The 72089-nt window shown below is 46.9% G+C and overlaps 1 protein-coding gene across 2 annotated transcripts; it reads left to right on the top strand.

The window, feature by feature from the left end:
• Positions 1 to 16942: 16942 nt before the first annotated feature.
• Positions 16943 to 70978, top strand: COXFA4L2 (cytochrome c oxidase hypoxia associated subunit FA4L2). Of its 2 annotated transcripts, none has more exons than XM_084832268.1 (4): positions 16943 to 17077; positions 30249 to 30337; positions 65911 to 65971; positions 66505 to 70978. In XM_084832268.1, the coding sequence occupies exons 1-4, from the start codon at positions 16982 to 16984 to the stop codon at positions 66559 to 66561; spliced, it is 303 nt and encodes a 100-aa protein (XP_084688394.1). In that variant the 5' UTR covers positions 16943 to 16981; the 3' UTR covers positions 66562 to 70978. The 2 variants fall into 2 exon arrangements, with proteins under 2 accessions (XP_084688394.1, XP_084688395.1); XM_084832269.1 differs by lacking the exon at positions 16943 to 17077 and adding an exon at positions 27821 to 27957 and having other exon boundaries at positions 66505 to 67330.
• Positions 70979 to 72089: the final 1111 nt, after the last annotated feature.

Raw genomic sequence — 72089 nt, 5'->3', positions numbered from 1 at the left:
CTAGTCTAAAGATCCAGTCATTTCCATCCAGTGTGAGTAATGGGGAGGGGGCAGGTTCCCCTTTTCATTCTAAGCCACCTGTAGACACATCTGTATCCTAGACAGTGGAGGCTGGTGGCTCCGATTTTGGTGGGGCCATGGATCCATTCTGGGTTTCCGTCAGAACCAGTCAGAACTCTAAAGGATCTATCCGAGGTGCTGAAGGATCCACAGCCCCACCAAAATTGGAGCCACCAGCCTCCTCTGATCCTAGATGTATGTAAGCTTATATTCAGCCCCTGTGTTTATCCCTAGAACTCATAATCTGGCATCTGCTTTCTTCCCTTTCCTCTGGGAAAATTCCTTTGTTAGACCTTCCCCCAATCTACACTGACAGTTCCAGTATTTCCACCACCACCACCCCAGTGCTGCTACCCCACACATTTCACTAGGGCCAAATACAACATACCTCCATCATTGACATCTTCTTTGCCTTTCCTAGCTAAGCTTCTTGCTCACCTGGGATAAGTGAAGCTTATCTGATACACTGCAAGATTGGATTTTGCTAGTTGCTGGTGTGCTGGGATTGATTCCTAGCCTATTAACTGGGAGGGGGCAAATATGGAGGAGTCTAGTGTGTGATAAAGGGTGTGACAATTCTTATTATAAAAGTGAATAAAATGTTTATGGAATGGGATGTGCGCAGAGAAATGTTACCACTGAGCCTGTAATGAGTTACTAGACACAGATGGACTGTCTCCTCTTCTCCCCCATCAATCCCCCCACCAAGAAGATAATTCTCAAGCACAACCACATAGAAAACTATTGCCAACGATTGTGGTGATAGAAGCACTGATTGGGAAGATTTGACTTGGAGCACAGTGTAGGGCTGCCATTTTGGGAGGCTTGTGCAAAATAAACATGCAGATGGTTGATAAGAGAGGCAGGCCGAACACAAACGGGTCTCATAAACTAATTGATGAGATGGATGGAAATCAGAATAAACATCTGTGCAATGCTCTTGGTTATGTTTCCCCATTAGTTTATGAATCAAGTTTGTTATAATGGAAAATTAGTTCCCAAAGTGTCTATCCCGAGAGAACTATTAGTGTGCCATGAGAAAGAAATTCATTCAAAATCCCTATCCACACTGGAGGCTGCCTGCTGTTTCTCTGTATGAGTCACTATTCTAGCATCAGCTTCTTCCAATCAGCCTCCACAGAGAGTGGGTAATCCATCTTGCTGGATCATGCAATCACTTGCAATGTAGAGATGCACCCAAACCGGCCCTAGCTCAGGAGTAGACCATGTGCTTTGCATGTAGAAAGTCACAGATTGAATCTCCAGTATCCCCAGGTAGGGCTGGCAAAGAGTCCTGTCTAATACCCTGGAGAGCTGCTACCAGTCAGGCAGTGTAGACTAGGGGTGGGCAATGTGTGGCTCTCCAGATGTTTTGGCCTACAACTTCCATCAGCCCTAGCCAGTATAGCCAATGGTGATGGCTGATGGGAGTTGTAGGCCAAAGCATATGAAGGGCCACACATCGTAGACAATACATAGCCAGGTGAACTAATGGTTTCACTCAATATAAGACAGATTCCCATGTTCCTAACTACCCACCCTCAAAGGAGGCTCCACATTGCATCTATGGATGAGTCACTGTACTGGGATTGCCTCCCTCCAACCTGGCGGTGTGGCCAGAACTGTGAGTCATGCAGAAAATGGGGGTGGGAAATTATTACTCTTACAGACTGCAAAGGTCATTTCATCCAGACAAGAGTGAAACATACCTTTGATTTTACAGAGATTTTGGAAACACCACAATACAACAAATTGGCTTTTGTGTATTTAAAAAAAAAAAAATTCTGACGATGGACATGGGATACTTACATTGCTGTACACACAAAAAGCAAAGATAGCCCATGCTGGCCATCAGAAAAATGCCAAAATGCATATTAGGGCGATGCCTTTATTCGGCCAACCCAAAGGTGTTAGTTTGGAGCTGATGAGGCTTTAAATTGTCAGTAGCCAGAGGAAGATCAGAGAACCAGTGCCTTCTAGATCACAGAACAGTGTGCAAGTTTTCTCCTTCTTCAGAACTCTTCATCGAAGAGGAGAGAGGGACAGGGAAGCTGGTTAGTGTTGGTCATGGAGTCACAGTCTTGGGTTAGGGCAGGGGTGCGGAACCTCTTACAGCCTGAGGGCCGAATTCCATTCCAGAGAAGCTCTCAGGGGCTGCTTTGCGGTGGTGGGCGGGGCATAAAGCAAAGGGGTGGGACCAAAATACCAGCATAGTTTAGCTTAAGGCTCTTTCTGCCAGCCTTAGGAAGGCATTTTAAATTTTAGGATAGGGGTATGACTGTGCAAAAAACAGGAAACCACCAAACAGTGGTCAAGGGAAAGATCATCCTTTGCGATTCTTCTCCGTGAGCTCCTGCCAAAGGAAGTGAGGCGGTGGGTGGCTACCAAGATAGGGCCTTTTCTGCTGTGGCACCCCAGTTGTGGAATGAGCTCCCTAGAGAGGTTCGCCTGGCACCTATGTTGTATTCCTTCCGGTGCCAGGTGAAGACCTTTTTATTCTCCCAGTATTTTAGCATTTTAGCGTCCTGGTCTTTTAGCTTTGGTGTTTTAAACCTCTATTTTAAATCTCTCCATTGGAGGGTGTCTTGGGTGCCCAAAGGTAAAGGTAAAGGTGTCCCCAACCAGTCGTGGCCGACTCTAGGGTGTGGTGCTCATCTCCGTTTCTAAGCCGAAGAGCCAGTGCTGCCCGAAGACGCTTCCGTGGTCATGTGGCCGGCATGACTGAACACCGAGGTGCACGGAACGCTGTTACCTTTCCCGCCAAAGCGGTACCTATTTATCTACTTGCAGTTTCTTGTTTTTGAACTGCTAGGTTGGCAGGAGCTGGGACTAAAGACGGGAGCTCACTCCATCACGCAGCACTCGGGTCTCGAACTGCTGTCCTGCTGACCTTCCAGTCTGCAGTTCAGCGTAGGTAAAATGAGTACCCGGCTTGCTGGGGGAAAGGTAGTCTTGCCCAAGGGCCCTCCAAAACCTGGAGCCAGCACTGGAAGTAAGCCCTGTGGTTTTCAATGGGGCTTATTCCTAGGCATGTGTTATAGGACTGCAGCCTGCTTCACCCATCCCTACTTCTAGAAGGCGAAGACCCAGGGTTGGATCCAGGATCTGCCTTCCATGAAAGGAAGGGACCTTTCTCATCATTGCTACGTGAGGTCCCTCTGCATGATTTGGGGGGACCCCTCCCTCCTACACATACACACCACAGCTCTCCCCGTTCAGCAGGGTCTCCTGACTCTCAGGGGGCTGGAGGGATGCCATGGGAAGGAGGAGGCTGGGGAAGTCCACTTCCACCGGCGTAATTGATCCAGCATCAATCTGGCTCCCACCCCCAGTAGCGTACATCTGGGACAAGAAATCAAGCTCCTTCCAGAACTGAGTATATGCAACAAGGGAGGGAGGTGGGGTTGGGAACCCTGTGCCCTGTTTTGCACAAGCTTTGCTGTTTACACACACACACAAACAAGGGGGATATTAATGCTCCCCCCATCAACTCTATCCCCCAAAGATGTATATATTCTCACCCAATCAATTAGGAAGAGCTCCACAGCACCTGGGGAAGTTATACGAGCCCCCGCAATTGCCAAGTGCACCTGCCAGCCCTAAGATATATGCGCCTCTTCCCCTCCGATGTTGCCCATCATGTTTTTTCAAGTAAAAGGAAAGATTGCTCTGCACTCCGATGATTGCTAAACCCCCAGTCTCTGCAGCGCGGGAGCTGCGTCGGGGGAAGAAAGGATGCAATTTGTCTTGGGGAGTGGCACTTGATCAATTCTATTTCAAAACTCTAATTATATCAACAAAGGGCTCTACATGGCGCCACTGGCTGGGATTCAAGTTTTTGTTTATTTATTTCCATGCACATCCAAGGAGTTCTCCCCTTTGTCCTTTTTAGACTTGCTGGAAGAAATGAGGTCAGGTTTGAGGCGCATCAACATAATGGCGCATGTGGGGGAGGGGAGGGAGGAGACGGAGTGTTGGGATTGCTGGGGGCTGTAAATACAGAGGGGGTGAAACACGGGCAAAGCTGGAATAATAACAGGGAAGAGTTGCAGGCTGAGATCCAGGGGCAGGAGGGATGGGAGAGGAAGTGGAATAGCAAAGCAGGTTTGCGCAGGCATGCTCCAATAACTACGACATCCATCCGTGACTTGCGTGTGTGAATGGCCCACCACAGGTCGAACACCAAAGACAGAAGTCCCACATTGCCTTTTCAAAACAGTGATGGGTGAGGTGTGGCCCTCCATATGTTGCTGGACTGCAACTCCCATCAGCCCTAGCCAGCATAGCCAATGGTGGTGGCTGATGGGAGTTGCAGTCCAACAAATCTGGAGGGCCACACGTTCCCCATCTCTGCTTCACATGGCAGCAGCTCACACACATTTAGCTGCCAGTAATCATTCAGTGCGGGGAAATGTGCATGTATGTGTGAACCAGCCCAGAGTTCAGGGAGCTGAGGAATAGAATCACTGTGGACAGTATCCAGTTTGAACTTGAAGCCAAGGTAGCCAACTTCAGAACCTGCTTGCGCTGCCTCCTTGAGACATGCGAATAAAGAGGGTGTCCTCCAGCACGTGCAGAGTAGCTTTCCATCAACAAGAGGTAACCAAGCACAGCTGGCTCTCACCCATCCAGGCTCAGGAGTGATGGTTGCCAGTGCTGGTTCCAGGTTTTGGAGGGCTCTTGGGCAAGACACCCTCAAAGGCCCCCCCCCTCTCAGTGGGTCTTATCTTCTCGCTGCCATTGTCCCCAGCTGCTCTTGTTCCTCCTCCTCCTCTTTCTCATCATCGCTACCACTCGCTTGCTTGACAGGCAGGGAGCCAGGAAGGAAGGAGGCTGCGGCATCTGCTTCTGCTCATCACCGTTGTCTAGGCCAGAGAGAGAGGCAGGGGAACGAGCAGGCTGCAGTGGTGAACAGGAGGAGCAACTCCAGGGGGCTCTCTGAACAGTGGGCCCAACGAACAGGTGCCCAGCCTACCCTGATGGATGCCCAGTTTAGAGGTTGTAACTTCTAGCAGCTCTCATTTTTACCTAAGGTACTGGCAGTCTCTTGAATTTGAGAGCACTGGCAGAATAGGTGGCCGGGCTATGATTTTTTAAAAAAATCTTGGATTGATTAATAAGATGATATGACTCGCAACTGGAAGGTAGGGGAGGGAGCCCAGGAGAGTGAACTGAAAAGTAGGGAGCAGAGGAGGAACCATATTAAAACATATGCGGGACATGCAAAACCATATTATTTGTAGGAGGGGGTGGAGCACATTCTGACCTATCAGACACATCCTCCCTTCTTTCAACAATTGTACCAGCACACCAGAGATCTCTCCAGGTATAGAAAACATGATCATGAGGCAGGATGGACTCTATCCCACAATCCTGTTACAAGTATAACATAAATGCGGGATTTGATAGCTTTCATCAGGCTGTGAGAGGGAGAAACAAGTTGCTAGCCCTTATGGATGTTAAGGAGTGATCAACGCCGGCTGCAATCTACACAATTTAGAGTCCCTTTGGGGCACCCCCAAGCCTATTTATTTTTAAGTAGGCGAATCTTCAAATGTGGTTTTCCATTAAAAAATATATTGTTCAAAATAACGATCAACAAGAACATTCCAATAAAACCATGGGGGGAAGCAGAACAGTAGGGGTAAAAACGAAGCTGGATAAAAACATTGATAAAAATCTAAAACACACTAAAAAGTCTGGGCTGACAGAAAGATCTTTGCCTGGCACTGAAAATAAAGCAGAGTTGGTGCCAGGCAAGCTTCCCTAGGGAGCGCATTACAAAGACGTGGTGCCACAGCAGAGAAAGCCCAGTCAAAGGTTGCCACATGCCTCATTTCAGACAGTGGAGGGGCCCTTTGCCTTTAATGAGAACCTTAATGTCAAGCCAGATTCATGTGGTTTATGATCATTCTATGATTCTTATGATTCTCTGACACTACCGGGTGTCAGAGTAGAAACCTGAGGCTCCGGCAAGGTGCCATCAGCAGATCCATCCATCCCATCTTGTTAGTTACTCAGCTTTTCCAGTTGCCTGCAGCCCACAGGCTCTTCCTCTGAGAGATGCTCATTCCAATATGGTTGTAGGAGCTAAAGGCTAAAAACAACAACTCCCCTTTCCCCTGTATTTGTCCCCATTCAACTTGCAGCTCAAAGCAGCATGCTAGATCAGGGGTGTCAGGGAATGCTGGTGGCTCCAATTTCGGTGGACTCGTTTTGGGGATAGGGTCCCGCACCTTGGATAGCTCCTTTAGACTTCTGACTGTTTGTAACTAAAACCCAGAATGGATTCATACCACACCAAACAAGGAGCCATCAGCCTCCCCTGGGTGTCATTTCGGGAGCATAGGACTCCAGTATTACTGGGCACATGATACATTCCAGAGGAGCATGGATGGATGTCTCTGGGTTATTATGAAGTATCAGGTCCGGCGTCAAGAGTAGGCATGGCTGGGCACCTGCCAAGAGCCCACACCCCAGCAGGGGCCCACTGACAAAGAGCCCCTTGGAGTTGCTCCCCCTCTTCACTGTTGCAACCTGCTTGTTCACCTGCCTCTCGCTCTGGGCCCGACAATGGTGGTGGCGAGAAGAAGCAAGAGATGCCGCTGCCTCCTTGCCCACTGGCTCTCTGCACATTAAGCCAGCAAGTGGTAGCAATGAAGAGGAAGAAGAGGAGGAGCAAGAGCGGCTGGCCACAGCAGTGGTGAGAAAGTAGACTCACCAAGGGATGGGGCCCATGGGGGGTGCCTTGCCCAGGGGCCCGCAAAAACCTGGAGCCGGTACTGCAACCCACCCTAGCTCTGCCCTTAGAGCTGCAGGGAGGACAATATTTTTGAGGGACACACGCTGAAATGGAAAGGAAGACACATGCTGAAAAGGGAGGGGGATGGACGCATGCTGAAATGGAAAGGAGGGGGAATTGAAGCCTGAGGATGGCAACAAGCTGCCAGTCAGAATTTAGGCATCAGCCAAATATGATGACCTTGCTTGGCATGGGGCCCAGTTCAGTCCTTGGTTGGCACATACCCACCTGTGATGTGCATATAACAGGTGATCCTTGGTGTGCCACAGTGAACAGGCACAGCACATGCTCCTGCTACCGCTATGCTCTCTGTGCCTCCTACCCTTCTCTCTCTGTCTCTCTCTCTCTCCCTCTCTCCCTCTCTCTCATATCCCATTGTAAATGCCCATTAGGAGATATTATCCGACCCGCTATGTAGAATATTAAAAAAAACTAATTAGAGCTGCGTTTAAAGCCAAGCCGGGCCTCTGTTCCTTGCTCGTATAATAGTTTAACAGCCCTCCTTTCAGGCACACATTCTGTCAATCTACAAATCTTTTGTTAAGAGTAAATGGATACAAATAGCTGTTTTCCATATGCACAGCAACATCTGTTACTGCCAGGAAAATTTGCATGGCTAAATGTAATTTGCGTATTATGTCATTTATCAAAAGGGGGGGGGGAGAAGAAAAGAGTTCAAATGCTGATGAGACAAACAGAAGGAGAACAGGATGTCCCAAGAAGGAAGCAGGAAATCACCTTTGCTCCCAGCTGCCTCAGGGTTCTCCCTGACAGATCACAATGACGGAGGAATGTTAACGGGGATCACAGATGCAAAAACTGAAGAAACAAGAAGGGAGGAGATCTGGGCAAATTCACACACCTGTGTGCGGCTGCAGCACCGGGGTGACCACTTGCACATGTTTGAATCACCCACAACACAGCAAGCACCATGGACAAGAGGCCTCCAGTCACCTGACTGGCATCACCTCACATGCGACCAGTGGAGGCTGGTGGCTCCTATTTTGGTGGGGTTGTGCTTTGGGTTTCAGTCAGAACCAGACAGAACTGGAAAGGAGCAAGCCAAAGTGCAGGACCCCCTCCCCAAAATTGGTTCAGCACTTTTGACAGCTCCTTTACCATTCTGGCTGGTTCTGAGTGAAACCCAGAGCAGATTTACAGCCCCACCGAAATGGGAGCCACCAGCCTCCACTGCATACAACACTTTTTCTTCAGTGGGGGTTGTTCACATATTTGGCATTTAGTCAGAGGATGGATATGGATCATAGGCTCATGGGGTTGGAAGGGGCCTACAAGACCATTGAGTCCAACCCCCTACTCCATGCAGAAAGCCTGATTCCCAGGCAGTCTCCCATCCAAGGACCAACCAGGGCTGACCCTGCTTAGTTGACGAGATCAGATGAGATCAGGTGCATCCAGCCCTTTGCTTTGGTGACTGAATTTACCATGGGGTACATGTAATGACTTGCTAAACCAGCCTTCTTCAACCGAGCGCCCTCCAGCAGTGTCGGACTACAGTGCCCATTGTCCCCAGCTGGAGGAGCCCAGAGTGAAGAAGGCTGTGCTAAACTAAGTGGTGAGAATTTTGCCACTCTGCTTACCAAGGACCTTGTCTCACACGCCCATAGCTGTGTATGAACAGCTTTCCTGCAGTGCAGTTCCACACATCTGTGATGTGTGTAAGAATGCCATAACCACAGAAGTGGGTCTGACAATGTGAATCTTTCCCATCTGACCATTATCCTCCCTGCTGGTGGGGTGTCAATTGATTGGAGGAAAGCTAGTTGATCAGCCTAGAACACACAGCTGTCATATCCACAGACAGACAGAAAGCAACCACAATGGGTCATCATCATATCATAGGGAAGTGGCTCGGATGTGGCTGTGGGTGCAAGAGAAGAAGGCCAAGGTTATGGGACATCAAAAGGGCTACTCATGCATGTGTGAATCAGCCCTTCATCTGGAACACACAGAACATACTGCTGATAAGAGGAGCTGGAACCAGCACCTCCACCTTTTGTTCAATACATTTTACATCCTGGCCAGATACAACCCATGGGTTGGATTCAACCTCACACCAGCAGAAGTCCACTCATGCAACAAGACCTCTACTCACATAACAGGACATCCCCATCCTTTCTTCCCCCCTGCAATCCCCTGCGTGTGCCCCAAATCTGCCCCAGAGGGTCCCCCATGGGGGGCTGCAGGGGGGAGGGGAAATCCATCCCACCAGCGGTTTCCCTTCCACTGGTGGAATGGTTCCATTGTATCCAGCCCCATTATTTTAATGATGAGGATGAGGATGATTAATATTATCAACAAAATGCTCAGCGTGATGACTGGTGCAAGTGTGTGCGCACACTGAAGGAAAGCTCATATACTGCAAGAACTAAAGAGGATTGACACCATTGCGACAGGATCTTTGTCAGTGAGGACTGGGCCACCCACTGCTATAAATAGCGGACACTTTTTGCTCTCACTCCACAATGTCCCCGAGTGTAGCCCTTGGATTTCTGTCGATAGGGTGTGTAAAAACAATCATTCATTTATACATTGAGGAAGTAACATGGTGCTTTTGGGAACACCAGTGGGATGGTGCTAAACCTGCTCCCTAGTATCTGGAGCAAAAAGCTGGTTTTGGACACTCTTAACCAAGTCCTGGACTGAAACCGGTTTACTTGGTTTCCATTTCTTGGTCACTCGAAAGCATGGCAGAATGTTAGGCAAATTGGCATGGGGAACTGGCTTTTATAGGTACACTGTAAACTGGCTTTTATAGATACACTAGTCAAAATAGTTCCCCTTCATGGATCACTGCCTTGTTGTGGCGAAGGGGCTTGCGTAACTCAGTGAAGCCATAAGCTATGCCGTGCAGGGCCACCCAAGACGGACAGGTCATGGCAGAGAGTTCTGACAAAATGTGGTCCACTGGAGAAGGAAATGGCAACCCACTCCAGTATTCTTGCCAAGAAAACCCCATGGAACGTATCACAAGGCTAAAAGAGATGACGCCGGAAGATGAGCCCCTCAGGTCGGAAGGTGTCCAATATACTACTGGGGAAGAGCAGAGGGTATTTCCAAGTAGCGCCAGAAAGAGTGAAGCAGCTGGGCCAAAGCCGAAAGGACACTCAGCTGTGGATGTGTCTGGTGGTGAAAAGAAAGTCCGATGCTGTAAAGAACAATATTGTTTAGGAACCTGGAATGTTAGATCAATGAATCAAGGTAAGCTGGAGGTGGTCAAACATGAGATGGCAAGATTGAACATCGACATCTTGGGAATCAGCGAACTAAAATGGACAGGAATGGGCGAATTTAATTCAGGTGACCATCATATCTACTATTGTGGGCAAGAATCCCTTAGAAGAAATGGAGTAACACTCATAGTCAACAAAAAGGTGGGAAAAGCAGTACTGGGGTACAATCTCAAAAATGATAGAATGATCTCAGTACTAATCCAAGGCAAACCATTCAACATCACAGTAATTCAAGTCTATGCCCAAACCACTGATGCCGAAGAAGCTGAGGTTGATCGGTTCTATGAAGACCTCCAACACCTTCTAGAACTAACACCAAAAAAAGATGTCCTCTTCATCATAGGGGACTGGAATGCTAAAGTAGGAAGTCAAGAAATCACCGGGATAACAGGCAGGCATGGCCTTGGTGTACAAAATGAAGCAGGACAAAAGCTAATAGATTTTTGCCAAGAGAACACGCTGATCATAGCAAACACTCTTTTCCAACAGCACAAGAGACGACTCTACACATAGACGTCACCAGATGGTCAATATCGAAATCAGATTGATTATGTACTTTGCAGCCAAAGATGGAGAAGCTCCATACAGTCAGTCAAAACAAGAGCTGGAGCTGACTGTGGCTCAGATCATGAGCTGCTTCTTGCAAAATTTCGGCTGAAATTGAAGAACGTAGGGAAAACCACTAAATCGTTCAGGTATGACCTAAATCATATCCATTATGAATATACATTGGAGGTGAGGAATAGATTTCAGGGATTAGACCTGATAGACAGAGTGCCTGAGGAACTATGGACGGAGGTCCGTAACATTGTTCAGGAGGCAGCAACGAAATCCATCCCAAAGAAAAAGAAATGCAAGAAAGCCAAGTGGCTGTCTGATGAGGCTTTACAAGTAGCTGAGGAAAGAAGGGAAGCAAAAAGCAAGGGAGAAAGGGGAAGATATATCCAACTGAATGCAGAGTTCCAGAGAATAGCAAGGAGAGACAAGAAGGCCTTCTTAAATGAACAATGCAAAGAAATCAAGGAAAACAACAGAATGGGAAAGACTAGAGATCTCTTCAAGAAAAACGGAGATCTCAAGGGAACGTTTTGTGCAAAGATGGGCATGATAAAGGACAAAGAAGGCAGGGACCTCACAGAAGCAGATGAGATTAAGAAGAGGTGGAAAGAATACACAGAAGAACTATACAGGAAAGATCTTAATGTCCTTGATAGCCATGATAGTAATGTCCTTGATAGCCATGATAGTGCGGTCACTGAACTTGAGCCGGACATCCCCGAGAGTGAAGTCAAGTGGGCCTTAGGAAGCATTAGTAACAACAAAGCTAGTGGAGATGACAGTATTCCAGCTGAGCTATTTAAGATCCTAAAAGATGATGCTGTTAAAGTGCTGCATTCAATATGCCAACAAATTTGGAACACTCAACAATGGCCACAAGACTGGAAAAGGACATTCCAATTCCAAAGAAGGGCAACGCCAAAGAGTGTTCAAACTACCGCACAATTGCGCTCATTTCACATGCCAGCAAGGTGATGCTCAAAATCCTACAAGCTAGGCTTCAGCAGTATACGAACCGAGAACTACCAGAAGTACAAGCTGGGTTTCGAAGAGGCAGAGGAACTAGAGATCAAATCGCCAACATTCGCTGCATCATGGAGAAAGCAAGAGAATTCCAGAAAAATGTCTATTTCTGCTTCATTGACTATGCTAAAGCCTTTGATTGTGTGGATCACAACAAACTGTGGCAAATTCTTAAAGTGATGGGAGTACCAGACCACCTTACCTGTCTCCTGAGAAACCTGTACGAGGGTCAAGAAGCAACAGTAAGAACCAGACATGGAACAACCGAGTGGTTCAAAATTGGGAAAGGAGTACGACAAGGCTGCATATTGTCACCCTGCTTATTTAACTTATATGCAGAGTACATCATGAGAAATGCCGGGTTGGATGAATCACAGGTCGGAATTAAGATTGCTGGGAGAATTATCAACAACCTCCGATATGCAGACGATACCACCCTAATGGCAGAAAGTGAAGAGGATCTAAAGAGCTTCTTGTTGAGGGTGAAAGAGGAGAGTGCAAAAGCTGGTTTGAAACTCAACATTAAAAAAACGAAGATCATGGCATCTGGCCCCATCACTTCCTGGCATATAGAAGGGGAAGAAATGGAAGCAGTGACAGATTTTACTTTCTTGGGCTCCAAGATCACCGCAGACGATGACTGTAGCCATGAAATTAAAAGACGCTTGCTCCTTGGGAGGAAAGCTATGGCAAACCTAGACAGCATAGTAAGAAGCAGAGACATCACCTTGCCAACAAAGGTCCATCTAATCAAAGCTATGGTTTTCCCAGTAGTAATGTATGGCTGTGAGAGCTGGACTATAAGGAAGGCTGAGCGCCGAAGAATTGATGCTTTCGAACTGTGGTGCTGGAGAAGACTCTTACGAGTCCCCTGGACTGCAAGGAGGTCAAATCAGTCCATCCTAAAGAAAATCAACCCTGACTGCTCATTGGAAGGACAGATACTGAAGCTGAAGCTCCAATATTTTGGCCACCTAATGCGAAGAGAAAACTCTCTGGAAAAGACCCTGATGCTGGGAAAGACTGAAGGCAAAAGGAGAAGGGGACGGCAGAGGATGAGATGGCTAGATAGCATCACCGATGCAATGAATATGAACCTGAGCACACTCCGGGAGAGTGCGCAGGACAGGAAGGCCTGGCGTGCTATGGTCCATGGGGTCACGAAGAGTCGGACACGACTGAACGACTGAACAACAACAACAAAGTCAAAATAGTTACTGATCTGATCAAACCAATATATGAAATTCAGCACCCTACACCCTACACACACACACACACACACACAGACACCAATATATGAAATTCAGCACCCTACACCCTACACACACACACACACGGACAGACGGACAGACGGACAGACAGACAGACAGAGAGAGAGATTTGGACCTTGTTGCATCCTTTGAATTGCCAGGTCATGTAATGCCCCAATGACAACAGATGCCAGAGCTTGCCAGGCTATAAACTGCCTGCTCACATCCCTCACATCCACCCCTCTGCTCTCTTTACGCCCTATGAGTACTTTTGCTGTCGTCATATGTTCTCCTTCTTTCAACTCTATGTCTCTGCCCTCCATTGTTTCCTTGGGTTTCTGCTCTTCAGCCCACTGCCTAGAATGTATTATTCCACTTCCTCCATCATCCACCTTAGTACTCCTCTCTTCATGGCCCCTCCTCTCTATGGCGTTACTTTAGAGTGCTCTCTCTCATTCTCTCTCTGATTAACCCCTTGCCTCCTCTCCCCTTTTCCTCAATCCTATAGGTTCCACTTCCTCTGTCAATTGCCTACTCTACACTTTTTCCTTCAGCTTCCCTACCTCTTGGCTCCCTGTCTCTTAGTTCCCCTATATCCTAGGATCTCTTTCCAATGTTCAGTTATCCCCTTTGTAACCTTGCTATTATTATTTTAAATCTCAACCAAACTGAGAACCTTCTCTTCCCTCACCAAAGCTGACTGCAAATTCCTTTATTCCATGAACATTCGGAACCAACACACTAGCTCAGCCAATTACCATCAGTAGCTTCACCACCACAAGCTCAATACAATATAGAATCAGAGCACTTTTACAAAGCTCTTTATGATTGAGCTTCCCAACACATTCCCAAGCTAAGTTAGGCTGAGAGGTAATTAGTTGCTCAAGAACAGCCTTCCCCAACCTGGGGCCCTCCAAATGTTTTGGACAACAACTCCCACCATTGGCCATGTTGGCTGGGGATGTCAGAATTTGCAGGCCAACACATCTGCAGGGCACCAGGTTGGGGAAGCCTGCTCTAAATATTAGATTCTGCAGTCTCTACTAGCAACAGCAAGCTTGCCATTAACTAAGGGAAAGGTTTGTTTCCATCCAAGCAGTCTGAGGGAACGAAGGGAAATATACACACACACATACCAGATATATAAGCAACACAGGTTGATGGCCCCATCAGTTATAAATGTCACCCCCGCCTAGTGTGAAATGTAGGGACCCAGCAGCAAACATACCTGCATTTTGTTTGTATGAAAAATAAATTGATTGCAGGCTGGCATATGGTGGAGAGACGTGCATTTTGTCGGTCTTGGCAAATATTCTCAGCTTAGCCCTGCGAGGGGTATGGGGAAGCAGTCCTGAAAATTGTACATATTTGAAGGTGAGCATGAGGAACCATCCTCATAACGGAAGTGTCCAGTGCTATGAAGATGGGACAAAGATGTGAGCTATGAATTACATTACTCATGAGACAAGTAGCATGGTTATTGTAATGTGTAGCTCAGCTCTTAGATGGAGAGATCTACACCCATCTCCCAGGAAAGTGCTTTCCATTCCATTCCATTCCTTTCTTTCTTTTGAAAAAAGCAAACAACAAAATCAATTGCAAGGCAATGACATTTTGAAAATCCTACCAACAACTTGGATAGGATTTGACAGGCTGTTGTTCGCAGTGCAGTGATAAGATCTTCCAAGTGTCTGGGAACCGCTCCATTCCCATTTAGGAGCAATTCACATGTTAAACATTTAGAGCAGAGGTGCAGAACCTCAGGACCTGAGGCCAAATCTGGCCTGGGTTCCCCAGATGTCTACACCACCTTCCTCAGTCCTACCCCCCTTTCCCCCAACTACCAATCGTTTCGGGATTTCCTGGCTTTTGTGCAGTTTTTCCCACAGTCAAAATGTTTCTCCTAAGGCTGAGTTACTGGCAGTAAGTGCTTTAAACTCTAATATGCTGCTATTTTTGGCCCCACAAGCTTTGGTGTTGCATCTCAGTAGAAATGCCTTGGGGTGCTTCCAGAGGAGGCTTTTATTGGGCCATCACCCTGCTTCATTCACAGAATTTTATGGAGGTCCAGATGGTGTCATCTTCCACTCGTAACCTCCCATGTTTTGCTACTGTTTCTTCCCTCTTTTATTCTTACTGGAGAGATCTGATTCGTAGGTAGCACTAGCAGCCCTCTGTTTGGAAGCACCCCTTCAGCTCCTAGGAGTAGGAGTGGAATAACTCTGTATGCTCCAGTAGCTTTCCTTTCTACTGGGGCTGTAGCTGAAGGTTTCTGCCAGCTTTCCAAGGATGCAATCCTATGCATGTTTAGACAGAAAAAAGTCCAGCAATTCCCGGTATTTTAAAACCAGCCATGCTGGCTGGGGCATGCTGGGAGGAGTGGGACTTTTTCTGTAAAAACTTGCATAGGATTGCACCCTAAGAAGAATACACAGTCAGCCAGTACTCTCTGGGGTTGCCAACATTTTACCAGCACTTTCTCCTGTACCTTTAACAGTAGCTTGAGCGGCAGCAGCTATTATCAAGTCATCATGTTCACTTCCAAAGCAGTGTTTGTTATTGTTTATTTTGCAGATGATGCTGTTGTCAAAAGCACAGGAACAGGCCAAGCTGTTTGTCCCTGGTCAGCTGGAGATCCTAGGGCTACCAGTTAGCAAGGTGACCTTTGACTTCAGCAGGTCCCTACTCTACATACACACATACATGCACACTTCTGCCTGCCTCTCTCTTTCCCACTGCTCACCATATAATCTCACCATATAGCAACTACTTCCCACTACTCATCATATAGCAAAGTGTTTCATAATCCACGCAGAGTGTATAGCAGAGGTGGGCCTCAAAGAGACCCAAACCTGCCTAATCTAAAAATCCATATTCCTCCCAGGTTTCCCTCTGCATCCCCCATTCTTCATATTCCCATTCGTTTTTCAGTATCAAATAATTTTTATTAGGGTAATTTAGACCCGTTCCCATTCTTCATTTCAGCCCATCCTATTCAATACCTTCTCCCTTCCTTTCCCACTAGATCTGGACCCCAATCTTATCCTGCCTCCATCAGAGCAGAGAGGATCAGGGGCCTTTAACAGCTCCATGATCCACAGAAAACCAACCAGTGAAGCCCGCTCCCATCACTGTATTCCATGCTCTGGATGAGGGGAGATCATCACCGACTGAATCTGCCAGTTTTTTATTCCTTAAAGCCTTCCCGTAACAACAAGATGACAACCCATCTCCCCACATTCCACTCTTTCCTGTCCCTGACACAGCATGGTTGGAGGGTGACTTTTTGGCCCACAAGGACCCATTTTTGTTCAGTGCAGTGGAGGCTGGTGGGTTTGATGTCAGCAGGGCTGTAATTCGTCCTGGATTTCAGTCAGACCTCTAAACGATCTATCCAAGGTGCCGACCCCAATCCCCAAAATAAATTCAGCGCCTTGGATAGTTCCTTTAGAGTTCTGGTGGGCTCTGACTGAAACCCAGAGCAGATTCACAGCCCCAGTGGCATCGGAGCCACCAGGCTCCACTGGTTCAGAATTGTCAAAATTCTCCTGTTTTAAGAAAGTTTTCCCCCCGCCCACCTACTTTTTTTTTTATGACTTCCCACCGTCATCTATTCGAGCCCCGTAGAAGAGGCACCTCTCCCCACATGGCGATCCTGAGCGGTCCCATAAAGCAGGCATCCCAACGTTTCTCCCCGTACCACACAAGCCTCCCAGATCCAGGGATGAAACTTTTCCTCTCTCTCCCTCTCCCTCCCCCTGTCTGTCTCTCTCTGGAGTGACGTGCCTTGCTTTCCCAAGCCTTAACATCTGGGTATCCCCAACCGCAGATCACATGATCCCTGCGCCTCCCTCCCACGGCCCAAATCCAACCTGCACCCCAGGAGTGTGCCTGTGCGTGTGGGAGGGGGTTACCCCGCCTCCCCCTGCTGTCCTGGGGGCGGGGGCAGAAGCCGCTGGGACGCACTGGGCTGGCCAAGGACAGCCTGTTGCAGCAGGACAGCCTGTTGCAGCCGCCGGTGCCGACCTGAACAGATGAAGGGAGTCCACGCAGCCCCCCAGCACGGCCCCGGAGCCAAGGGCGCCCCACTGAGGGGCGTGTTCTCCCGGCAGCTCAAGAGGCATCCCGGAGTGAGTCATCCCCTGCCCCCCGCTTCTCAACCCTTGAAAAACCCCTCTTGAGTGACCCCCAACTCCCCCCACGCCCCAAATCCTCACCCCTAACCCTTCCCAAGCCCTCTCTCCTCCTCTGCCTGCAAAAACTTACCCTTCACCCCATTGCTTAGAAGAACCACATCCCCCCACCCCCGCGGCAGGGCTGCTGCCTTAGTTTTAATAGCTGCAGTCAGAAAGTCAACAGGTGCAGCTTTTCCTTAATAGAGAGACAGAGCTTTTCTCTCATCACTATAGCTTTATGATGGGGGGGGGGGAGCGGGGAGAATGGAAGGAGAGAAGATGCACCAGATATTGTTGTTGATGCCCCATCTAGACAAAAAGCAGCAGCTGACCTTTTCCCCTATCCTAAGGAGTCAGGAGTGTGGTCCCCTGTCCCAGCCTATTTCTTCCACTCTCCAGTTTTCTCCTTTCCCCCACTAAGGTTCTCCATCAAGTTCCCACTCTTGTCTCTACCCCTGGCCATGTTTGGTCCTTATCCTATAACCCCCATCTCATAGTGACCCTAAAGCCTCAGAATCCCAACTCTAATCCTTTTTATACTCAAGAGGAGCAAATCACCCCTCATAGCTTACTTCTAACCCCACCCAGGCAGGAACCTATCCACCACCACCACCACCACCTCCACCTCCACCAGTCCAGTCCAGCAAATTTCCTGTCAAGGCCCATCATAGCCTACCCTCTCCATCCCATGAATGGGGTGAACCTAAATCCCAGCACCTGCCTGCTATACGCAGGAGCAAGTAACTCCCTCACTCTCAATTTCCCATTCCTCATCAGGGCTGAGCAGCCCTAGACACAGTGCATTGCCCCATGGCTCATCTAGTCTTCTGCCTTACTCCTTAAGCATCCTGGGAACACTTCAAAGTGTGCTTTTGCATATGACAGTAAAGATCCTTTTGAGCATCTTGTAGACCATTTGTCTACGTGGGTGAAGGTTATTAGTGCTGCTGCTGGATAGGAATGTAAGTACTGCATAGCAAATGTAGGTAAATAGCACATGTAGATATTACACTATAGTATTACAGATACTGGGGATGCAAAAACTGATTCTCTGTGCCATGTCTGAGAAGGGCAAAAGGGGGGAGATTTGGCAACTAGCAACTTTTTGTGCTGTTGAACTGACCCCAAGTCAGCAAGGTTTAGATTTTGTAACTGAAATGTACCCAATGCTTAATTTCTAAAATGAGACCAGCTGGGGTTCAAGATCCAAGCCATGCTTTTTGCCCTCAGAGTCTTATCTCAAGTGCGTGGGAATTGATTACTCAGAGGGAAATGCACTCTGCACATGCTCAGAAAAGATTTCACCTATATCATTACTTGTATTGTACCATGGCAAGGCTGTGGAATTTATAACAGGTTCCTAAGGTTAAGCCCTCACCACCCTTGGAGCAAACTACGCCTGGAATCTATATGTCCAAACTCATCCCTGCTTCTCTTTTTTTCAGATTCAAAACTGCACTGAGAAAAAGTTGTGTATTTTAAGAACATTTGTTATACACGCACGCAAACACCTCATGGTAACTAGACAATGTTCTATACACAACACAGGGGCCCAAATGTGTTAAAGTAAAAGGGGTCTGTGCATTTGGCATGCATGCCTAGGCCCATTTAATTGTTTGGAACAACACACAATCACGATGTATATGGAACCATTGAGATGGCATGAAATATCTGTGAGGAATAATCACACATGTGGCTTGAAATGCAGGGAGAATCTGGACACTCACACAAACATACTAGGAGTGAAGTTAGACCTTAATCAAATTTTTCTAATTCCCCACTCCCTGCTAGGCTCTACGCCAGGGGGGTAGGAAACATGCTGCCCAACAACATCTGGAGAGCCACAACTCCCATCAGCCCTGACCATTGGCCATGTTGGCTGGAGCTAATAGGAGTTGGGGTCCAGCAACACCGGGGGGGGAGAGGTCCCCCATTCCTGCTCTGTGCTATCCAAGAGTGAGTCACTTGCTATCCTAAACTCGCTCCTCTCACCCATCGACTGTAAGCCCTAACTCCCCCTGCTAAAAATGCAGGCTCCCAAACCACAATGAAAGCATTCCTATAGTTGAACCCAGCAGTGGCTCATCCTTTGGGGCAGGGAGGGAGGTAACCTCCCACCTCCCTCTCCCGCCTTCTTCTCACCTGAAACAGAGCCCCCATAGCAAGAGGCCCCACACACTCCCCCCTCCCCATGTACATGTCACTTGTGAACACTTCTTGGAGTTTCTTTCTGGGCTCAGAACCTCACTTCCCAGCTCCACCCACTGTTAGCCCCACTGAATGTTGCCCCTGGCTACTGCTATGGCTACAGCTACTGCTAACTGCCCTGCCCTGCCCTCTGCCCCCTGCCCCACCAGCTTCAGTGCACACCAGCTGCCACTGATTGAGCCAAATTGTAGCAACCCACTGTTCCTCCCACCATGCCTTCCACATGGTCTCCCTGGAATTGTCCCATACACACCCGTGAAGGACTGCAAGGGAAGGCGGCTGCAAGGAACTTTCTCCTTTCCTTTCCTTTCCTTTCCTTGCTTTGCTTTGCTTTGCTTTGCTTTGAATACCTTTTCCAAAGGAGAAAGTTTCAAAAGTAGGGTGTGTGGCTATTGGGGCCACCTGGCTTCAATATCCATGATTACTATATGCCACACAGCTCCTTTGGCTTTTGCCAGAAAAAAACCTCTTCCTACCAGGACCTCTCCTTCCATTCCTATTTGAGCCAAGATCAATTGTTCTACTCCTTATCTGTAATTTGGTAGGATTCAAAGGGTGCTCCTGTTTCTGTCTCTGTCTCTCTTTCTCTAAAATGTTTTATTTATTTGATGGCCCAAACTTTAGAGCTTCTTTTCAAGCCTGTGCATATTTAATGCTGGGTAGTTTGTTCCCTAACCCTAGATATCCGCAGCTGGCACGCACACAATTGGCAGGAGGGGAGATTTGATGTGTTGTTATTTACCTTGTTATATCTGATGCCTCTAAGGGGTTTTTCTACACTCTAGTAATAAATCAACACACAGCAGGTTTCAACCCTCCTGTACACACACACACACACACACTCCTCCCAAACTTGAAAGCAAGGTTTTCCCCATCCTTTCTGATCTGACTGTTGTGCCCGCACACACACACACACTTCAGAATTTCAGTGACGGAGTGGAAAACCTACAACCAACCCAACCTTTTATCCCGTCTTCCAAAGCCATTGTCTCACTTTCCATCAAAAATTCATGACAGGGATTTTGTTTACAAATATGAATAAACCCAAATAAATTATATATGCCCGTAAGGCCTTGATATAAATACAATTTCCCCTCTCACAGGCTAAAGAGGGGAAGAGGGAGATGGCCTTATTTGAGCTGGGTTTAGTCTCTCTCTCTCTCTCTCACACACACACACACACACACACTATAGTGCTCTGCTTTTTCATTTCATACAGGGGAAATGTTTAAGATACTTATAACCAGATTCTCTTCAAGGGTACTATTTTCTTTTACTTGCTATAGCTCATGTGTGGGGGACCATGTGTGACCCTCCAGATGTGCTTGGACTCAACCCCTATCAGCCCCAGCCAGCATGCCCAATGATGAGGGATGATGGGAGTTGTAGTCCAACCATATCTGGGGAGCCCAAGGCTCCCCAGCCCTGCTATAGATCTTCACTTAATCCCATCTATGGAGGAATGTCATTCAAACATTGGCAGTGGACAATGTAACCCACCTTGAATCCCCATAACAACCATGCCGACCCTCTCCACAAATCTAGACCATAAATACTCTCAGAATTCAGCACTCTGAGGGTCAGTCTGTATATTCCACTGAAGCTTTTCTGTGCTGTACCACTTTAAGTGGCACACGGGGTGGGGACACACAGCATGTTTGAATATGCCTTCATCCCTTTAAACAGAGAACCCCTCCCTGCACATAGAAAACCAGTATATCAGAGAGAAGGATTCAGTGTAGCCTTCTTCGTAAGATGCTATTTCTCTATGTCAGGCATTTAAACATGCAATTAGAAACGTGTGTGTGTATATATGCACACAAACACACACACACTGAGCATGATTTCCAGGAGGCATGGTCTTAGTGCCCTACATAGGTTTTCCTCCCTTCACATGATTAGCAGAAACAGAGTAAATTATGGGAAATAATTTTTGCATTAAGCAATAAGCAAAGAAAGCAAATGTACATCTATGCATTTAATATATATGTTGATGAATTTAGGTTTACTTGGTGCAGAATATGGATCTGACTTTTTGTTGTTTGTTTGCTTACCCCACAGTACACACAGTATTCTCTAGCTATACTTCAGATCAGCAAAAAAAAACAAAGGGAGCCGTGTTGGCCATAAGAAAAATTGCCAGCATCCATTAAGTGTAATACCTTTATTAGGCCTGCTCAAAGATCACAAAAGAATGTGCAAGCTTTCACATTTTTTGTGATCTTTGAGTTGGACTAATAAAGGTATTACACTATATGGATTCAGTCCAGCAGGCTTCCTGAGCATGGTTTCATCCCTTATCATCAGAACAATCTTAACACAGCTGCCACCACACCATCTCTCTGTTCCCCATGGCATCTTCAGCAAAGAATTTCCATTCACCATCAACTTACAACAGACCTAGTCAGGTCACACTCTTCCCCCATAGATAGTTAACAGGGCCTGTTCCGTGTGCATGTGATCCCAATGCACATCCTCCAAAATTTCATGGTTGAAAATAGAGAAATACTCCTACTCTATTCACACACACACACAGAGACACACTTATCCATTGCTGAAGGCTTTTCTCGGCCTTCCCAATGTTGTACTTGATTATTCTGCATGCAGTAGCCTATCCCACATTAGCTTCTGCAAGCAGCTGTGTTAGTAGCAAACAGACTGTAATAGCTTCCTTTTAAAAAAGAGACACCTAAGGGAGCTCAAGCTTAACCGGGCATCTGGTTGTATAAAAATGCCCCCCGCCCCCCCGCGCGCATCTTACCAGCCCACAATTTGGGGAGGGCATTCAGTTAATTTTGGGAGGGGGAGCAAAATTTATCCAAAAGTTCATTTTTAAAAATTCTTTAAAAATACCACTGGCATCAGCAGCATTAGCAACACAGGGTTTTAAAAAAGAAACAGAACAAGTGAGCACGGCCACATGATGCAATGGAGCCCCTCTTGGTGGCTACTCGGTGCCATCCACCATTTTTTACCTGGAAACAATGCTATGTCTGGGACTCTGGGACATCCTCGGAGTGGAATGGAATGGTGGCTTCTGAGAGCAGCTGCAGTACTGAAAGAAAAAAGTGTTTAAAAAAACAAAAGAAGAAAGGACCGCTGTCACTGCTGCCACCAATAGTAAGCCCCCACCCACCCATCCACCCCCCCTTCACAAACCTTTGTAGAATTTCATCCCTCCCCCGCAAATTGGCACACCAGTTCTAGGAGGCATAAATGCCCCCACCCATTCAAGCTGAAAGCTCTCACTTGAGAACATTAAAGTCACCTTTATTTATAGCTATCGCAATGCAAGCATTCTGTAAGATTTACTACTTGGACCAGGTTTCCCCAACGTGGTACCCTCCAGATGTGTTGGACTGCAATTCCCATAATTCCCAGCCAACGGCCATGCTGGTTGGGAATTATGGGAGTTGCAGTCCCAGCACATTTGGAAGGCCCCAGCTTGGGAAAGGCTGATTTGGGCAGCCACTTATGGGCAGCGGGCATGGAAGAGAGGCTAGTGAGCTGTGCTGCACACGTGCGCACGCTACCGACATTTTTAAAAGGTGCTCCCAAATTCTCTCCCAAAGGCAAAAAAAGGGAAAAGAGACAGATGCCAGGAAACAGGGGACTCTCCCTGGAAGAGAGGGAGTGTACACAAATGGTTAACTTTGAACGCCAAGCCGGGCCTGCCTCAGGGAAAAAAAAAAGTGTCTGTGGGGTGGGTGGGAACTGGTATAGCAAAGGCTGCCGAAGAGGTTCCTGACACGCCATCCATTATCCGCGATCAGCTGTTGTGTGCACCATCCATGTGGATCAGCATTTTCGCCTTGCAACAGCTTCTCCTGCTGCTGTGTGGTTGCGCTTCCCAGGGTTCCCAACTGCTTCAGCCTTTGATTAATGCCAACTCCGCATCTAATGCCAGCTGAGCAAAAAAAAAAAAACGACTTGCAACCCTGGAACGCTGCTGGTGGGACAGAAACGGAGCAGAAACGTGCCGTTCCGGCAAAGCAAAAATTTAAGAGGAGCCGCTAGTCCAGTGGTTGTGAATGCTGGGAAGGCCCCTTTCTCGGCGTAGCAGCAGAGACAGAATGACTTTCTCACACCCAGGTTGGTCCTGTAGCTGTAGTGCGGCCTTTTCCAACTTGGCGCCCTCCAGGTGGGTTGGACTACAACTCCCAGCACCCCCATCCTGCTGGCGGGCGGTGCTGGGAGTTGCAGTCCAACCCATCTGGAGGGCGCCAGGTTGAGGAAAGTTGCTATAATACGTGTAGAATAATTTCTGGGTCAGAAGAAAAGTCCGACAACCAATCACTCCTACATGGCAGCCACGGTTCTACATTCACTTTCTATTACCAGCATCTACTGCTCTTCTACTCTTTTCACAATGCAGCCGCTCCCTACTCTCTAGGAAGGTGCCATATGCCAAGCTGGAGCATTGGTCCAACTAGCTCAGTGTGGACTACCCTGGCTGGCGATAAGCATAAGAACACACTGGATCAGACCCAGGGTCCATCTAGTCCAATGTTCTGTTCACACAGTGGCCAACCAGGTGTCAACTGGGAACCCACAAGCAGGACACAAGTGCAACAGCACCCTCCCACCCATGTTCCCCAGCAAATGGTGTACATAGGCATACTGCTTCTGATCCTGGAGGTGGCATATAGCCACCAGGACTACTAGCCACAGGTAGCCTTCTCCTCCAGGAATTTGTCCAATCTCCTTTTAAAGCCATCCAACGTGCTGCCATCACTACATCTTGTGGCAGCGAATTCCATTGTTTGACTCTGCGCTCCTATGTGAAGAAGCACTCCCTCTCATCTGTCCCGGCTCCCCACCGTTACAGGCAAGGCTTTGTCCCCAGCTCGACCTGAAGATGCTGGAACCTTTTGCATGCAAAGCGTGTGTTCTACCGCTGAACTACAACACCCCTTGACAGTGGTTAAGCCAGACCATTTCCTCCTTCCCACCAACTTCTACCTTTTTATTCCTTGGCTCTCTTTCATTTGCTTTGGGGTGATTTGCATTTGCATTTGGTTATTACATCAAAGGTTGCCATTCTACTTTCTGGCCAATCAATGCACATGTAACCGTGGGGCTGAACTTGGAGAGAAGCTGATGCTTCCCCTAAGGGTGTTTCCTGTGCTTCCCTAAGGAGGCATATTTCGCACTGGAAATCAAATGGCGCTGCTTCTCTGTGGCCCTGACTGGTGCATTAGAGTGCTGAAACCTGTCTGTGGCTACCACAGCAGCATCCTATCGGATGACCGGGGCCAGTGCCAAAGATAGGCATGGTCAGGCACCTAATGGAGGGCCCACACCCCAGCAGGGGCCCACTGACCAGGCCCCCCTGGAGTTGCTCCTCCTCTTCACCACTGCAACCTGCTTGTTCACCTGCCTCTCGCTCTGGCCAAGTCAATGGTAAAGGTGAGAAGGGGAAGCAGGAGGTGCCACGGCCTGCTTGCTCCCTGGCTCTCTGCCTGTCAAGCAAGTGAGTGGTAGCAATGATGAGAGAGAGGATGAGGAGCAAGAGCAGCTGCTGACAGTGGTGGTGAGAAGGTCGACTCACTGAGAGAGGGGGCCCATGGAGGGTGTCTTGCCCAAGGGCCCTCCAAAGCCTGGAGCCGGCACTACTGATGACATTTGCTTGGCCATTTTCTATTGCAGCTTTCCCCAACCCGGTGCCTTCTGGATGTTTTGGACCAACTCCCATCAGCCACAGCCAGCATGGCTAATAGGAATGCTGAGAGTTGTAGTCTAGAACATCTGGAGGGCACCAGGCTGGGGAAGGCTGTTCTACTGTGTCCTTTAATAACCAGAACCATTTACTAAGCGCTAGCGTACCACGATGGGCATATAAGCACATGGGGAGCTGGTCCTCTTTAGCATCCAGAAAGCACAGCAGACCACGCTTGCAGAACCGTGATGGAGGAAAATCACCCTATATAGTTAAAGATGAATGAAAAATGCCACGTCTGAAGCAGCCCTCGAGTTCTGCTAGATGGTACTACATTTTGGAGATACTTTCTGCAACGGCACTTCAAGAGACTTGTGCTGGGCGGAGGGGACCTACGTTCTCTGTGATCCCAGAGAACAAGGAAGTGGTTTGGGAGATATGCCAGTAGAGTGTTCTTCTGTGCTCTGCATGGTTCGCATCCCCACTGCCACAAAGCCACAGCAGCCTCCTTCCAGGTAGCAGCCCAATTCGTGTGTCTCTCCCCAGCGACTCGGCCATCCTCAGATGTTTCCCCAGTATTAATAACCCAGAAGGTGCCAGCAGCAGATGATGAAATGCGTCTGTAATCTCCGACTCTCTGCAGAGGTGCCAGCAGTCCCTGGGACTGTGGCGTCCTTCTTGATTATCCGGTGCATTTCAACTAGCAGCCACCTCCAGGTCTACCTGGCACAGGGCCGGCACACAGTGCAAAATGGGAAATCATTATTTCCCGACAACTCTAACCTCCTGAATCACGACGGGCATCTGCTGAAACTTGGATATGCCAAAGGATGTGAAGTGGGGAGGGGAGTGCCTGAAACAGAGCACGTTCAGATGTTTGAAGAGGATGAAGAAAAGGGGTGGGATGCTGCACACAAACCAGTTGAGGGGTCAATGCTGGAGAGATTATTCTGAATTCTGTCATTCTGTTTTCTAATGGGAGGAGACGAGATTCAAGGGTGGATGGCAATAAATCCTAGGTATCCTGACTCCCTAGCCCTCTCTTGCCCCTTGATTATATCAACTATCCATACTAGATCCCTGCCTCTCTTCTACATCAACGTCAAGCTTCTAGTCCTTATGTTTAAAGCTTTCTGCCTCCTATATAATATATATCCTTCCTCAGGGCTGGCATCAAGGGTAGACATGGTTTGCCACTTGCTGAGGGCCCACACCCCAGCAGAGGCCCACTGACCAGAGCCCCCTGGATTTGCTCCTCCTCTATACCATTGCAAGCTGCTTGTTCACCTGCCTCTCGCTCTGGCCCAGGCAACGGTGGCGGCAGTGAGAAGGAGGAGCAGGAGATGCCACTGCCTGCTTGCTCCCTGGTTCTCTGCCTGTCAAGAAAATTAGTGGTAGCAATAATGAGGAGGAGGAGAAGCAGCAGCAGCAGCAGCAATAGCAGGCGGTGATAATATCATATCATATCATAGATTCATAGGGGTGTAAAGAAGACAGGCTCATTGAGAGAGAGAGAGAGACCCACCGAGGGTGTCTTGTCCAAGTGCCCTCCAAAACCTGGTGCTGGCACTGTGGTCTCCTCATCTCTCCTTCTCATGCACTCTGCTTTGCACAAGCTTATCTTCTACCTTAGCCCTCTGGCGTCTTCTTAATGTCTTGCGAGTTCCACGTTTTCTACCATGCTTTCTACCTTATGCCAGCAATAGCATCCCCAGTCTCTCTTGAGGCATGTCCACCTTCAAGCTCCTCAGCAGCTTGATAAAACTACAATTCCCAGCACTTCTTTTTTGAGGGGAGTCTTCAGGTCCCTTGCCCTTCTCCGGAGTAGCCCTTCTTAACCGCCCAGAGAGCTTCGGCTATTGGGTGGTATAGAAATGAAATAAATAATAAATAAATAAATTAGTGTTCCCATTGCCTCCTGAGCCTCCGTTGCCTTCTCCCTCTCCCCTCTTCACTACCAATCATTTGGCAAGGCTACTTCACACAGATGTTCAGGTGAATACATTTTAAGCGTGCAACTATAAATGTAAAGTGTGAACAGAGCAAGCCTGTGCATGTGCAGACATGCGTCTGACATAGGTCCACATCTCAGGGAGCTGGGATTGGCCTGGACTGTGTGACATGGAGCTCTGGTCCTACCTTGGTTCTCCATCTCAGGTGTATTTTCTTCACAGTAACATATGTTTTGAGCCCTTGGAGCAGGTACAGATGTTGTGGTCCTGATGTCAGAAATATAGCAAAGCCAGCTTTTCCATCAAGACTACAATTTGGCTTCTTTGGGTGAAGACAGAGAACAAACTAACACTTCCGCAACCTGGTGCCCTCAAGATGGTTTGGACTTCGACTCCTACCAGCCCCAGCCAGTGTGGCCAGTTGTCAGGAATGCTGGGAGTTATAGTCCAAAACATTTGGAGGGCAGCAGGTTGGGGAAGGCTAAAATAACAAGTCCCTCGGTCATGGAAGGAGCCCAATCTCTCCTCCCATCTTTGCAGTTTAATTGACAAGATGTACAGAGTAGCGAATCAAATAATGGCTTGGTTGTGAGTCTTGCCCATGGCCCCAGGCTTCAGGCAGCTGCCTCTTTGGGGAAAGTTTTAAATGCGGCATGTATCTGTTCATTCATTGCCATACTTTTAAAGCAGATTTTTAAAAATAAAAGAAGAAGAAGAACTTGCACAAAAACAGCAAAAACAATTCAAGTACCCCATGATAATCAAAATTTTGCACCTAATTCTGCAACCAGGAAAAAAACCCTGGCCCCAGGATGGGCAATGAGGCCGATTTAGAAGTGCTTTCACTAAAGATGGGGTGGGACCTTTCTTGGTGACATCACAGTGTGTCAGCCAATCATCATTGTACACAGCCGGCTTCTGCTGCATCCTTGCAAAACTGCCTTTGCTGAAACTCAGTGATGGAGAAGAAAAGGGACTTGTGGATTAAATGCAGGGAGGACATTTCTAAATCAACGGTATTGCTTAAGAATGTTTATCCTGTTTTCACCCTTTGTCTCCCAGCAGGGCACTGCTAATTGCCTCTGAGAGCTCTTTGATCAGTCCCACTTCTCTGTCCCCGTGGGTCCCAACAGATAAAGTTTTCACTGCCTGGCCTTCTAGCCTTTCAAGTAGACAGTCCATAATAGTCTTTCCCAATCAGTAAACCCACGTGTGTGTGGCTGTTTTGTCTCCCCCATCCCCCAGATCCCTCCCAGGCTCCACTCTGTGTTCTGAGGCAGGCAATGTTTCGCTTTGCTTTTATGGCAATAGTTAGGAATATAAACACCTGGCTGTTTAGTTTCTTAGATGCCAGGGGGGGGTGGACAAGGAGGTTCATTATGCTCTGAACACCTAGCTGGGCACGAGGGGGCAGTGCAATTTGGGAAAGGTCAAGCAGCTGCTGTATCTGTTCCGATTGAGGCTTTGCACCTTCCGCCTCCTGGGGATTCGTAGAGCAGGCTGGAAAGGAAATTACCTTGGAATTGGATACAAAAGCAGCTGCCATTCAGGGCAGCTTCACTAAACAGGGATGGTAGCTGGGGCCCAAGAGCCAAGCAAACATAACCATTCTGGCCTGTCTGTGTGTGTGTGTGTGCGTGTGCGTGCGCGCGCGTGCGCACGTGCACGTGTGCGTGTTGCAGGGAGTGGGGGAAGAAGAAGAGCTGCTACAGGAAACAGCCTCAAAACTGGAACCCAGTTGGCAGACAGAGCAGTTGGCGCCATATGACAGGTTTGGTGTTATATGGCTGTAGAATAGGGCCTAGTTCTCAAGAGAGGTGGAAGTGATACCAGTGGAGGCAGATGGCTCCAATGTCGGTGGGGCGGTGTATTCGCTCCGGGGTTCTGTCAGAACTCCAAAGGAGCCATCCAAACCACCTTTAGAGTTCTGACTAAAACACAGAGTGGATTCACCACCCCACTGACTTTGGAGCCACCACTTCCACTGAGTGATCCATCAGAGCAGGCGTAGGCAACCTGGTGCCCTCCATATGGTTTGGACTACAGCTCCCATACTTCCTGACCATTGGCCATGCTGGCTGGTGTCTGATGGGAGTTGTAGTCCAAACATCTGGAGGGCACCAGGTTGCCTACCCCTGCATCAGAGGTATTGTTGGCCTTACACACCCGTGTTTTTAGTTCCACTGTCATCTCTGGTCAGATCAGTTTAGGCGGGTTTTGGAAACACTACTCAGGTCTGCAGAACCTATTTACTGGATGCAATAGTGGGATGAGGGGCACACCATAAGCAGTGATCCTTTTTCTATCACACCACTTTCAACACTGGAAAAATCCAAGACGCCCTCAATGGGGCCCCTCCTTCAGTGAGTTTACCTTCCCACTGGCATTGCCACTGGCTGCTGTTGCACCTCATCCTTTTCCCCATAATTGCTATCACATCCTTGCTTGACAGGCAGACAGACAGTGACCAAGTCGGCACAGGCATCTACCGCTCCTCCTTCTCACCACCACGGTTGTCTGGGTGAGAGGCAGATGAACAAGCAGGTTGGAATGGTGAAGAGGAGGAGCAACTCTAGGGGGCTCTGGTCAGTGGGCCCCTGCTGGGGTGTGGGCCCTTGGCAGGTGGCCAATCATGCCTACCCTTGACGTTGGCCCTGGGATATAGGACTGGGGGAAGTGGGATGGAGGAGAATGCAGGGTGAACAAGAAGAGTCAACGGTGGGTAAGTGGATGGAGAAAAATCAATCTGAGTTGGATGGAGAGGTGTGTATGAAAGGTAGTTAAGTGTATTGCGAAAAATAATGGCTTTAATTTAACAAACAAAGGTGCTCATATCCTCATCTCCCCAGTCTAACCACTGCTCCATTAGTTACATCACTGTTGACAAAATGCTCCACGTTACCATTTTTCTAAAGGTTCAGCAGGCGGAGGGAGAAAAAGATGAGTTTCCTTCTCCAGTCCCTAGACTTCCCCACTCGCTCACCCTAGCTCCAGTAGGCAATGTTAAAAGGCCCTGCTCTCCCCACAGCCTGCAAAGTGTGGGGAGTGGCAAGCGATTTCTCTTCCCCAGATCCAATTCCTCCCTGAGACATGGCTATTTTTCTCCCCCTCTTTTAATTCAGTCACTCAAACTGACAGCTACACTGTGTACTAGAGCTGGGCTACATGATTGCTGTGCCATATTTTCCCTGTAAATCTCCTGATGTGTCAGGGCTCCCTTTCGCTCTCTAGTCCTCCTGATAAATATTCATTTTATTTAAGTATTTTTCATCTCTCTCCCTCCCTCCCTCCCTCCCTCCCTCTGCAGCTTATCCCCCTCATTGGCTTCATTGGACTCGGATTGGGTAGCGCTGCCCTCTACCTTTTGAGGCTGGCCATCTACAGCCCAGATGTGAGGTACGCTTCTGCGGGCGATTACTCCGAGACTGGAGTCAGGGTTGCTGTCATGTTTGTGGCAGCTCCGTTCCTTGATCCAAGCCATCATTTCAGAAAGCCCTGGGTTAGTCACGACCTAGAGCAGGGCTGGGAAACCTGTTTCAGCCTAAGGGCCAAATTCAATTTTGGAGAAGTTCTTGGGGGGCCGCATCCCAGTGGTGGGGGGAAGGGGCACAAAGGCAAAGGGGGTGGGGTCAAAAGCAAAGGGGTGGGGCCCAAAGCGCCAAAAATATCAGCATGTTTTAGCTGAAAGCTTAAAACTAAGCCTCAGGGGAGGCATTTCAACCTTTTTGAATGGGTGGCAGGGTGAAACTGCAAAAGCTGGGAAGCCACCAGATGATTGGTGGTTGGGGGAAAGTGGGTGAGGCCAGGGGAAGGCACATGGCCCTCTGGGAAATCCCAGAGGGCCAAATTTGGCCCCTCCCTGGCCTAGAACAGCCTTCCCCAGCCTGCTGTCCTCCTGGTGTGTTGGACTATGACTCCTGTCATCATCATATAATTTGAAGATAGACAGACAGACAGGCAGACAGACAGACAAGATGGTAGCACTGATACAGAAAACTGTTGCTGAAGCAGGAAAGAACCCCAAAGACGAATCATACAAGAAAATGAGTCATACATCATGGACTTTTCTTGGTGATGCATGTAGGCATGGGCGGAAGTGAACAAGTATGGTTAGGAAATACCAAAATAAAGTTTAATAATGTTACTGGAGCAACGTTTTAAAAGAAATTGGACTGTGATCTCAAAACGTTGTTCAAGAAAGGTGTAGACAGCCCTTAGTTTTGAAAAAGCAAGTGTGCCATCATGAATGTATCAATGGGATCTCTGTACTGTCTGCCTTGGGAAGGAAGCCCTGCTTCTCCTGCCACCCACTGCTACACCCCAGTTTGATCGCGAGGGGTGGGGGGAGTGGCTGCTTTTACCTTTGAAAAAAGAGGGAGATCTGATCATGGATTTCCTGCCATCCCATCTAGTATGGCTCTAACTAGAGGTCTATGATGGTTGCAAGACTGCTGCCATCAGCTTGTATCACCCACACGTCTCCTCAACGACCACTAGTAAGAGAATCCTGTGGTGGGATGCCACTGTCTTTGACATGTCTTCTCCTACACCCCCACCACTCTTCATGCAAACAGCTAATGAAATTTCAACAGGGTGGGGAATGACTGAACATTCTGTTGTCATCGTCATATCATGTGTGTCTTTTACTACACATTACTGGAAAGACATGTATGAGATTTGCAGGTCAGTGGCAGGCACATCTCCCACTGCCCCCCAAGCCCCCTGATGCATAGGAAACATATTGCCGGAAACACTTGTCAAAGGAAGGGGAGAAACCCTTTCACCACTCAAGTATCTGAGTATATGGATAGATTAGGTAGACTGGTGAGGAGGTCAGATCTGAGAGCTGGTTCACACATGCATGTCTATCCCTTGATGACTGCCCCATCAAGCGATTATTTGCATGTGTGAATGAGCCATCGCAGATCAGTTGCCAAAGGTGGAAATATTTATTGTTTATGGAAAGTTTTTCTGAGATTATTTTTAAACAAAAATAAACAAAAAACCCTTCCTCCTTCCCAATTATACAGTTGATGGGACAAGACATATAAGAATACAGTCTCCCAGGTTTCCCTTCCCCGCCCTTCCCTTTGAGTCACTGACATGTGTTAATTTCTGTGTCTTACCTATTAAACCACTTTCACATCTGCTAACTTTCCTATTACGGCACTATTATTTTAAAAAGCTGAAGAAGAGAAGGAAGGAAGGAAGGAAGGAAGGAAGGAGGGAAGGAGGGAAAGGAAAGGAAAGGAAAGGAAAGGAAAGGAAAGGAAGAAAGAGAAAGACAGACAGACAACAAAAGAAAGGGGGAAGGAACAGGAAATAGGGGATTTAAAAAAAAAGGAAAGGAAGATGATAAAAAAACCCAGACCATAGTGTTCATCTCACATCCCCTCCAATGCAATGCTTCTAGGCAGAGTCCACTCACACATTCAGCTGCAAGCCATCAAGTGTTCAGCAATCTAGTAGAGAGAAATCAAGTGATGTACATGTATCAGGAAGGGCCATAGCTCAGTGGCAGAGCACCTGCTTTGCATGTGGAAGGTCCCACATTCGATCCCCGGCTTCTCCAGGGAGGGCTGGAAAAAACCCTGCTCAAACCGCTGGAGAGCCATTGCTGCCAGTCAGTGTCCACAATACTGGTCTACACGGACCAGGGGTCTGGCTCAGTATAAGGCTGCTTCCTACGTTCCTATGCAAACTAAAGTTACATTTCCCGTTCTTGTCCTTCCATCACACCATTGCACCTTGCAGTGGGGCAGAGGGTGGGCAGATGGCAAGAGACTGCTGCACACTGACCCCGCCACAAATCCTCACAGACTCTAACAAATGGATCGCACCCACTGGCTGGCCTGGGCTTCAGCAGCACAGTGGCATGCAGCCAATGAAGAACAAGCACATGGGTGTGCAGTTTGCATCCGTCCAGGGCTGGCTATACCTTGTCCCCAACGCGCACCTTCACAGGACCATTCACCTCCCACGAAAGTATGAGGGGACATTTTACTGCTTTGGGAAGGGGAAAGAGAATTTCTAAGAAATTTTCAGGGCAGGGTTTGGCTTAGATTGCTGAACACTTGAAGGCTTGCAGCTGAATGTGTGAGTGGACTCTGACTAGAAGCCTTGCATTGGAGGGGATGTGAGATGAACACTATGGTCTGGGGTTTTTTATCATCTTCCTTTCCTTTCTTCTTAAATCCCCCATTTCCTGTTCCTTCCCCCCTTTCTTTTGTTATCTGTCTGTCTGTCTGTCTGTCTTTCTTTCTTTCTTTCTTTCTTTCTTTCTTTCTTTCTTCCTTTCCGTCCTTCTTTCCTTCTTTCTCTTCTTCTGCTTTCTAAAATAATAGTGCCGTAATAGGAAAGTTTTCAAATGAGGCTGCTGAGGGGCATGATTTGGTCTTCTTCTTTTTTGAACTTGAAAAAATACTTCACTTCTGCTACTACCACCGGTGAGGATTTCTGCAGCCTCCCAACCACATTTCCTGGCCCAGCTTCCCAGTGGGGGCATTCTGGACTAGGAAACACGGCTGAGAGGCTGTGGAGACAGCGCTGATGCTCTGAGCAGCAGCAAGGCTTTTAAAAAAAGAGCCCTGAAAAGTAAGAAAGAAACCCTTCAGCCACCTAATTTAAAAACTAAGGTAAGCCAAGCCCTCCCCTGAATTTTTGTTAGAAATTTGCCCACCCCGAATCTTCAGGGGCACTTTGCATTCACTCCTCTCCCCCACCAGCCACTACTGCAAAATGCCAGGAAAAAAGCTCAGCTCCACTTTAGTTTGTACCCATATGGAAATACCCTGAAAGGATGGAGATGGGAGCTGCAAAGGGGTGAATGGCTACTCATCCCTCTCTCCCCATTGCCTATGTGTGCATGCGGGCCAAGCAGCAGGCCCGCGTGCCTCTGGCAAGTGCACCAAGAGTCAACCTTTGAAGACACTTAATGCTTTCATAATGTCTGTTTGCTCCTGCTAAAGCGATCCTTGATCCAATTTGACACCAGCTGCCCAGGGCACTTAGCACAGCAATTATCAGCTCCAGACACACACACACACACACACGCCCTGCCCCATGCCTTGGAGTGAGCTGCACACACCACTGGAACAGACGTCCAGGGATGTTTGCCAGCCTCTCAGCGGGCATTGGCAAAGCCAGCTGCAAGTTTTTGTGAGCTTTGGGGCAAGAGGCTACCAATGGCTCCTCCTAGTCCTATTGTGCCCCTAGGCAAAGGAAGAAAAACACACCTTCAAGAAGGTACAAAGCGCTTCCCCATGACCACTGCATAATCACAGCCAGCCTCAAAACACCAGAGCCTCCGCTGCCCCCCAGTGCAGCCCCTGCCACCACCCCAGTTCTCCCCACACCTCCAGATATAGATGGATGGACATAGATACATAGATATAGATATAAAACTGAACAGAAAATGATGTCCAGAGTACTACAGAGTGGCAAAATGATTATATCTAGCTTGTGTGAAAACTAGATTTGACCCTTTTAGGGCTCCATAGCTGCTCCGAGCCCTTAAAGGGTCAAATTTAGCTTGCAAACAAGCAAGATTTGACTTTTGGTGCTCCATAGTACTCCAAATGCCTTTTTTCCATAATTAAAAACAAAAATAAAAAACATTTTTGGGATTGCCCAACAGACTGCAGTCTGCGGGGTGGGGGATCCAAGAGGTAAGAATGGCCCCTGGACCTTCCGAAATTGCCCACCCTGGATTAGTGGAAGGGGATTTTCAAGGCAAATGTTGTTACTTCAACCTTATATCATCTGTTTCTGAAATTTATTCCCCTAGATCTCACCCCAAATTCCCACTGCTAGTGTGCCCATGGGGTCACAGCCTAGGAATGGATGAACCTGTCAGTTTTAGTTTTTCTCTGTTTCTCATTTTTCCCATCTTAAGTTCAGCTCATCCTCAATTTGAGAATTTTTTTTAAGTTCACATGAAAATTCATAAGCATTTTCGTGTACATTGCTCCTAACACATGCATTTTTGCCTGATACATGCATTTTTGCAAGCAATTTGCCTAATATAATACATTTTCTAATGTTATTTTCCCTGATATATGTATTTATTAAATTGGAGAACTCTGTTGTGAAATTTGGAGAAGTGCAAATTTTCCATGGATAACTGAGTTTTGGTCTGCAGAGTGGATAGATGGTGGAACATTTGGTAAAGTCATGTAAACATGCGAACTGAACAATTTTCTCTCCAAACCCTATCAGAGCAGAAGTAGAGATTAAGGGTGGTCCCCTGAACAGTCTCTGGGTCCCAGCAAAGGTCTGGAACTGTCAATTGCTGATGCTGGCCATGGGGGCAAAAGTAAAACCCAGAAGTGGAGTGAGACAATTCAGGCTGTCTGTCTCTGCCAATGCCAAAACAAGCATGTTCATTTATTAGTGCCCGATTCCCACATGGAATAGTTTGGTCCCTTGCTTCCTGTCTAGGGCCAAAGTGTTAGAGGAGCAGGAAAGAGTACATCAGTGTGTGAGGGAGAGTTTCTCATGGGAACTTTCCCAGCCTTGATTTCTAGGGCTGTTTTTGTGGCTTATCTTCCCCCCAGCCCTACCCTTACCATGTGCTGTTTGCTCAGAAACACCTCAAAGCAACAACAACAAAAACTCAGCTCAAAGATACTTAATGTTTCAAAACAAAAACAAAAAGCCACAAGAGAAGCAGTGATAAAGACAGATTGCTTGTTCCAGCTGCCCCTGTCCCTTGAAAACTCCCAAGCCCAGCTCCAAGATTTGAAGGATCTCAGGCATTGGGCTACCAACCCCCTTCCCATTGTAGCCAAAACATCCATTATATTCCTTTGTGTGCCACAGTGCCCCTCTTCTAGCCTGTTTCCTGTTTCACAACAAACGTAAATCAGTTTTATACCAGTTTAACTGTCAAGTGTGTAGGGATGGCGGAGAATTCCGCCACGGACTCCAATGGCCCATGGAGTCCGCGGCACAACAAAAGACTCACCTCTGCCACCCGGGGGAATCCGCGCCGGCCGGATCCTACCTGCCGCCATCCATCCGCTACCGTCCGCTGCCGCCTGTCCCGTCTGCAGCATTCTGGGCCAGCTGAAGTTCCCAAATAGTTTTCAAAGGCAGCTCCACATTCAGCACATTATAGTAGTCCAAACCAGATGCAGTTAAGGGATGCGTGATCATGGCCAGATCAGGCATCTCTAGGAATGGGTGCAATTGGCACACATGTAGGGGTGTACGGAACTCACCTCCAAGTCCGCCGGGGGGTCCGCAGGGTGGGGAGGAGGCGATCCGTTCCTCCCCCCAGAATCCTCCCCAGCTGGCTCCGCTCCGCGGCGAGTCCGCAGAGCCTCCAGCCAGGTCCGTCCACTGCCAGACTGCCAGTCTTTCGACACAAATGGCATCCGGCGTAGCGGACGCCATTTGCGTCCCTGTTCTTTGCCGTGATAGGCTACATAAATCTTTACACTTGAGTTCTGATAACACCTGTGCCTCACATTTCAAGTACATGTCACGTACAAAGCCCTTAGGGCCAGGCTATCGGAAAGGCTGCCTTCTCCTATAGGAGCCTGCCTGGCTCTTAAGAACTTTGGGGGGAGGCCCTCCCTTGGTCCCGCTGCCATCACAGGCATGTCTCCCCATGGCTGCTCCCGGGCTCTGGAACTCCCTGCTGAGGGAGGCTGGGTCAGCCCCCTCTCTGTTGTCCTTCCACCCACAGGCAAAGATGTTTTTATTTAGACAAGGCTTTGGCATATAAGCTGCTCTTTCGCTAAAGGGGGTGGCCTGGCGCTCTTTATTTCTTTTATTGTTGTGTTTAAGCCATGTTTTAATTCAGAGTTTGTTTTTAAACTAGATGTTATTGTTAGCCATCCTGAGCACCATTTTTTATTTTTTGGCAGAAGCCCTGTGAGCTTTCCAACTAAGTGTGGGACGCTCCCAGGTATACACCTAGCACCAGTGGCGTTCCTCCTACCGGCAGTGAGATGCAGAACAGGACATGGCAGGAACATGGTAGAATGTGGCCAGCTTGGGATCTGCTGGCTCCAAAGCCCCTCCTGTCCCCTGAAGGACCCCAGGATCAGGTCCCTCAACTATGCCAGCCTAGCACTGGCATAGTTGGTTCCCACCAGTGGTTTCAGTGGGAGGGAAATCTGGAAAGGGGAAGATTCACCACAGACCACCAGGAGAAAAGCAAGTTAAACAGTGGAGGCTGGTGGCTCCAATTTCAGTGGGGCTGTGCATCCTTTCTGGATTTCAGTCAGAACCAGCCAGAAGTCTAAAGGAGTTATCCAAGATGCTGAACTGATTTGGGGGATAGTTTTCAGCACCTTGGATAGCTCCTTTAGAGGTCTGGCTGGTTCTGACTAAAACCCAGAATGGATGCATAGCCCCACCAAAATTGGGGCCACCAGCCTCCACTGAAATTAAGTCGTGCCTCCCCTACAGAGAGAGAGAGACAGAGACAGAGAGAGAGAGAGAGAGAGAGAGAGCTCTCACTCTGGCCGGCATGAACCAGCTGGGCTTTGGAAGTGGCAGATGATTTGCTACTTCACACCCCACCCAGCTTAGGACTGCACAGTAAACCAAAAAAGGACTGTGAGGTAGAAATATCCAGTGTGCATATTTTCAAATGGTGACAACCTCTTTCAAGTAGAATTGGGCACACTGGTATTGGAGACCATGTCATACTTTTTAGAAAGTGGTTTTATTTCCCCTTCTTCCCCCAGCATGAGGTCCCCTTCATGTTTGAATTTCATATGTCAGAGGAAAGTAGACAAGCTAAGGATATTCCTGTCCCAACTTGACTGCTGCTTGCCCAGTGTAACCTTCCACTGCAGCGCAGTTGCCAGGTTGCTCCTTTGCTTCAGCATTGGTTGGTTCGGATCACACTTGTGCCTGATGTTTCAAGTAGATGTTAGACAGGAGAAACGTGACTGAAAACGCAATACGTTAGACACAGTGGAGGCTGGTCCTCCAATTTCGGTGGGGCTGTGGATCCATTCTGGGTTTCAGTCAGAACCAGTCAGAATTCTAAAGGAGCTATCCAAGGTGCTGATCCCATTTTGCGGTTAGAGTTCAGCACTTTGGATAGCTCCTTTAGAATTCTGGCTGGTTCTGACTGAAACCTGGAATGGATTCACAGCCCCACTGAAATCAGTGCCATCAGCCTCCACTGGTTATACATTAGTCTCATTGAACCCAGTGGGGCCTTCTCCAGGTAAGTGGATATAGGGTTCCAGGCTGAATCTCCTGACTATAAAAACAAAAACAACCAGCCATCTGAAATACATCTATGGCAGGCTGCAGATTTTCTCACAGCAACAGTGTGGAGGGTTTAACTATTTGCTCCGTACTATTTGCTCTCTACTGTTTTCCCAATTACAATCCCCCCTGGTTGCCGTTTGCCCTCGGAAGTGGACAGAATCCTCCAAGTGGGATAATTTTCATCAGGAAAACAGTGTGCATTTGGAGGGGCAGGGAGGAGAGGATTAAACACACCTTACCACTGCTGCAGGCCAATTCATATATTTTTTAAAAAACAAATGTCAGTAGATCCAGTCATAGATCTCCTCCATAATGTATATTTAGCCCTGAGGAAGGGAACATATACCCAAGCATCCCTTATTAGTTAGAAATGGGTGAGAAATTCATTTGGTTTGCATTTTAATGTGAACGTACCAAATGTGCGTGTCCCAAACCTACATGTGAATTGGAACATAGTTCTACAGTGAAACCTGCATTTTTCTGAATTTTAGCAATGCAGTTCACAAATTAAAAAATGCATACCAAAAGTGTGCGTGATAGGGAAAAATTCACACAAAATATGCGTATTAGGGGAAACTGCACACAAAGAAGCATGATATTAGGGGAGATCACTTGCAAAAATGCGTACATTCGAAAAAGTGTGTACAACAAAGCATATGTTTAGGAGAAATGTGCACAAAAATATCTATGAATTTTCATGCAGACTTTCATGGGTGGGGGAATCACAGACTGATGCAGAAACAGGCGAGAACAAACGTAACGTTGGAGAAATGAGAGAGTGAGCAGAATGAAATTTGGCAGATTCATCCATCCCTATTATTAGTACATCTGTATGACACATGTTGCAAACACATGTCGGTTGCTTCACATGTTCACATTTAGGTGTACACCCCCAGAAAGGTTATGTGAAAGTGGCCCACAGAACCATACACCAATAGGCAGGACTAGTTCAGTCTGCTTCCCCCTGCTCCCCCAAGCAGACAGACAAAAGGCTCAGTCCTAAGGCAGAAGATTTCAATTGTTGTGTCCATTGAGTTTGGGTTTATTACTCACTATTATACTCGATATTCATACTGTAGAGAAGTTTGGGGCGTCTTAGAATTTAGGAAGTTCCCAAACACTTTGGGCAGTAAGTTCTGAAGGCTAATCTCCTTAAATAATAATTCACTAGATCTTTTCTGAAACGGTTACTTACCACTTTCATTGAACATGTGTAGGATATTAGGTGTGTTTAGTGTTGGTGACAGCCACATTGACGTCTTAGTTGCATTCACTCTTGATGTCTTATCAAGAAGGTCCGGTGTTCTTATGCATATCTTAGTGTTAGCCGTTGGGACAGCAATGGCAGGAGATTACACCAACAGAAATGTGCGTACAAGGTTAATTTGTTCTTAGCATTTTAAACCTATAATAGCAGGGGTCCAGGTCCGGCGTCAAGGGTAGGCATGGTTGAGCACCTGCCAAGAGTCCACACTCCAGCAGGGGCCCACTGACAAGAGCCCCCTGGAGTTGCTCCTCCTCTGCGCCATTGCAACCTGCTTGTTCACCTGCCTTTGCTCTGGCCCAGACAGCGGAGGTGGTGGAAAGGAGGAGCAGGAGATGCCACCGAATACCGGCTCGCTGCCTCACGGTTTTCGAGCAAGCAAGGGGTAGCGATGATGAGAAAGAGGACAAGAAGCACTTGGGACAATGGCAATGGGAAGGTAGGATCCCTGAGGGAGGGGACCCATTGTCTTGCCCAAAGGCCCTCCAAAACCAGGAGCCGGCAGTGCACGGGTCACCCAGAGTGCGGACCCAATTAATTGCCCTGTGTGCATGCAGAGAGGCCTGGGTGCAGACAGAGTCACAAGGGTGGGGAGCCAAAGAAGCCTGCTTCTTAGCCAAGGCTTCTTGTATATAAATGTTCAGTTCTGTTCAGCATTTTGTGTGCCTCTTATAATCAAGCAAAGTTTGCTTGGCCAGGCCTTCAGTTTGTGGATTCATTCATTCAGCCACTCATGCTAACATCAACAAACTTTCAGCCCACCCTCTGTAGTTAGGCCTTTAAGAGCAGGTTGATCTACAGACATTACCAGCAGATCATCTTGGAAGCTTCATCTGCTCACATCTGCAAATCAAATGCACAAGGCCAGGGCAGGCCGGAGAAGGTTTTCATTCAGTTGGCAACCCTTATTGTTCCATATATTGACAGGGATTTCTGGAGCAGGGATGGGGCGGGACAAAATGGAAGAGCTCTGGGTATGGAGGGACAGATTTGAGAGAAATAGAGTGAGATCTGTGGCTACTAAATGAGTAGGCTCTGGCAGTTGTACACACAGCATTAGAAATTTCCCTGTCAATACAAGAGTATCTAACCTCTGACCTAGTTCCTCTGAATCTGACCTTGGCCAGGAGGAAGAACTGGAGTCACAACTCGCGGGAGGGGAAGGGGGACACACATGAGGTTGGAGAGCCTGGGGCCAGGCCATGTTTTTGTTGCTCTCACTGCAGGCTCTGCCATCGCATTACACTGCTAAGGCCACAGGCGAGACAAGCAAGCACACACTCCAGAATGAGGTATGAAGGGCAATAATTACTTGGGAGCATCAGCAGACACAGCCAATGTGGCAAAATAACCCCAAGTACATATGGTTGTGAATTTTGCCTTGATGCATAAGCAAAGTGTGTGCAATGGTCTCCATGGGCTTTCTCCTTCGGTGTACCTGCTCACACAGGCCCACTGTAATGCACCGTCTGCAGCTGTGAGAGTCTTGGGTTCGATTCCCAGCTCTGCCAATAACTGGGAAGGTTAGCCTTTGGCAAGATGCTGTTTCTTAGTCTGAGCGTCCCCCTTCGGGGAAGATAGAATAATCATGACAGCTCACAGGTTTTGTGAGGATGGCAGACTCTGCTGCAACCTGCAAGGGCTCTACCAGGAATCATGATCAACCACAAAAATAGCCATGGAGGTCCCATCAAGAACTCTAAGAACATAAGAACTTAAGAGCCCTGCTGAATCAGACCAAGGGTCCATCTTGTCCAGCATTCTGTTCATACAGTGGCCAACCAGCTGTCAACGGGAGACCCATAAGCAGGATGTGAGTGCAACAGCGCCTTCCCACTCATGTTCCCCAGCAACTAGTGTACATAGGCAGACTGTCTCTGATACTGGAGGTAGCTCAAAGCCATCAAGATATACTTCTCCTCTTCCCCAGCCTAAGCTCAGAATCCTTACAGGTGAGCAGAGCTGGATTCATGTAGTATACAAAGAATGCATGTGTGGGGGAAAGCAAGCCATGGCCAAAGGGATCAAGATGTCCCAACGCCACCAGTTGCCAACTGAACCATTTTTAAAAATGGCCTACTTTTATGCCTTAAAGAACAGCTTGATATGCAGAAATGAGAAGGTGAAGCTTCTTCCAGCATGAAGATAAAACTTGATCACCTGCTGATGTCTACAGAACTCATCCCTGTTAAAGGTGTAGCTGTATGTGCCGGTTTACAAATTGGCAACCCTATCAGGGTTGGTTGCAAGGACTGCTGATATGGTGTATATCAGGCCTCCCCCAACCTGGCGCCCTCCATATGTGTTGAGACTACAACTCCCATCATCCCCTGCTCTTGTGTGCTGACTGTGGTAATGAGATTTCTAGTCCAATGCATCCGGAGAGTGCCAGAGTGGGAAAGCTGAGTGTACATGCTGCTTCGCCTGCACTACAGTGCTATGAAGCACATTTACTGATTGAAGAGTTAGCAAATACCCCCCTCCCCATTACTTTTTTGTACAAAGAGGTTTTCCATAGTACAGGGCTGTCAGACTTGAATGGACTAGAGGGCCAAGTTCCTCACCCAACAGATACATAGGGCCCCAATCTATAATTGTCACCAAACCCCCCACAAAGCAAAACACTGCTTTGGCTGAGCAGGGACAGTGATTAGCTTCTAAAAACAATCATCCTTATAGAGCGGTTTTCCCCAGCCTGGATATCCTCCAGGTGTTTTGGACTTCAACTTCCACTAGCCCCGGACTCTGTTGCCAATGGTCAGGAATGCTGGGAGCTGTCGTCCAAAACATCTGGAGGGCACCAGGTTGTGGAAGGCTGATTATTCTAAAAGCAGGAAGGATGAAAGGTAAATTGACAGACTTTTAGGAAATGGACAGCCCAATCCTTGACTATGTTTACTTAGAAGTAAATCCCATGAGTTTAACAGGACTTTACTCCTAAAGGTACATAGGACTGCAGCCTAAGGGAGATAGGTGCAGATGGAGAAGAATAGAGGGATTATGGAGATTATAAATGGATTAAGCTAGTCTGTCCTTCTCCGCACCTCCCTAGCTAGATATTTGACTGCCAGGCCAGGCCTGTGAGGAAGCTGGCATGTACAGGAATGCTGGGGCACTATAAAGACTATGGTCAAATTTAGTGAAACTTCAGTTATCCAGATGCAAAAGAGAACAGAATTCCTGGGTATACTTTGAATAGCTGTGTAGAAAAGGGACTTTGGGTTTTTTGTCTTTTTGTTTTTCTGAACAGTCCCCTGCAATTCTTTATTAGAATTTCAATGAATAATTTTAAATCAATCTTAAGAAATATTCAAAATACAGAATGTGCATACAGTACAAAGCAATTTACAAAAAGATCAGAAAAAAATGTTTGTGGAAACAGATAAGCATTAGAGAGAGCATGAAACAAAGATGAAGGGACTACAGCAATGCCCAATAGAAAAGGGACTTTTGGAAGGTCCAGCTTTTCATTGCATGGTGCAGCCCAAGCCAGAAAAGCTGTACCTGCTGAAATACCCTCTGCCATACATCTATTAACGGTGTAAGACAGCCTCCTCCTTGGCACCTGGTCACTCCAGTCAAATTCTAATCACCTGTCTCTTCTGAAGCACACCAGCATGACTTCATTTGAGAGTACATGGATGAGACAACCAGCATCAGGAGAAAAACAGGAGCAAGACGCATGTTGACCTTACCAAGGAGGGACAGAACAAACAGTAGGACAAAGAATTACCTGGGGTGCCTGACCAGAGTAACTGAGGAGCCGCCATGGAAGAGCTTAGGGCAGGGGTGGGGAGCCTGTGGCCTTCTAGTTGTTATTGGACTCCAACTCCCATCAGCTCCAGCCAGTATGGCCAATGGCCAGAGATGATAGGAGCTGTAGTCCAGCAATATCAGGAGGGTTGCAGGCTCTCCAACCCTGGCTTAGGGTATGGGGAGCAACCTTTAGGATAGGGTGGTTTTTGTTTTGTTTTGAAGTTGGGACATCCCTTGCCTAAAGAACGTGTGGGCGCCAAGTGCACAAAATGAAAGACAAACACTTTCAAGAGGCTGTTAGACTGAGGTGGGATGGTAAGATCTTAGTTGAACACTGACAGGCAGATACATAAATATATACACATGAGACCAAACTTATAGCTGTGTGAGACTGGACGCATAGGGTCCAGAATAACTTGGAGTGAGGCATGTGGCTGAGGGCAAATGTGGCTTCTCTAAGGGACCCATGGGCTTGGTTCATTTCCTCCTCTTGGAACCACTGCTTCAAGCAGCTGGAGTTTTAATATGGCACGATGCCTGGTGGTCTCTCCAGCAGCCAGTTGTCATAGCTACAGGAGTTCACAGGAGTCTCAGGTTTTTTGTTTTTGTTTTTGTTTAGCATTAATTTTGAAGGCTTAATTCTATCTCCTCAGCTTCACACACTGAGATCTTGTTCTCCTGCACTCTGTGTGAGACAGCTGTGTATCCAGCCTCAAAGTGAAGAGGGATGGACTAGAAACTAGGAAGACTTGTAGTGGTGGTAGAAGCTGAATCAATTGGCTTGAAAATATCTCTTCAGAATTCTCCTGTGAGAATTTCTATCCAAAGTAGTCATCAGACATTCTCTGAATATTCAAATATTTGCTGGATTTTCATTGAATATTTGGAACATTCTGTGGAATTCCCTCTCAACTGATATCTGGCAGGCATAAATGTTGTTTTGTGTTTGACATCTGCTAAAGACATTTTTATTTAAACAAGCTTTTCTCGAATGACCAGCAATGGTTTTATTGCTATACCTTGATTTTAATTTTTTTTATATTTTTGTATTTTTATTGTATTTTTATTTTTATTTAAGTTTTATTTACTGTTCTCTGCTTGGGAATCTTTTTTTAGATATGGGGTGGTTTATACATTTTGTAAATAAATAAATATTTTATATCTGCATCAGACACCTGGTTATATTGGATTTCAGCATTTGATACTGGACAATTTTTGACAGCTAATATACAGTGATACTGACAGTTGGCATACAATATTATTTAATACTATTTATCTGTTTAGAGCCAATGTGGCATAGTGGTTAGAGTGCTGGAATAGGATCAGTGGGATCCAAGTTCAAATCCCCACCCCCCAGCTATGAAGCTCACTTAGGTAGCCATGGCCGAATCACTCATTCTCTCTCTCTCTCTCTCTCTCTATGCCTAACCTATCTCAAAGGTGCCCTATTCAGGCATTACAAAATTGCAAACAGGGACAGGAAATGGGGACGCCTGAGCTGATCCATCCCCCTCCACCCCCGACCTCGCTGTATTGACTTGAGAAGATCTGAAGAGAGATTGTAACTGCATTCCACTGAATGCAGTCACTGTCCTCCAAGTGATCAGGAACCCTACACAATCAGGGTTCCTGACTGTGTGGAGTAATGCAGCCGAGTTCAGTTGAACACGGTTACAGCCTCTCTTCAGACCTTCCGGTTCAAACTGGGAAGGTGGAGGGTGGAGGGGGCAGGGCTGGCACATCCCCTCCCCCATCCATTCCGCATTTACAATTTTGTGATGACTGAATAAAGCTAGGGTTGTTTTGAGGATAAAAGGGAGGGGGGAAACCATTTAATACCACCTTGGAAGAAGAAGATCAGAATTTAAAATAAAAAATAAAGAAATAATATTTGACTGCGTATGTTTATAGCTGACATAGAATAGTGTGGATATTTGCCAATGTTTGATAGATGATATGCAGTAGTATTAGTATTTGACAGCTAACAGCTCAACAAGATTTCATATCTGACACCTGCCAAAATCAAAGCAGTCAAGAAAATCCAACAAGCCCAGAGAACTAAAAAAAAAAATGGGGGGGGGGGGATTTCACATTCAGCAATTTGACTTACCCACTTGACATGGCACTTCCAACATTAGAGTGGTGACATTTGAAACATGGGAGAATTTCAAATATTTGCTGTTCCAACTCTACCCATAGGGTCTTAGGCAAGCTTGGACACTCCAGATATCACAAGGTGTTGCAACATGCTGTAGTGGGCTAGAATCTCATATAGCTTGTAAATAACTGCTCAAGTGGTGGTCATCACCCACCACTGCTCTGTTCACTCATACTGCTCCAGTTTCTTTCACCCTTATGCTGCTGTTGCTATGTCATGGACCAGGACTCCAAACCCTCCTCCTCAGAGGATCCTGACCATTTGTCCTCTGAGGAGGCTCCAGAGTTAAGAGTTCAGGAAGAGGATTCTGTCATGGAAAGGGATCACAAGGCTTCCTCATCCCTAAGAACTAGTTCCCCAGGAAGATCCCAGGTGTTGGCTCTCAACCTCTCATGCATCCAGAGAAAGTTACCTTGCCATCTTTGGACTCTGAGGACTCCGGCCTTGAGGACACTGGCATACCACAGCCACTCTCACATTGTCACAGCTTTAGGGTGCTAAAACAGGCCAGGCCCCTTTAAGAGCCAGTGTAGAGACAGAGCCAACCAGCCTTAATATGGGCATCTTCCTACTTATGGCTCAGTCTTTATCTGCTCTTTATCGGAGCAACATACAGACAACCCTGTCTGGCTTCCAGCCACAGCACCACTCGGAGCTTTCTGTGGTGCTGATCTCTTCCCATCTTGCTTCCCTGAGGAAACGGACACCTGCCGAAGATAAGACCACAGCAGAACCCTGCAACCTAGGCTACATCACAGAGTATCATCTGACCCCATGGTCTGAAACAGTGTATGCTACCACTTATCCCCGGGCTGTTGAACCTCTTTCAACCTGAGGGCTGAATTCCATTTCGGAGAAGCTCTTGGGGTCACATTCCAGTGGATGGTGTACTGGAGACAAAAGGGATGTGACCAAAAATTCCAGCATATTTTAGCTTAAAGCTTTTACTGCCAATAATTATCCCATACGAGCATTTTAATCCTTTGGAATGGGCCGGGGGGGTGGGGGAGACAGCACTAAAACCAGGAAACCACCAAATGATCAGTGGTTGGGGAAAGGGGTGGGGCCATCTGGTGAACCCAGAGGGCCAGATTGGGGTCCCTGGATTTGGCCCAGAGCCCAAGGTTCTGCATCCCTGACTTACTCCCTTCCATGAATGCACCCGGGGGGGGGGCTTGTCACTACAATTCTGATCACACACACACACACACACGTGTGTGGGTTTTCTCAACATTTGTCTTCCCCAACCTGGTGCCCTCCAGACGTTTTGGACTTCAACTCCCATCAGCCCCAGCCAGCATAGCCAATGGTCAGGAATACTGGGAGTTGTAGTGTAAAACATCTGGAGGGCATCAGGTTGGGGAAGGCTGCTCTACATGCAGTTGCATAGGGTGCCAGTCTCCACTGTCTCTACCGTAGCCTTTAAAAGCCAGTTGCTTCTGAAGAAAGAAAGAAAGAAAGAAAGAAAGAGCGAGCGAGCCCAGGTTGCAGTCATCACAGTACTATGGCAGGTCTATGCCTGCAGCAGTGAGGTCACAGCTGCTCACTTGGAGGTGACTGATACTCACTACAGGTGACCAGGGAAAGGCTAAATTACAGTCACGATAGCTGTATATCACCTCCAGTATCAGAGGCAGGATGCTTCTCAATACGACTTCTGAGGAACACAAGTGAGAGGCTGCTGTTGCACTCATGCCCTGCTTGTGGGCTTTCCATGGGTATCTAATTAGTACTGTAGGAACAAAATGATGGACCACATAGGCTTGTAGTCTGATCCAGCATAGTTCTTCTTATGTTCTTATGGCAGAGACAAGAAATGGAAATCAACCTGTAAGCAGGTTGATTTCCATTTATACTCAATGTATACTCCGTATACTCAATGTATACGGAGAATCAGTGGAGTGGGGGGGACAGAGTGTTAGACTTGGCACAGGGAGATCAGCCCCTGTTCATCCACGAAACTCGCCTAGTGAATTTGGGCAAACTCTTATTTCTCAGCCTAACTTCAACTCACAGACCTCTTTCGAGGATAATATGGGACAAACCTCTTCCCTTTCCTTTTTGTATTGTGTATATTAGATGTGAACCTGTGAGCAGCGACAGTCTTATCTTTTAACCACTGTACAGCACTTAGAAAAAATGTCTAATCATCATCATTCATTCATTTATTCTATACTGACCATTAGCCAAAGTTCTCTGGGCAGTTTAAAAGACAAAGCTTAAAACCATAAAATACAACAACATAGTAAAATAGAATATAAAACCATAAGTTTAAAACAGAATAAAACCAAAATCGTAACCAATATATTATCATCATCATCCTTCTGGTCTCTTTGGAGGAAGAGTAGATACAACTGTGAACGACTACTACTACAAACTGCTACTTAGTGCTTTCAAAGTCTACATTCTGGACCCAAATTTATCTTCTTGTCTTTTAGAAATAATCAGGTTCCTTCTGGAGCAGGGAATGCCCTGTAACAGACACAATAATTTTCCCCATTGCTCTGCTTTATGGTTGTATTATATTTTAAGTGGTGATACAGGCTCAGTGTTGACCTGAGAAGAGCTAACGCAGCCCCATTATAAGAGGACAGGCCTGCAGCTGACAATCAGCTTTCCATCCCCTGTCAGGACTCAATATCATGTCAGCCGTTGTCCTGGATATTCATTTAAATGGAAAGATGCAGGTTATTTCCCCTGGGCCCCTCAGCACAATCTGTGGCCATTGCCTGACAGGTAAATATGCATTAAAATGTCATTCTTTGTCTATACTTTAACCAGCTTAAAACAGCACCTGTTACCATAATATCTGAGCAGGTTTTTTCAAAAAGAATTATCTATATTTACTCTCATGTATATACATATGCAAAACCAATCCCCTTAGCCACACTGTACGAATGACAAACTGAGACCTAGAAAAGCTGAGCATCTGTCCTCCACACTTAGGATGGCCATTCTACCATACTTTACTAGTCTGTGACCTTGAGAGAGTTCTTGCTGCCTTGAGAGGGTTCCACCCTTAAAAGATGGCCTAAAGATCATTTTAGACAAATAAAGAAAATAAAACCACTTTCTGTCAGGTAACCAGTTCTGGTCTCTGTAAAACCAGTAAATTCCACTTTCAGCCAGGCCTGCCCACACCCGCACCCACCCACCCCTGCCAAATTTTGTCCTAGCTCCAACCATGACCAAGCCTGGCCCTACCATTAGGCAGAGTGAGGCAGCTGCATGAGGGTTGGAGCTATGGCAAAGTGTTGGAAGTCAGAGCTACGTATGCCATGCTGTCTGCCCTGCACCCTCTAACCTAGCTTGCTGCTCTCTGGTGCAGTGCAGGATGCTGTCCTATCACCAGTGTTGAGGTAAATATCTATGGAATTGCAGGGAGGAGAGTCATCTTGTGCTTTGCCTCAAGCAGCAAAATGCCTTGGCCTGGCCCTGACCCTGACACACCAGGCTGGTCACCCTCTAGCGCTGCCCTGGGAGCAAATATTATTGAAATCAGTAGTTGACACACTCCATGTTGGCACACCAGACTAATCTTTGGGGCCTAACTTCCATCCCTGGGTGGTCCACATCTTAACTCCCAATTCCAGCACATCCTGCTAGCAGACCAATCATAGCCCAAGTACATTCATTCATACAGTCACAAGTACTACTCGTCTGCAGGACTGAGAAAATAACAGAGACGGAGTGCAGATGAACAATGTTCCAGAGGCAGGCTTTCCACAAGGTAAAGAAGCCTTCTTCTCATGTTTAGATCCATGTGTGGTGTGAACACCTGGAGGGGGACCAGGATCGCACTGGCTGGCCTGATCTCCCAACCTCCATGAGTCTGTTGGTGCCACCCCCAACCTCCCCATGTTGGCAGGTGGTGAGAACAAGCACTACATGCATATGCACGATTGGCCTATACAGACCACTGGGAACCCCATTCAACCAGTGTTCCTGACCGCAATTGTATAGACCCTGTGGATAAACACAGAGTCTGTTCTCACCGTTAGCCAACACTCAGTGGTCCAGGGCAGGGCCAGCAGGTGTGATCCCAGTCTCCCTCACCTAAGTTAATTCTGCAGATGGATCCAAGCGTGAGAAGATGGCTGTCCCAGAAAGCAGATTTAGAGCCAAACATCACATTACACTAGTCAGGTAACATGTAGCTGAGGCCTGTCTTTGGGTTTGTTAGTTTTTTACTCTAGTGTAAGTGCACATAGCCCCAATTCTGATTGGAACCACTGTGTTCTGGGAGGGGAGGGTTAAACCTTCCCCTACCTACACACACACACACACACACACACACACCATTTTCCCTGAATGTAGGGGATAAAAACCCATAGGGGGGTTTAAAAAATCTCAACTGATGTCAATTGAGACTTTTTTTTATCTCTTTCCCCCATATATTGGGGGGGGGGGATTCAGAGGAAAAAACATGGGGGGAAGGTTTAACCCTCCCCACCCTGAGTGCAGTGGTCCTGGTCTGAATCAGAGTCCCATTTACACTAGAGTAAAACAAAAGACAAGGCTCAGCTAGACACTGAGAGGTTTGGCCCTCAGGTGCTATTAAGGATGGTGCAACAGGAGAGAAACACCTGATTCATGGGACGCTACCCACCTGAGATGCAGAAGAGAACTTCCTAGTAGATTGTGCCCCATAGTAACAAGGGTACATGTTGTATTTTTTGCCTCAAAAGCCAAAATGTCCTAGGCTAAAAACAATAACTCAACTGATGTTGATTATTACCACATATGTACGGATGACTCAGCACTGGAAAGATCATAAACCTCTATGAGAGAAGAGGGGATATACAGTACACACCTGGCAGCCAGGCCTTCATACTCAGTAAGAGTCAGATGTGGATAGCCATTGAAAAAATATATTCATGCACGATTGGTGCCATTTATAGACTATTTGGACAGTCACCTATTTACAGGATAATAGACTTTTATTAAAGGACAGATGTCAATTATTATTTATTATTAGAAACATATCGATGGTACATATCTATCGCCATGGGGTGAGATGGGAGGCTGGGGTGGATAGGTTTTGTAATTCTAAGTTTATTTTTAAAATGTTTTCCCCAGACAGTCCCTGCTCTTCCCATACAATGCATCATTAACCCCTGGAATCCATTGCCATAAAATATGGAGAAGGCTAATAGTCCAATAGTTCTTTTATTTTTAAAAGGATTAAACAAATTCATGGAAGATGAGGCCATTAATCTTACATGTCAGGCGTTCTGTGGGACTGGCAGAATGTGAGAGCAACCTACAAAGCGTGGGTTACTCCATAATTACCCCGTGGCTCCTTGTATAGTTTTCCCAGAAACATCCATTTGGGGCCAGTTCCAGAGTACACACTCTGGGATAAGGCAGTTGCTTTGATCTGTGGAAGCTCTTAAATTCTATTGCTGCATCTGCCCTCAGGTAGGGGAGATGTTCTTCAGGTACCCAGCATTACTCCCGGACCTCACATAAACTTCATGGAATCACACAAGAAATGAGTGGAAAATTATCAGAGAAGTGTGACCTTGTAGTACCAGCAGAAGCTAAGCTTCCCCTTCGTGTCCTGGGGAAGGAATAACTCAGCCTCTTGCTTTTCATTAACTTTTTCAGTGTAGTAGGTAAATTCTCACAACTATGCTAGAAATCTCCTCCTGGGCTTCATTTTGCTCTCCCCGTCTTAGTTATTGTGCAATTCTTCTCAACAATGTATTCTCCATTGACTCAGCCAATCTAAAGTTTCCAAAAAATCTGTCATCACTCCATTACACAACAATTCTCACACACCTACCCACCCCCCAAACACAGACATCTTTTTTTTTTACTTTTCTTCTTTTACTGTCTCATAATCTGAAGTTTCTTTCAGTGTTGGATCTAAAATCTTGCCTCAGAAAGCAAATTGAAAGCCAAACTTCACATTACACTAGTCACGTAACATGTAGCTGAGACTTGTCTGGGGGGAGGGGGGGGCGTGGTTAGTGCAAGTGCACATGGCCCCAATTCTGATTGGAAACACTATGTTCTGGGAGAGGAGGGTTAAACCTTCCCCCACACACACCATTTCCCCCTAACATAGCCCCCCCTGGAGGGGGCTTTAAAAGTCTCTATTGGTGTCACTTGAGACTTCATTTTTAATCTCCCCCGTCCCCTACAAATGGTGGGGGGAATTCGGGGGGGGGAACTCTCTTACAATCTGAAGTTTCTTTCAGCGCTGGCTCTAAAATCTTGTATTTTCTGAACCAGGTCAGAAAGCTCAGTGGAATGTTTTAACTGGGAGCATCACCAGTTTGCCTTCTGTGAAATGGGTATTTTGTTGTGCTTCGTGGGGACAAATATAAGATTTGGCATTTCGGCACAGACTCCACCTCTGCCTTGTAATCATTTTCTTGGCCAAGTTACTTTTCTCTGAGCCTCATCACTTTCCTTTTTGTGAAATAGTTGTTGCAGCAGAAGAGTTGTTGGAGCAGAAGGGTTCAAAAGAGTGGTTTTGTGTTTGGGAATTCAGACCTCCTCTTTGCCTTGTACTTAGACTCTGGGGCAAGGTACTTTTTGTTTAGCCTCATTACTTTGCCTTCTGGGAAATGGGTATTTTGTGACTGGCCACAACCACCATGGCAGTCATTTTGTGAATTGGAAACCCCACCATGGCAGCCATTTTGTGAGAGCACCCACAACACTCTCAAAACTCCAAATGTACCCATCCACCCAAAACGGTTGGGGACTGCTACCTAGCCCACTATTGTCCTGTATTCCAAACAGCAGTAGCTCTCTAGGGCCTCAGGCAAAAGAGTTTATTTCCCAGACCTGCTTCTTTAGATCCTGGGACCTTTTCTATGCAAAGCATGAACCCAGATGGTATAATATCTAACTAACCCATACCATCATCTCTGACATGCACGGCATACCTAAACTACAAACCCCTATATCAGTTTATCTTGGGAACTGTACTTTGGCAAGGTGCTTAAGAGTTCTGGGTTAAAGATCTGAAGCCCTTTCTCACAAAACTACAGTTCCAGGATTCCCTTGGAAGAAGAAATGGCTGTTAAATCTATTTAAATATATGGTTCAACCAGTTTAAATCTGCAAATATATTCCAGCTCTCAGGCCGAGGACCTTCTCAGCTCTGCTGTGAAGAGATCCTTGGAGGTGTCACAAATTCAGTGTCTAGCCTCATATTTGGAAAGTATACAAATTTAAATGTATCTGGAAGGAAATTTTTCTAGCAAAAAATTACCTTGATTTTTAAATTTCATATTATTATTGTTTGATTTGCCAAATTCAGATTTTAATTTTATTTGTTAAAAATAAATATACAAAATATACAAACAAATCACATGCAGAACCCCAAAATATATAGTCTAACAAGTATTACAACACATTAAATTATAGGACAATAAGGATGCAATCCTATTGTTCCTGGGACGGGTTCCCAAGGGCCATAGGATATACTGGATCTCCTCCTGCCAAGGAAGAGAGAGAGGTCTGTCCACGGAGATCTGACCTTGGATTCCCCCTCTCAGCCCCCACGGAAACATCCATGCCCCTTACTTTTTTGATATCAGATCTCTGACACTGGAGAGCGGGGGAAAGAGGCATGCTGGGGACAGGGGTTCAGGAGAAGCTGGGGATCCAAAGGATCCACAGATCTCCTGGCCTCTGGCCATGCCTCCCAAATGGCCTGTAATCTATACCAGCACCAGAGCTGGCAAATATTAATTCTCTTAATGGGAGGGAATCAGTTAAAAAAGAAATACCCCAGCCGGGGAAGGAAAAGGAGAGAAAACACTGCTCCTCCCTTGCTTCCACCCTGTTTGCATCGCCAAGCTGGGGTCTCGATATCTTGGAGGCTCCAATGGAAGAGTTCTCTGGGATGAGGATTAGGACTGGACTGCCCATAAACAATGTGGCATAATGGTCAGAGCGTGGGACTGGGGAGATCCGGGTTCTAGTCCCCACTCAGCTAATGAAGCTTACTGGGTGACTTTAGGCCAGTCACTGACTCTCAGCCTAACCTACCTCACAGGGATGTTGTGAAGTTAAAATCAAAAGGAGGAGGATCATGTAAGCCACCTCGAGATCCTTGCAAGAGGAAAAAAGGTGGGATAGAAATGTAATTGTTATTATTCAATTCGAAGTTCAATAAGAAAATCACAATGCATTAAGTCAATGTTATATACGTTCCCTATTATTTATCCCTAACACACTCAGCTTCTGTTCAAAGATATCGTTGTCCATAACCCTTCCTGTGAGGTAGGTCAGGATTTCAAAGTGCCCCTTAGCATTTGGGGGTAGGGTCGGGGTTTAGTTGCCAAGGGCCAGGCAGACCCTATTGCAGTAGCTCTTCTACAGAAGCTGCCCCACGGCCCCATGGTTCTGGACTAAGATTTTTCAAATTGTTTCATGTTCACTTTTAATACTTTTATGCCTCAAAAGGCAATTTGGGACAAAAAAATAAAATCTCTCTCCATATTGATTATATGGTTAGTGTAGTCAATAGAAGAGGATTGCAACAAGAACTGGCAGTTTGTGGCCTACAACCATCATCTTGTTAGCGCATTGCATTACTTGCTAAGGAACCAGAGTGAGCAGCTAAATCGCAAAAACCCTGATGTGTCTGTGATTGCAGACGGGGAGGGGGGCACGGCTGCTCCACCCATTCTGGGAGGCAAGCATGAAGATGTGCACACACAGCAGGGAGCCTTGCGCATGTTTAAGCTTAGCGTCATGGGCAGGCGTGGTTGGGCGCCTGCTGAGGGCCCACATCCCAGCAGGGGCCCACTGAGAAGAGTCCCCTGGCCTTGCTCCTCCTCTTCCGGTGTGTTCATCTGCCTCTCGTTCTGGCCCAGACAACGGTGGCAGTGAGAAGGAAGAGCAGGAGATGCCACTGGGTGCTTGCTCCATGCCCCTCAAGCAAGCAAAAGGTAGCAATGATGAGAAAGAGGAGGAGGAGCAAGAGCAGCTGGGGACAATGGTGGGGAGAAGGTGGACTCACTGAGGGAGGGGGCCTATAGAGGGTTTCTTCCCAAGGGCCCTCAAAAAGCTGGAGCCAGCAGTGGTTGGTAGACATATCCTTTATATACAGTCAGGGCCAGAAATATTGGAGCAAGGATAACTGTTTTGGCAGTAGGCCTCTGTACACCACCACATTGAAGTTGAAAGGAAACACACCCAGATGGGAGCGAAGTCAGGGCTTCCAGCTGCAATTCAAGGGCTTTGACAAAAGTGGGGCACTACCCATTCAGGAAGGACAGCCAGTGGCATACACACACACCCCAATCGTTGGGGTCTCATAAGTCATGGAACAAACCAACATCATTTCAAACTTAAGGGTCGCCTTTAATACCTGGATGAAAATCCTTTGCAGTCAATGACTGCCTGAGGTCTGGAAGCCATGGACATGGCCAAATGCTGAGTTTCCTCCCTCGAGATGCTTTGCCAGGCCTTGACTGCAGCTGCCTTCAGCTGCTGCTTGTTCGTAGGTCTTTCTGCCTTCAGTCTTATCTTCAGTAAGTGAAAAGCATGCTCTATTGGGTTGAGATCAGGTGACTGACTTGGCCATTGAAGAACACCCCACTTCTTTGCCTTGAGAAATACTTGGGTAGCTTTTGCTGTATGTTTTGGGTTATTATCCATCTGCAATATGAAGCGGCGTCCTATCAGTTTGGCAGCATTCGGCTGAATCTGAGCAGACAGTATAGCCCTATGCACTTCAGAATTCATCTTGCTGCTTTTATCAGCAGTCAGGTCATCAATAACCACCAGTGACCTGGTTCCATTGGCAGCCATACATGCCCATGCCATAACACTGCTTCCACCATGTTTGACAGATGATGTGGTACGCTTTGGATCATGAGCTGTTCCTTTCCTTCTCCATACTTTTCTCTTCCCATCATTCTGGTACAAGTTAAACTTGGTCTCATCAGTCCAAAGAATCTTATTCCAGAACTGGGCAGGCTTTTTTAGGTGTTTGCTGGCAAAGGCTAATCTGGCCTTTCGGTTCTTGAACATTACCAGTGGTTTGCACCTTGTTGTGAAGCCTCTGTATTTACATTCATAAGCCGTCTCTTGACTGTAGATGTTGACAATGACATGCCTACCTCCTCAAGAGCGTTCTTGACCTGGCTAGATGTTGTGAAAGGGTTCCTCTTCACCATGAGCAGAATTCTGTGGTCATCCACTTTAGTTGTCTTCCGTGGTCTTCCAGGCCTTTTGCTGTTGCTGAGCTTGCCAGTTAATTCCTTCTTTTTCAGGATGTTCCAGACTGTTGTGTTGGCCACTCCCAATGTTTTTGCTATCTCTCTGATGGGTTTATTTTGTTTCCTCAGCCGAATGATGGCCTCCTTCACTCGCATGGACACCTCTTTGGATCTCACGTTGGGGGTTCCAGTGAACAGCTACCAAATGCAAATGTAACACTCAGAACCACCTCCAGGCCTTTTATCTGCTTGATTGGTCATGGGGTGCCCAGGAAACAGGCCACTCCTGGCCATGCAGCTGCTTGTCAGCCATTCGTTCCATTACTTATGAGCCCCCAACGACGGGGGGGGGGGGTATGCCACTGGCTGTCCTTCCTGAATGGTTAGTGCCCCACTTTTGTCAAACCCCTTGAATTACAGCTGAAAGTCCTGACTTTGCTCCCATCTGGGTGTGTTTCCTTTCAACTTCAATGTGGTGGTGTATAGAGGCCAACTGCCACTCCATAGAAAAACAGTGGTACAGCTAGGGCTGGACCCCGGTGTCAAAATCCAGAGCCAGAACCGGCAGAAGACCCACCACCACCGCTGCTGGTGGGGGGCAGTGTGAGTCGCCAAGGCAACATGGGGGGGGAAGAGGAGGGGCAAGCTGTTGCTATGGGTCGGGAGGAGGAGGAGGAGCTGGATTTGCTGCAGCAGGAGAGTAACCAGTGAGGCTCTCTAGAGCAGCTGCCTGCCCTATGCCTCGCTTTGCGAGTCATAGGGCAGCAGCAGCAGCGGCACCCATAGCCTAGAGTGCTGGACTGGGAGCTGGGAGATCAGGGTTCTAGTCCCCACTCAGCCATGGAAGCTCACTGGGTGACTTTGGGTCAGTCACAGACTCTCAGCCCAACCTACCTCACAGGGTTGTTGTTGTGAGGAAAAAAGGGAGAGGAGGAGGATCATGTAAGCCGCCTTGGGTTCCTTGCAAGAGGAAAAAAGGCGGGATATAAATGCAATAAATAAATAAATAAACCTCCCAGATCCATGTCCTGAGGCAGGGAATTCACCCCACTTAATGAGAGGGCTGGCCCTATCCTGGGCTCCACAGACTTAGGGGGGAGGGGAGGGCAAATGGCCACTCAGAGAATGGAAGTGCCAAACAGGCCCGGTGTCAGCACCTGATTTAAAATAAAAATGTTATAGTCAGGGAGTGGCTGGTTAGGCATGTACATGGCTACAGATGCTCATTTTATTATTTTTACTTTATATATATATATATATATATATATATATATATATATATCCTTTTCTATAAGAAACTGGTGTTTATTCCTAAGAAATTCTGTTTCACATCAGGACAGCAGAAGCAAACTTCATTTTATTCCTATAGTCATGATGGTATTTTGGTTTGATGTTCAGTCGTTCAGTCGTGTCCGACTCTTCGTGACCCCATGGACCATAGCACGCCAGGCCTTCCTGTCCTGCGCTCTTTCCCGGAGCGTGCTGAAGTCCATATTCATTGCATCGGTGATGCTATCTAGCCATCTCATCCTCTGCCGTCCCCTTCTCCTTTTGCCTTCAGTCTTTCTCAGCATCAGGGTCTTTTCCAGGGAGTTTTCTCTTCGCATTAGGTGGCCAAAATAGTTGAGCTTCAGCTTCATTATCTGTCCTTCCAATGAGCACTCAGGGTTGATTTCCTTTAGGATGGACTGATTTGACCTCCTTGCAGTCCAGGGCACTCGTAAGAGTCTTCTCCAGCACCACAGTTCGAAAGCATCGATTCTTCGGTGCTCAGCCTTCCTTATAGTCCAGCTCTCACAGCCATACATTGCTACTGGGAAAACCATAGTTTTGATTAGACGGACCTTTGTCGGCAAGGTGATGTCTCTGCTTCTTACTATGCTGTCTAGGTTTGCCATAGCTTTCCTCCCAAGGAGCAAGCGTCTTTTAATTTCATGGCTACAGTCACCGTCTGCAGTGATCTTGGAGCCCAAGAAAATAAAATCTGTCACAGCTTCCATTTCTTCCCCTTCTATATGCCAGGAAGTGATGGGGCCAGATGCCATGATCTTCGTTTTTTTAATGTTGAGTTTCAAACCAGCTTTTGCACTCTCCTCTTTCACCCTCAACAAGAGGCTCTTTAGATCCTCTTCGCTTTCTGCCATTAGGGTGGTATCGTCTGCATATCGGAGATTGTTGATAATTCTCCCGGCAATCTTAATTCCGACCTGTGATTCATCCAAACCGGCGTTTCTCATGATGTACTCTGCATATAAGTTAAATAAGCAGGGCGACAATATGCAACCTTGTCGTACTCCTTTCCCAATTTTGAACCACTCGGTTGTTCCATGTCCGGTTCTTACTGTTGCTTCTTGACCCTCGTACAGGTTTCTCAGGAGACAGGTAAGGTGGTCTGGTACTCCCATCACTTTAAGAATTTGCCACAGTTTGTTGTGATCCACACAATCAAAGGCCTTAGCGTAGTCAATGAAGCAGAAATAGACGTTTTTCTGGAATTCTCTTGCTTTCTCCATGATGCAGCGAATGTTGGCGATTTGATCTCTAGTTCCTCTGCCTCTTCGAAACCCAGCTTGTACTTCCGGTAGTTCTCAGTTAGCATACTGCTGAAGCCTAGCTTGTAGGATTTTGAGCATAACCTTGCTGGCATGTGAAATGAGTGCAATTGTGCGGTAGTTTGAACACTCTTTGGCATTGCCCTTCTTTGGAATTGGAATGTAAACTGACCTTTTCCAGTCTTGTGTCCAGTGTTGAGTGTTCCAAATTTGTTGGCATATTGAGTGCAGCACTTTAACAGCATCATCTTTTAGGATTTTAAATAGCTCAGCTGGAATACTGTCATCTCCACTAGCTTTGTTGTTACTAATGCTTCCTAAGGCCCACTTGACTTCACTCTCGAGGATGTCCGGCTCAAGTTCAGTGACTGCACTATCATGGTTATCAGGGACATTCAGAACTTTCCTGTATAGTTCTTCTGTGTATTCTTTCCACCTCTTCTTAATCTCATCTGCTTCTGTTAGGTCCCTGCCTTCTTTGTCCTTTATCATGCCCGTCTTTGCACAAAACGTTCCCTTGAGATCTCGGATTTTCTTGAAGAGATCTCTAGTCTTTCCCATTCTGTTGTTTTCCTCGATTTCTTTGCATTGTTCATTTAAGAAGGCCTTCTTGTCTCTCCTTGCTATTCTCTGGAACTCTGCATTCAGTTGGATATATCTTCCCCTTTCTCCCTTGCTTTTCGCTTCCCTTCTTTCCTCAGCTACTTGTAAAGCCTCCTCAGACAGCCACTTGGCTTTCTTGCATTTCTTTTTCTTTGGGATGGATTTCGTTGCTGCCTCCTGAACAATGTTACGGACCTCCGTCCATAGTTCCTCAGGCACTCTGTCTATCAGGTCTAATCCCTGAAATCTATTCCTCACCTCCACTGTATATTCATAAGGGATATGATTTAGGTCATACCTGAATGGTTTAGTGGTTTTCCTTACATTCTTCAATTTAAGCCGAAATTTTGCAACAAGAAGCTCATGATCTGAGCCACAGTCAGCTCCAGCTCTTGTTTTTACTGATTGTATAGAGCTTCTCCATCTTTGGCTGCAAAGGACGTAATCAATCTGATTTCGATATTGACCATCTGGTGATATCCATGTGTAGAGTCGTCTCTTTTTTGGTTTAAGTGAGTTTAAAATGCAAAACTGCACAGTCTCAAGAGTATTTCTTGTTTTCTTTTAATCAGGTTTGCTCTAACATATCACGAATGTAGAAACACTTGTGAAGCATGGAATGGTGAGCAGCGGGTGGGGGGATAGAGAAGATAAATATTAGTTGTGTGCTTCACAACTAAATAATACACATGGCATCACCAAAAAAGAGGACAAAAACTCATGGTGCTTTGCATAAAATTTGCATATGCTAATTTTTATATATAGACCCACACTTAGAAATAATGATTATAATTTAAATAGAAATACAGTACATCTCACCATAATGTGGAAGACTGTGACCAGGTGACCTGTGTGCCTGCCTGTTCAGGAGCTAACTGTCCCTAAACCAGACAGGACAGTCCTTCAAATACAGAACACTTGTCAAGAAATCCATTTTTTTGGTCTGTGTCTTAGCAGCCTGTAAAGTTCCATTCTGTAAGGTTGAGCCTGCATGTATTCATCTGGGTGTGTTATCTCGGCCATTCCAGGCTTCAAGGCCACAGTAGAGCCCTCACTAATTGGACTGAACGAGTGTTGGTGAGATCTTTCTGCCCCCCAGAAAGTCTGGGTAGATTGTTCCCATCCAGGATTGGCTAATAGGGATCACCCCCGATTTGCTTAAGACCTTTGGGTATAAAATCAGTCACCCTGCCACTTTGGGCGATGTACAACAGTACAATTTAAAACAGTAAAATTATACATTAAAACATTATTTAAAAATACCCTAACCCACCCCAAATGCCTGCCTGAATAACCAAGTTTTCAGTGCATGGTGGAAGCTCATTAAAGAGGGGGATGGCGGAGTTCCCTAGGGAGGGAGTTCCACCGAGTGGGGGCCACCACAGAGAAGGCCCTCTCCCTCGTCCTCACCAGCCTAGCTGGTGAGGATTTCCTTCACTTTCTGTGGCCCTGTTCTACTGAAGGCCCGTGTCATTGGTACGTATAGCCAGGTTTAGTCAGTTTTGTTTTTTTGCCGTGTATGTATTGTTTTGAAATATTGTTGTTTCTTTTGTATATTATCCCTTTTCCCTTTTGTACATAAATGTACCACCTATGAATGTGTGTGCTTCATTCCAGTTAAGCTGTGATACCAAGTCCAGAGCATTCGTCTTGGTTATTCCTACTGTTGAGAGTTTCAGGCCTAGGGCGCTGAAATAGAGAGTGCCTGCTTGAGCCTTCATTTCATAAGCCTTAAGGGTGTCCTGTAAGGTCGGAGAGTTCCCTGACTAAGGCTGAGTTGGACATATGGGGTCATGGCAGCCTACCTTGCTGGGTTGGTGTTCAATTTGAGCAAACATTTGTCCCTGCCTCCACTGCCGGGAGTTAGGGTACCCCCCCCTTCCTCCCTTCACAACAGTCCTCTGGAAATGAGAACACAGGGAAGGCTGCCCTAGTCCTTCATCTGTGACAGATGGAGTTTTACCTCAGCCTGCTTGACTACCTCCAGGTCGGGAAACAGGGCAGGTGGAATGAGGAACAGTAGCCAAGCAGTGTCTTGCGTATACGCTTCTGAACTCGTGTGCAGTGCCAACAGCGGCAGAATCAGCACACAAGACCAAATACAACTGCAGCTTCCGTCACCGTAGCCACACATGAGGTCAATTCATAAGGAAGGTCTACACACTGCCGTACGGGCTTGACTAGGCCCAGCTTCTGTTCCATAATCAGTACATGAACAATGTACCAACTTATCCTGTATAACTGACGTAAATTCTCTCTCTTTCTTTTGGGAAAAGGGCAGTAGAAAAAGCCAATCTAAAAAAGGTGGGCTCTGCGTGTACACAAAAAGAATTACAATTTTGGGATACTCATTCTACCCATGGGTTAGTAGGGTGAGAATGCAGGGGAGGGCAGCTCAGGGACTTTTTCCCCAGAAACAGCAATGCCCTCATCTGCAGGAGCACCAGGGTAACTGATGGACCCTCCTTCCTCTGGCAAGCAAACAAGGTGATAACAAGGCTATCAAGTTCTATTGTTTGTGACAAATTAGCATGGAGGAAGTCAGAGAATTAGGAAAGTAATCAAGGAGAGGCTGGATACTGCTTTTCTTTTCTTTAATGGGATTCTTACTTTATGCTAGCAGTTTAAAGGGCAACATTTCTTTGTAAGATTGTTTGCATTTCTAATGGAAAGCTAAAGGTTACATTTCAGCTGGCTGAAGGTATTGTTAAAGCTCAATGTATTTTACAAGCTATACAAGCTGAATCTATGCAGTCAGAAGTAAGCACCTCTGAGTTCAATGGCACTTACTCCCAGGTAATTATGTGTAGGATTACAGTGAGATTTTATTAGTGGTTGGTTGGTTTTGGGTATCAGTGTTTTATGATGGAGCTTTTAACCAGTTGGCTCTTTTGAGGATAAATAACAGAAAAGCAATGTGCATGTGTATATGCATGTGCATGTACACAAACATAAACACACACACACACACATACTGGATATGTCATTGCTTTTCTTCGAGGGGTTCCTATTTTACGTTAGCAGTTTAAAGGCTAGCACTACTTTGCAAGATTGTTTGCATTGCTAATTAAAAATAAAGGTTGCATTTCAGCTAGGGATGGGTGAAAATTTAATTTCACTTTGGTTTTGATAAGAATTTAACAAAATTTGCCAAGTCCTCCATATTCAGGGCAATAAGAATTTGAGATTTAAAAAATTGAATGTGGGAGAAACTGAAACTCACAGGTTTGTCCATCTAGGTCCAGAGCTTTGAGTGCTTTGCTCTTAAAAGTCTTTGTTTGAATCCCTTTATATTCAAGCATCTTTGACAGCTATAAGACAGGCAGGTATATCATGGTCCTCCATGTGGGAATAGCTGCACCTATTGAGTTTGGCTAGTGCAGTTCATTTCCAATATGAATTTATCAAAATTCGCCAAAAAAAAAAAATCATATTCATGAGAGAAAGAACATGAGATTTTAAAAAGTTGAAATGTGGAAGAAAGTGAAACTGACAGATTTGACCATCCTTAACTTAGGGCGCAATCCTATGCATGTTTAGATAGAAAAAAAGTCCTACAACTCCCAGCATTCCCCAGCCAGCATGGCTGGCAGAGGCATACTGGGAGTTGTAGGACTTTTTTTTCTGTCTAAACATGCATAGGATTGTGCCCTAAAGCTGGCTGAAGTTCTTTTGTTAAAGCTCTGTTGAACCTATACAGTCAGAAGTATGTACCACTGAAATCAGTGGAGCTTCCCCAGATAATTATGCATAAGATGGTTGCGAGATTTTATTAGTGGTTTGTTTTTTGATGTCTCTGTTTTGTGATGGAGTTTTAGCTCCCTTGTGTATAACATTCCTAGGGGCAGGGTGAGTATGGATTCTCCTTGGGGACAGGGCTATGGGGACTGACATGATGAGCTCCAGCAGTTCAGAATTTACTATTACACACGCAGCTCTATTCTACAGCTTTAGGGCTGTCTAAAGTATCTGATCTAACTTTTTTATCAATGGGACTTGGACCCTTCCTACTGATTAACAAGCAACAAAGGGAGAGATTTAGGACAGATAAAAGGAAGGACTTCTTCACACAGCACATAGTTAGACTATGGGATTCGCTACCACAAGAAGTGGTGATGGCCACAAGTTTGGATGGCTTTCAAAGGGAGTTAGACAAATTCTTGTAGGAGAAGGCTATCAACGGCTACTAGTCCTGATGGCTATGTGCTACCTCCAGTATCAGAGGCAGTGTGCCCATGTACACCAGTTGCTGGGGAACATGGGTGGGAGGGTGCTGTTGCACTCCTGTCCCACTTGTGAGTTTCCCGTGGGCAGCTAAGTGGCCACTGTGTGAACAGAATGCTGGACTAGATGGACCCTTGGTCTGATCCAGCAGGGCTCTTCTTGTATCCTTGTGTTAGAAGGAGAGCGCCCTCTCACAGAGAAAGTTGGGGCCAAGCTTTAATGTGTGTTGACCTAGAATGGCCAGGTGTCCTGCTTTATAGAGGACAGTCCTCTATTTGAAGGTGACCTCCAGTTGCTGGGGTGTCCAGAAAGAACCAAAAGGAGGGAGAGCAGGGAGGGGCCTTGAAGTTGCCCATCAGTCATTAGCACTTGGATTGAAGACTGAGCAGGCACACAGATCTCCTAGCGGTTACAGCCTTCCACACTAGGGTGAGATGGACTGAGTTTCTATTCAAATTATAGGTGTTATTTCTCAGTTTGCATCTACACGTATAAATTAGCATATGCAGATCTTATGCAAAATGCTATCTTCTTTTGTCCTCTTTTTTGTGATGCATTTCCTTTTGAGTGGGAATGCATAAGTGGCCACCTTAGTGTCACTCATAATTTCCTTTCTGATCATGCTATCTGTGTAGCTTAGGAATGGCAGTGCTTTGGCCTTTTTGTTGTTGTTCAGTCATTCAGTCGTGTCCGACTCTTCGTGACCCCATGGACCATAGCACACCAGGCCTTCCTGCCCTCCGCTCTCTCCCGGAGTGTGCTCAAGTTCATATTCATTGCATCGGTGAGGCTATCTAGCCATCTCATATTCTGTTGTCCCCTTCTCCTTTTGCCTTCCATCTTTCCCAGCATCAGGGTCTTTTCCAGTGACTTTTCGCATTAGGTGGCCAAAATATTTGAGCTTCAGCTTCAGTATCTGTCCTTCCAATGAGCACTCAGGGTTGATTTCCTTTAGGATGGACTGATTTGACCTCCTTGCAGTCCAGGGGATTCGTAAGAGTCTTCTCCAGCACCACAGTTCGAAAGCATCAATTCTTCAGCACTCAGCCTTCCTTATAGTCCAGCTCTCACAGCCATACATTACTACTGGGAAAACCATAGCTTTGATTATACGGACCTTTGTCGGCAAGGTGATGTCTCTGCTTCTTACTATGCTGCCTAAGTTTGCCATAGCTTTCCTCCTAAGGAGCAAGCGTCTTTGAATTTCATGGCTACAGTCACCGTCTGCAGTGATCTTGGAGCCCAAGAAAATAAAATCTGTCACAGCTTCCATTTCTTCCCCTTTTATATGCCAGGAAGTGATGGGGCCAGATGCCATGATCTTCGTTTTTTTAATGTTGAGTTTCAAACCAGCTTTTGCACTCTCCTCTTTCACCCTCAACAAGAGGCTCTTTAGATCCTCTTCGCTTTCTGCCATTACAGTGGTATCGTCTGCATATCGGAGGTTGTTGATAATTCTCCCGGCAATCTTAATTCCGACCTGTGATTCATCCAACCCGGCGTTTCTCATGATGTACTCTGCATATAAGTTAAATAAGCAGGGTGACAATATGCAGCCTTGTCGTACTCCTTTCCCAATTTTGAACCAATTGGTTGTTCCATGTCTGGTTCTTACTGTTGCTTCTTGACCCTCGTACAGGTTTCTCAGGAGACAGGTAAGGTGGTCTGGTACTCCCATCACTTTAAGAATTTGCCACAGTTTGTTGTGATCCACACAATCAAAGGCTTTAGCGTAGTCAATGAAGCAGAAATAGACGTTTTTCTGGAATTCTCTTGCTTTCTCCATGATCCAGTGAATGTTGGCGCTGGATCTCTAGTTCCTCTGCCTCTTCGGAACCCAGCTTGTACTTCCGGTAGTTCTCGGTTCGCATACTGCTGAAGCCTAGCTTGTAGGATTTTGAGCATAACCTTGCTGGCATGTGAAATGAGTGCAATTGTGCGGTAGTTTGAACACTCTTTGGCGTTGCCCTTCTTTGGAATTGGAATGTAAACTGACCATTTCCAGTCTTGCGGCCACTGTTGAGTGTTCCAGATTTGTTGGCATATTGAGTGCAGCACTTTAACAGCATCATCTTTTAGGATTTTAAATAGCTCAGCTGGAAGACTGTCATCTCCGCTAGCTTTGTTGTTACTAATGCTTCCTAAGGCCCACTTGACTTCACTCTCGAGGATGTCCGGCTCAAGTTCAGTGACTGCACTATCATGGCTATCAGGACATTCAGATCTTTCCTGTATAGTTCTTCTGTGTATTCTTTCCACCTCTTCTTAATCTCATCTGCTTCTGTTAGGTCCCTGCCTTCTTTGTCCTTTATCATGCCCATCTTTGCACAAAACATTCCCTTGAGATCTCCGATTTTCTTGAAGAGATCTCTAGTCTTTCCCATTCTGTTGTTTTCCTCGATTTCTTTGCATTGTTCATTTAAGAAGGCCTTCTTCTCTCTCCTTGCTATTCTCTGGAACTCTGCATTCAGTTGGATATATCTTCCCCTTTCTCCCTTGCTTTTCGCTTCCCTTCTTTCCTCAGCTACTTGTAAAGCCTCCTCAGACAGCCACTTGGCTTTCTTGCATTTCTTTCTCTTTGGGATGGATTTCGTTGCTGCCTCCTGAACAATGTTACGGACCTCCGTCCATAGTTCCTCAGGCACTCTGTCTATCAGGTCTAATCCCTGAAATCTATTCCTCACCTCCATTGTATATTCATAAGGGATATGATTTAGGTCATACCGGAATGGTTTAGTGATTTTCCCTACGTTCTTCAATTTCAGCCGAAATTTTGCAACAAGCAGCTCATGATCTGAGCCACAGTCAGCTCCAGATCTTGTTTTTACTGACTGTATAGAGTTTCTCCATCTTTGGCTGCAAAGGACATAATCAATCTGATTTTGATATTGACCATCTGGTGATGTCCATGTGTAGAGTCGTCTCTAGCACATCCCTAAGTAAACACTTTTGGCATATAACCTTCCGTTGTCTCCTTCCAGTTGGGATAAGAAGAACAATCCGGAACCATGGAATAAACTGAGTCCGAATGACCAGTACAAGGTATGTGGGGGATTACACATTTGATCAGTCTAGCTCAAAACAAAGAGAATAAAGAAAATGCCCCAGTACTGGAACCAATGCTGGCTCCAGATTTCAGGGGGCCCTTAGGTAGGTGACCTCAGCGAGGGGCCCTCCTCTCCAAGGCACTGCTGTCCACTCACTCATCCTCTCCCTCTTAGCCCAACCCACACAGCTGCCCATAGGGAGAGCATGAGGAGGGGATGCTGCTCTGTCTCCTCACCCTTGTCATTGTTTGCATGCTTGGAAAAGGCAGGTGAACAGGCAACCATAGCGAGAACGGAGGAGCTTGCAAGAACAGGAGGCTCCATAGAGTGGCTGTGGCCCCCTACAGGGGTGCAGGCCTCAGCAGACACCCAACAACCCTGGAACAGTGATAAATGTGGGGATGGGGTCCCAACTCTGGAGGGATTTATGGAGGGTATTTAAAGGAAAGACCCAAATTGCCTCACACCACAGTTCCAGCGCGGCAAAGAATGCAAACAGTAATTCACCAGCAACCCTTTCTTCCCTAGTTTATGGCTGTCTCCACGGACTACAAAGCCCTGAAGAAGGATCGGCCAGACTTCTGAGGGTGCCATGGCCAAGTCGTTTTCCAGCCCCTGCCACTTTAGGACCACTTGACTTGCCACTCTGCATGGCCACATCTTCTGCTCTCCTGCTGGCCCTTTAAGTGCCATTCACTGAAATTGCCATGAAAGTGCTATTCACTGTGTACATGCCAAGCTGCTGCCGCCACTGCTTCCTGCCTGCCTCTGAGTGATTCTGACGATACCACACCAGTAAAATCTCAACAGGCCATCCAGCAGACACCAAGGAAAATATTAACCCATTCTTTTATATGAAATGCTTCTGTATATTGCAGTAACAAACAGCTAATTTATTAAAGTGGCAGGGGAGAGAAAGCAAGAGGGAAACAAAAGATGTTTCTTTTGGGTCCTGTGGAGACGTCTCGGTTCAATATTTTCCAACCCCTTCCTGTGAATGGCCCTGACCTCCCACTTGCTGCATTTCCTGTCTCCCACGCTCGCAATTACCATTCCCACAAAGAAAAGACGGCACCAGAAAGTAGATCCTAGAGCTGGTTAATGCTGGTCTTAGGGGAGATGCCATCCATAAGAGAGTCAAGTCCAGGGTGGGAGGAAGTGCAGGGGTGGGAGAAGGGCCTGAGGAATGATGCAGCATGACTTAAAGTGTCCTGACTGGGACGTTTTCACAGGATCCATCTGGGCTTCATGAGCAGTTGGTGAGGTTAGGTGGTATGCTAATTTGTAGAACTGGCAATTGCATTGTTATGCTTATGCATTGGAGTATTATTATATGGGGCATCTGAATAATGTGTGTGTGTGTATGTGTGTGAAATGATTCTCTAACATTTCTACGTTTTTCCATGCAGAGGTGTTTGGGTACAAAATGTGATCCAAGTATAAGGATGTATATAGGGGTGCATGCACACCCACTGTGCATACTGTACATGCATCCTCTGAGTATCCACACAACTAGGTATACAAGGATATGTGCAATAGGAGCAGACATATTCTGTATGCACAGTCAGGCTTTTCTTTCATTTGAGTCAGGGCCAACTAGGACTTAGCCCCTAAACAGAAATCTGTTTTCTGTGCCACGACTCAGCCCTGTAATATGCAATCTAGGAATAATGAAGAGAGTTCCTTTGAGCACTTGCAGAGTGCCTTTCACACACTGCCACGTAACCACAGCCCATCTCTACATATGTGGGGTTAAGGAGAGGGGCTTCTCGAACAGACCAGAAATTGAAATCCCAGTTCCTGTATTTGTACAAAGTAAGTAATTTACTTACTGGCATTTGCTCTTGTGCATATCCATATGTTGGGTTGGCTCCAGACTTAGTCATGCTGAGAACAGACCCATTGAAACCAATGGGATTTAAGTTAGCAATGACTAACTTGTCCCCCTGATGTCAGTGGTGTGTACCAGGGCCGGCCCAAGACATTTTGCTGCCGGGGGCAAAGAACAAGACGGCACCCTCTCCTATGGAAAAAAGCCAGCTGGATTGTTTCTTCAAACATGGGCAATGGGACAGCATCCTCCACCACACCTGAAGGCAGTAGGCTAACTTAGGGGGCACAGGGCAGGTCACTTGGCACACAGCTCTCCAACATCTTGCTGCCACTTCCCAGAATCTTCCACTTGAGGCAACTGCCTCACTCTGCCTAATGGTAGGGGCGGCCCTGGTATGTACTCACATATGTGTGAAGGCAGAAGCACGAACATCGTACAAGTGCAAAATGAAGCTGCAAATACATTGGGAAGGAACATTACAGCCTCTAGAACAGAGGAGTGGAACATCAGGCGGTCCACGTGCTGTTGGACTGCAGCTCCCATCAGCCCTAGCCAGCAGGGCCAATGGTGAGGGATGATGGGGATTGCAGTCTAACAAAACCCAAAGGGTCACATGTTCCCCACCCCTGCTCTAGAAGCTACTAAGCCTGGAGACAGACGTGTTTTAAGAGCAACAAAAGTAGTTTGAGAGAGGTTTCATTTTTCATGGTGAACATAAACTCTGTCCCACCGACACCTCCGCTTAAACTGGTGTTCTTGTTTTTTGAAAGAATAACAGAACCTGCAAAACCTGTTTAGCAGAAGCAAAGTGTGATGTGAGCATACACACCACAAGCAACAATTCCCCTCTTTCAAACTGGCTTCAACTATCGGCCAAAAAAGAGTACTGTCTGCCTCCCCTTTCGGTTATTTGGTCTGGCTCCAAAGCAAAGCACAAATACAGACCAGATGTGAGAATAGGACCAGAGGACGTGCCACTGAGCAGGGAACTGCTTAAAGTGCCACAGATGCTAACAGCTGTTTGAAGACCAGACCCCCCACCCCCGCACTTGCCCTCTTCTGGGGCTACAGCACTAGGGAATACAGTCACTTTCTCTCACCCCCATTCAACAGATGCCTCCCACTGCTAAGGAGGCCAAACAGACATGACACAGAAGAGCCCCACTGGAAGATCTTGCTGTTTCTTTCTCCTTTAAAGCAGCCAAGGAGGAGGGAGCTCTGATTTTCATCAGAGCAGCATCAGGGGAGTGGTGCTAAGCCTTCCCCCCAACTGAGATCATGCCCTGTCTCCTCCAAAGCTGCTGTTAAGCCCCACTGGGAGTAGGAAATACAAGCATAATAAAGGGTCTGTTTCCCCCAATTTGGGAGGGGGCAATTTTGATAGGAAAGCTATACAGAGGGGAAAGCTTTAAAAACTCCTCCTCCAGTGCTGCTGCTCCAGTTAAAATTGGAAGCCAACTTCCACCTCCTCCCGCTATTTTAAAAGGCAAAGGCTTTCTTCACACGGAGCTTTTATCCTGTGATTAAGATTGCTCCTTCATGGAAGTTTGCGAGCTCTTTACATGATGCCGTGAACCTCCAAGGCGTCTCCTGCACTAAATGCCCTTTGTGTCGTTTTTAAAGAGATCGCAGAAAATGAGCTATCAAATGACCCCGTTGTGTTCCGCTTGAGTTCCCTCCATGAAAAGAGGAAACGCGGCAAGAAGAGGAGCGAGACCAATGAAAGATAATGGAAGACTCAGATACGGGGAGAAGGAGGGGAAAGGGAAGCGGGAGAGGGAGCAGGTGAAAAAGGGAGCTGTGATCCTGCATTTAAAACAGAAGCAGAAAGCCCTGTTTTAAATGCAGGACTTTAGGCTGGATCTTGTGCTTAAATCAGTTTTGGCCCTAAGCAGAACTGACGAGCATTCCAGATTTTGCAGATGTTCCGCTCTCCCTCTCCACTTCCCCCCACAAACTACTTCCAGACACATTTAGCCATCCTGCGAAGTTCTTTACTGCCCACCTACCACCATCCACTAACCTAGCCCTGCCCCATCAGTTCAGTTCAGGCAGTTTTAATATTCTCCTTCACTACCATACTATTGTGGATGGTGGGGGAGTTAGTAATCTGCAACAACTGGGGGAGAAGCACTGCAGATGCCCTGCCCCCCTCGCAAATGCCTTGGAAGTCTTGTGCTACGTCCATCTTCCCAATAGCAAGAGGATTTTATTGCTGGAGAAAAGGAAGCCACAGATTTGGAAGCCCTATCAGAACGTTAGCCTCTGCGCAGGAGAAAGCAGTTGCGCCTGGAGGGATTTGGGGATAAAACCCCTAACCAAACTGAGCTGATGGGAATGTGTCAGTGGGCAGGCAGAGTTCTACTCTTAACCGTTACTCCACCATCAGCACAAACTCACAGTGAATGTGAAGCGCGTCTGTGTGCGGTTTCTTTGCCGAGGGCTGCCAGTTCACAACCGGAGATCCTGCATGTCTCTTGACACCTCCACAGCAGCAAAAGGACTTGCCCATCCTTTCCACTGCTTGCTTGAATGAGCTGAACACTTACTTTGCTCCCAGCAATGAGGAGTGTTGGGAAGGGCGAGACCTCAGGGATGGATGGATGGATGGATGGATGGATGGATGGAGTTGCTGCCGCAGCAACGTAAGCATCCTCTTTCGCTGCCGCAGAGACAGGTGTAACCTCTGAGTTGCAATCTGGAAAGCCTATCCTTGCAGAACTAAGAACTGTGCACATAGAGGGGGTGTGGATCCTCACCTGCGCCGCTGTCGTCTTTGGTCATAGCCTAAGAATGCTGCTGGCTTTGCATCCCCCTCCTCATCAAAGTACTTCCACATTACCTACCAACTTGGGCTTCTGCTTCCTCTGCTGGACTGCTCTGGCTGTTTCCACCTTGCTCTGAAAGGGCTACGCCTGTAAGGTGTCCAGGTGTCCTACTTTACAGAGGACAGTCCTCTATTTGAAGGGCTGTCCAGTCCAAAGCCGGTTTAAAGATAAAGAACCCCCAGAAGGAAGAGCAGAGCTTAAAGTTGCCCATCAGCAGGTAGCACCTTGACTGAGCAGGCACACGGGTCTTCTGGTCATGGTGACATGTATGGTATTTCTGTCTAAATGATAGTAATTTCTACATTTGCATCTATACACACCAATTAACATGCATTTTTATGAAAATCATTGCCCTCTTCTATCCTCTTTTTCTTTTGCCAATGCATAAGTGGCCACCTGATGTGTCTGGCAAGGGGACGGGAAGCACCACAGTCTAGCAAACCTGCAGCGGAGAAGAGGCACCTGTTGTCACCTCCTGCTCCCTTGAATCTGAACTTTCATGAAGCCTGCTGGGGATAGACGACTGTTCTGCTTGGACTGTGGAGAGAAATGCAACATTCACTATTATTAGTGGCTCTCCCCCCCCCCACTCCCCACTCCGCTTCCCCCCTCCCTGACAAAGCCACACAGGCCCGAGGCAAAATCCAATCGCATTGAACAAATCCAATTTGCAGTAGCAGCTAATAGAGTTTGTTGCTGGTTTAAGCGATGGCAGCGTCAGAAACGCTCTGAAAATCATCCAGGCCCCAGGCCAAGCAGAGAAAGAAGGAAGCGAGTTGGGTACTGAGCCATCCCCACGCAGGGGCCTGGCAAAGCCTAGCTTAGCCTCCCTCCTAAGTCTTTGAATAGGCTCCAGAGAAAATAAGGGCATAAACGAGGACATGTTCAGTCGCTGGCATGGTCGGCTGGATGTGGGGGGAATACCAGGGTGTTGCATAGCCTGCGCTTCCTGTTCCTATTCAAGATTGGCCATTCAGGTGGCAGGACAAGGATGCAGAGTAGGGTGAGTTGATCTACCCCATGCATGTCTATGGAGTTAAGCCCTCTTTGCCTGGCAGCGGGAGCCACTCCAATAGTTACATTTAATTGGAAACAAACCCTCCCTCATCCCGATTTCTCTCATCATTAGTTTCCCCCTCCCTTCCTATAGGCAACACTTTAAATTTAGGGTGACTGTCACAAACCAGAAAATGCTCCTTTTTGCCCCATGACCACAAATACAGCTGCAGCTTCTCCAGCCGTGCTCCTGCTAAGAACCCTCCTCCTGCTTGCCGGCCCTTCCTCCCAACTATGGGAGCAAATCAACAGTCCCTTTTGCTACCAGGGTGGGGAGTCTGCTTTCTCACACTCACCTCCCCCCCCCCCCAATGGTTCTTATCCCTGGTATTGATATCTATTAGGTTTGAGTACATAGGAGCCATGTTGAATCAGACTAAGTGTCCATCTGTCCA

The sequence above is a fragment of the Heloderma suspectum genome, chromosome 2 (genome assembly GCF_057233095.1).
Source record: "Heloderma suspectum isolate Gila_16-S chromosome 2, 16-S_ref, whole genome shotgun sequence".
In the NCBI taxonomy this organism is placed as follows: domain Eukaryota; kingdom Metazoa; phylum Chordata; class Lepidosauria; order Squamata; family Helodermatidae; genus Heloderma; species Heloderma suspectum.
Note: the sequence above shows the minus strand (reverse complement) of the source record. Positions and strands in the feature narration are given on the sequence as shown.

Coding starts and splice junctions, on each gene's coding strand:
- COXFA4L2 (XM_084832268.1), top strand. CDS start 16,982: ATGAAGGGAGTCCACGCAGCCCCCCAGCACGGCCCCGGAGCCAAGGGC. Junction 17,078..30,248: donor AGCTCAAGAGGCATCCCGGA/GTGAGTCATCCC, acceptor CTCCCTCTGCAG/CTTATCCCCCTCATTGGCTT. Junction 65,972..66,504: donor GTCCGAATGACCAGTACAAG/GTATGTGGGGGA, acceptor TTTCTTCCCTAG/TTTATGGCTGTCTCCACGGA.